This window comes from Rutidosis leptorrhynchoides, chromosome 7 (genome assembly GCF_046630445.1).
Source record: "Rutidosis leptorrhynchoides isolate AG116_Rl617_1_P2 chromosome 7, CSIRO_AGI_Rlap_v1, whole genome shotgun sequence".
In the NCBI taxonomy this organism is placed as follows: Eukaryota; Viridiplantae; Streptophyta; class Magnoliopsida; order Asterales; family Asteraceae; genus Rutidosis; species Rutidosis leptorrhynchoides.
In genome coordinates this window covers 264032090-264104178 of record NC_092339.1, presented here as the reverse complement: position 1 = coordinate 264104178, position 72089 = coordinate 264032090, and the positions used below count along the sequence as shown (strand labels likewise).

Genomic DNA, 72089 nt, shown 5'->3' with positions numbered 1-72089 from the left:
AAGTAATACTACGATGAATGTCACATGGTTGCGCATTTTCACCGTGCAAACCTAAAGACCATTGAAGGTAGAAGAATTCCAACTTCAAAGATCTACTTCAACAGCCATGCAAGATTCGTGAGGGGAGCTAGTTAGCGATAGCATGTTTCTTTCAGGTAATTTTTGTATGTATATCCTATGGAGTGTTCGTTTGGAAGTATGATTACCTCATGAGGGGAGATTGTTAGGTACCGAGAATGAGTCAATCATACTCCCAAGAGATCCTTGATGTTTAAGTGAAGGGGTACTAAATACTATTAATTTTACTGCGAAATACTATTAAATACGATACAATTTTACACAAGTTATTTATTTATTTATAGAGTGGATATACCTAAAACTTTCTACAACACTTATAGGCAGTTTACCTAATCGTACAGTAGTGTAGTTTTTAGTAAGTCCGGTTCGTTCCGCAGGGAGCTAGCCAAGTTTAACACTATATTTTTAAACTATAATTGTATATATATATATATATATATATATATATATATATATATATATATATATATATATATATATATATATATATATATATATATATATATATATATATATATAAGTAGTATAATTATTATAAAAAGGGGGGTTTTACCGTTTAATGACCGGTTTGTCGATTTTAAAACTTCAGTCGCAGTTAAAACCTAATGTAAAATATTAAAAATAAATATAGCTTAATTTAAAGCGTAAAATAAATAACGATAATTAAAGTGCGAAAAATTAAAGTGCGATAAATAAAATGACAATAAATTAAAAGTGCGATAATTAAAAAGTACGATAATTAAAAATGCGATAAGATATAAAATAAAGGAATTATGCTTATTTAAACTTCCGTAATCATGATGTTTGACGTGTTGATTTTAATTTATTACCATGGGTTAATTGTCCTTTGTCCTGGATTATTTGATATGTCCATCTAGTTTTTGTCCATAACAGTCCATCAGTCATAAATATAAAGTGTGAGTGTCCTCGTCAAATTATCCTTATACCGGAAGTCAAATATTCCAACTAATTGGGGATTTAAACTGTAACAAGGTCTTAATACTTTGTTTAATAATTACACCAGGATATCGATGCGTGTAACCCAAGGTTTCAATACTTTGTTAACAATTACACCAATTACCCTTGAATGTAATCTACCCCTGTTTCAACGAGTCCATTGACTATTAATCCATTCCCGTGTCCGGTAAAATGAACGATAATTCGTATTTATAGATATCCCGCCCACCGTACCCGATTAAGCGTATGTGGTTATATATAGATACGTCAAATTGTAATCTTTATATTAAATTAATGAGGTATAGTTTAGTTAATATAATGCCCATTAATAGCCCATAGTCTACTTTCCACAAGTGTCGTTCTTTTGTCCAAACCCCAATTATGGTACAAAGCCCAATTACCCCGTCTTTAATATTTAGCCCAACATCACGATTACTTCGGCTTAAATAAGCATAATAATAACTTAGCTACGAGACATTAATTTAAAAAGGTTGAACATAACTTACAATGAGTATTAATCGCGTAGTGTTACACGGACAGAATTTCGACTTACAAACTTACAACATTCGCCACTATAACCTTATTATTATTGAACTTAAATTAAAATTAAAATTATAATTTTATATATATATATATATATATATATATATATATATATATATATATATATATATATAGAAAAGAAAGAAAAAGGGTTGAAATCAATCAGAATGTGCGGCTTTTTATATGCCCACGTTTCACTGTACAGCTCCGCGAGTGCGGAGCTTTTGTGCTTCACAGCTCCGCGAGTGCGGAGGTTCCATTTCCAGCTCACACACTTTGGATCCTAGCTTGATGACGGTTTTTAATATATAAATATAATATATATATATATATATATATATATATATATATATATATATATATATATATATATATATATATATATATATATATATATATATATATATATATATATATATATATATTTATAGAATTAATTATATATTATATTATATTTATGTGCATAGTTAATTTGTAATTTTAGGTCCGTTGCATCGCGCGTTGATAGTTGACTCAGGTCCCGATTCTGGATTTTCGAACGCCTTTTCGTACGCTTAGATATATTGTACTTTGCATTTTGCGACTTGTACTCTTGTCATTTTTAGACGTTTCTCATCAATAATTTGAACCACTTGGATTGTACTTTGTACTTTTTAGCTTTTTGGTCATTTGCGTCTTCAATTCGTCGAATCTGTCTTTTGTCTTCACCTTTTATTATTTAAACGAATATAACTTGTAAATAGAACAACTGTAACTAAAAGCTTGTCTTTCTTGAAGGATAATGCTATAAAATATATGTTCGTTTTTAGCATTATCAAATATTCCCACACTTGAGCGTTGCTTGTCCTCAAACAATATAGAACTTGAATATAACTTTACTAGAATCACTTCTTTATTCTTCACACTTTGTACATCAGTGATTTCTATACGGCGGTATGAACAATGATAGTAACGTTGTGGTTTACAGTCCCACATGACTATGAAAATTTAGATCCTTTAGGAAATTGGGTCTTTATGAAAACATTTGATCTTTTGAAAATTCAATCTAGCTTTTACCCTAGATAAGTTTTCCGGAATAACCCTTCACCGGTGTTTGCAAATTGTTTTTGTGGGTTTTGTGGGTTTTGTGGGTTTCAGATTTGAAAATTTTAGCTCAAAACTTATGGTTTTGTGTCACCCACTTGCTAACCTTGTATTGGGAAAGCAACACGTCCAATATACTTGCTTTGTATATTACCTTTTGGTAAACTACCATCCGGTTGTAAAGGAAAGCGTTGAACAAGCAACTGTTAAGGCAATGTCCCGTGACATGCTTTTGATTATGGTCTATATCGTGTCGGATGCAATTACTATCCTTTGTAGGAGCAATAGTAAAGATCACCCTATAGTTTTTCAGTCTGGCACAAGGTCATGTCTTCAACCATGCTATGCAACCACCGTTCTTACGGTTGACACCTGATTTGGTTCAGGTGACCTAATGAATTCCAGGTGAATTCCTAAGATTTTACGTTCAATGGTAATGAACGCATTAAAAATGGGTTTTCAGAAAACAAATCGGTTTGTAATTTGATCAAAATATTTTCTCGTTCAAGCTCGATTTTAGATATCATTGAATTCCATGAGTTTGAATTCTCAATCTTTAAGGTCAATCTCAAGGATTGAGTAATATCAGGCTTAAAAGCTGATTTTTAATCTTTTAAGGAGATTATCCTTTCTGAGGATCTGATTCATTAGTCTTATAAGCTAATTTGCACGGTGCCCCCTATTGTACGAGACAGATCCTCTCATGGTTAGAATAAGTCTGACCACTTGGCGACCCTGTTTGATGCTGAGGTCCGTGGATTTCTAGCTGATATTCGAGAAAACTTTTTAAAGTTTTTCGTAGACTCTACAACTGGTCTGGACGACAACTTCCTGACCTAAATCAAGAAGTGCGTGTCTTTTTCTCGGAAGACTTTACTTCCTTTTAAATTAAGTGGCACATTTCTTTCAAATATATTATAAGAAATTGGGTAAAACTGATAAAATTGTCCAAAACAAAAGTATCTTCAATTATTTGTATACAAATATGTGATATATGTTCTAAATAACTTGGTAAATTTTTCCCACACTTGGCTTTTATTTTTCTTTCTTTGCCTTTTTATTTTCCTCTATTCCATTTTAAATGAATTCAAGCATTTTGGGTTGTTTCTCAATTTATGTCCTTTCCGAGGTAACAATAATTTTGGTGTTAACATCTAGTTTTATCGTTCATAAATATGTATAAACATGATTTTGAATTCATTTATTTGAAAATTTTGAAAAATTTTACTAGAATTGGGTAGTCAGTATATAAGACTAGGGCTGTTCTTTATTATCAGATAGCACTAGATTCTAATACAACTACTGCGTTACTAGTATTTTTTATGGTAACCAAGTGTTTAAATTAAAATTTTAAAAATCTGAAAGAATTTAACACCTTCCCACACTTAAGATCTTGCAATGCCCTCATTTGCAAGATATCAGTATCAATTTAAGTTATTGAGGGTGATTAGCGTAAAAAGATGATTAAGATTTTACCAAAGTTTCCAAACATATTGGCGTTTGTTTTAAAAGCAAAGATTTTTGGGTTTTTTAAATGTTTTTGGCATACTTTAAATCAATAAGATTAAAAATAATGATAACAAAATTTCTCGTCCCGCCCTCGGGTAAAGCAATTTCGGTTCAACGACCTAGTCTTCAACTCACGATGAATTTTAAATATCAAATTTTTAACTTAATGAAATAAAGTAAATTTTTGTTTTTAAATTCACACCAAACTTAAATTTAAAATGCATATAATTAAAAATTCATATTAATATTATTAATATTTTTATACATTAATTTTACAAATTTACATTGAAAATATTAATTTTTAAAATATTTAAAAACTTAAATATATTGATTTAAAAAGATTTACAATAATAATTTAATATTTATATATTAATTTTAAAAACAAGGTTAAAATAAAATTAAAAATCTTTTTGGTCTTTTATCCCACTTTAATCAATCAAATATTATCAAAAATATACGCCCCTCTTTTTGGGTAAAGTAATTTCGGCTATGTTACCTAGTTTTACTCCTGACGAATTTCTGAAATATTTTAGATTGATTGATTAAAGATATTTATAACTTAAGAATAAACGGTAAATTTCGCAGTGATGTAATAAATTTTTGTATGATATCAATAAATTGGTTTCGCATACCTAGTTTTATTGAATATCAATTTAATACTTTATAGCGAACGATTCAGCGTTTATTATCAAAAGGTTAAAAGCAATAAAATAAAAATAAAAACTGTACATACTTACCTGTAAGATAGAATTCTCAGAGACCTGCTTTAGCCGACTCATAGGAGAGTCGTGTGATTTGGTTTTTCATAGCTACTTAAGCGTAACATAGATTCTTCAATAACTTTTCTTCTAAACATATGAACGGTCCTTCTCTGCATAGAGTAACAAATTCGGTATTTGAATATGTTTGATTGTTTGAACATTTACCTTCGTGTGACCATTTTTCGCATTTATGACATCTTTCAAGGTGTCGTGCTCTTCTTTTTATTGCGGATTTTGATTTTCCTTTACCAAAATGTGTCTTATGATGATCTTTCCTGAGTTCTTTCCTCACTTCTTCCATTTTTCCTCTTATGAATGATACCAGTTCACTCGGAAACATGTTATTATTACGTTTAGTAATCATAGCGTGTAGTAGTAGACCATGGTTCAGATCAAAGGAATTCTTCATCTCGTAAAACCTAAAAGAAATAAAAATTCAGAATGGAGGGAGAAGACTAGTTCTTTAGGGTCTGCTAGGGAAAGACCATTCGGATTCCATTTTCGAGAACTACACGAAAATAGAAAATATAACTCTATACAGCATTATATTATCCTTAAAAGATTTGATTCTCCCCACACTTAGTTAGCTGTGGTGTCAAAATTGTGATTAACTTCATTGTCAACTTCCATCGGATCATGTATGTAATGTTTCACTCTGTGACCATTTACTTTAAATTCAACCCCATTTGAATTTATTAACTCTATTGTTCCATATGGAAAAAAATCTTTTAACTATGAATGGTCCAGACCATCTAGATTTCAATTTTCCAGGAAATAGCTTGAATCGTGAATTGAAAAGAAGGACTCTGTCTCCTTTCTTAAATTCTTTTGAACTTCTGATTCTTTTATCATGCCATTTCTTCGTTCTTTCCTTATAGATTAACGAATTTTCGTATGCTTCATGTCTTAACTCTTCTAATTCGTTTAATTGACTTAATCGTAGACGTCCGGCTTCATGTAAATCAAGATTACATGTCTTCAAAGCCCAAAATGCTTTATGCTCAATTTCTACTGAAAGGTGACATGCTTTTTCGTAAATGAGTCTAAAAGGTGTGGTTCCAATTGGAGTTTTGTAGGCTGTTCTAAAAGCCCGGAGTGCATCCTCCAAATACATGGACCATTCCTTTGGATTCGATCCTACGGTTCTCTCTAGAATACGTTTTAATGCTCAGTTGGTATTTTCAACTTGTCCACTTGTTTGTGGATGATAAGCGGTTGAGATTTTATGAGTCACTCCATATCTTTTGAGAACTTTCTCAAGTTAATTGTTACAAAAATGAATACCCCGATCACTTATTAAAGCTTTCGGTGTTCCGAACCTAGCAAAAAGACGTTTTAAGAAGTTGACTACAACTCGTGCATCGTTAGTTGGGAGAGCTTGTGGTTCCGCCCATTTAGATACATAATCAATAGCAACGAGAATGTAGAGATTATTATGAGATTTTGGAAATGGACCCATAAAGTCAATACCCCAAACATCAAATACTTCACATACTTGAATGATATTTTGTGGCATTTCATCACGTTGACTTATTTTTTCGGCCCTTTGACAAGCATCACAGGATTTACAAAGAAGGTGTGCATCTTTGAAAATTGTAGGCCAATAGAATCCAGCGTCGTAGACTTTTCTTGCTATGAGTTAAGGCCCATAATGCCCTCCTGTTGATCCTGTGTGACAATGGTTTAAGATTTGACTAGCTTCATCTCCGAATACACATCGGCGTATTATTCCATCGGGACAACTTTTAAACAAATGTGGATCTTCCCAGAAATAGTGTTTTATATCACTAAAGAATTTCTTTCATTTTTGGTACGACAACCCTTTTTCAAGGAATCCACAGACTAAGTAGTTTGCATAGTCTGCAAACCATGGAATTTCACTATAATCGATTTTCAAAAGATATTCATCAGGAAAGTTATCTTGTATGGCCGATTCATTTAGAACTTCTAATTCGGGATTTTCAAGATAAGAAAGATGATCAGCGGCGAGATTTTCTGCTCCCTTTTTGTCTCGGATTTCAATATCGAACTTTTGTAAGAGTAAGATCCAATGGATTAATCGTGGTTTGGCATCTTGTTTCGAAAATAGGTATCTAAGAGCAGAATGGTCGGTATAGACCACCGTTTTAGCTAGAACGAGATATGAACGAAATTTGTCAAAAGTAAAGACAATGGCAAGGAGTTCTTTTTCAGTAGTTGTGTAATTCGTTTGTGCTCCTTGTAATGTCTTACTAGCATAATAAATAGGTTGAAATCGTTTTTCAATCCTTTGTCCTAAAATGGCTCCCATTGCAAAATCACTTGCATCGCACATGAGTTCAAATGGTAGATTCCAATTTGGAGTTATCATGATCGGCGCATTAGTGAGTTTTTCTTTAATAATATTAAAAGATTTAATGCATTCATCCGAAAAGATGAATGGAGCATCCTTTTCTAGGAGTTTATTCATAGGAGTGGCAATTTTAGAAAAATCTTTTATGAAACGTCGGTAAAAACTGGCATGCCCTAGAAAACTCCTAACTCCTCTAACATTGGTGGGATGTGAAAGTTTAGCAATTACATCTACTTTAGTTCTATCCACTTCAATTCCTTCCTTTGAAATTTTATGACTAAGAACGATGCCTTCTTTAACCATGAAATGGCATTTTTCCCAATTAAGAACTAGATTTGATTGTTCGCATCTAATAAGCATTCGTTCAAGATTAACTAGATATGATTCAAATGTATCACCGAAGACTGAAAAGTCATTCATGAAAATTCCATGCATTCTTCTATCATGTCGTGAAAAATTGCCATCATGCACCTTTGAAAGGTTGCAGGGGCGTTGCAAAGTCCAAATGCCATGCGTTTGTAAGCAAAAGTACCATAAGGACACGTGAACGTGGTTTTCTCTTGGTCCTCGGGTGCTATTGGAATTTGAAAATATCCGGAAAAACCGTCAAGAAAACAATAGTAACTATTTTCAGCTAACCTTTCTAACATTTGATCAATGAAAGGTAAGGGAAAGTGATCTTTTCTGGTGGCATCATTTAATTTTCTATAATCAATACAAACACGCCATCATGTTACAGTCCTAGTAGGAATAAGCTCATTTTTTTCATTTGTGATGACAGTCATGCCACCTTTCTTAGGTACTCATTGAACTGGGCTTACCCATGGACTATCAGAGATTAGATAAATTAAACCTGCATCGAGCAGTTTAATAATTTCTTTCTTAACAACATCTTGCATATTAGGATTTAGTCTTCGTTGGCGTTGCACATATGTTTTATGACCTTCTTCCATAAGGATTTTATGTGTGCAATACGAAGGACTTATGCCTTTAATGTCATGAATCTTCCATGCAATAGCTGGTTTATGAGCTTTTAACACAGAAATGAGTTGAGATTTTTCATTTTCCGTAAGAGAACACGATATTATTACAGGTAATTTAGATTCACCATGTAAATAAGCGTATTCAAAATGGTTTGGAAGTGGTTTTAACTCTAATGTCGGTGGTTCTTCTATCGATGATTTGTATCGATATCTGTCTTCCTCTTTTAGAATTTGAAGTTCTTCTGTTGTTGGTTCGTAATCATTAGCCATAAGTGTAGCTAACATTTCAGCTTCATCAATTGGTTCAATTCCTTCTCCTAAAGAACATTCTCCTGTTCTTTGTAATTCTGAAAATTCTTCTAACAATTCTGCATGTGAATCTATAGTTTGAATATAATAACATGTATCATCTGCAGATTGTGTTTGTTGCATGGCTATATCAACTGAAAAGGTAACACTCTCGTCCTCTATACTTAGGGTCAATTTCTTACCGAACACGTCTATTATTGCTTTAGCCGTGTTTAAGAATGGTCTTCCTAATATGAGAGGAACTCGAGAATCTTCTTCCATGTCCAGAATAACAAAATCTACTGGAAATACTAAAGTACCAACTTTAACTAGCATGTTTTCCATTATCCCTCTAGGATATTTTACTGATCGTTCGGCTAGTTGTATGCTTATTCGTGTTGGTTTTAATTCTCCGAGTTCTAGTTTAGCGTATAGTGAATACGACATTAAATTTATACTAGCACCTAAGTCTGCCAATGCTTCTATTGAACTAAGACTACCCAAAAAACATGGAATTGTGAAACTTCCTGGATCTGAGAGTTTTTTTGGTATCTTATTCAACAGTACTGCAGAACAATTAGCATTCATAGTAATAGCCGAAAGTTCTTCCATTTTCTTTCTGTTTGTGATTAGATCTTTCAAGAATTTGGCATATCTTGGCATTCCTGAAATCACATTAATGGAAGGAAGATCGATATTTATTTGTTTAAACATATCCAAGAATTTGGATTGCTCGGCTTCAAGTCTTTCTTTTCTCATTTTACTTGGGTAAGGAAGCGGTAGTTGGTAAGGTTTAACATAAGGTTTAGCTTTAACTGTGTTATCTTCATTAACCTTTTCAACTACCGGTTCTGTTTTCTTTTCTTAATTAGATTGTGGTTCTTGTGGAGTAGGGATAGAGTCCTCAGAAATTACAGGTATTTTCGGTAGTTTAAGTGTAATACCACTTCTTGTGGTAATGGCTTTAGCTGTTTCATTCCGGGGGTTAGCATTTGTATCGCTAGGTAGACTTCCCGGTTTTCTTTCACCTATCAACCTTGCTAGGTTGCTTACTTCTTGTTCCAGATTTTGAATAGAAGCTTGTTGATTTCTAAATGCTTGAGCATTTTGTTCATTCGTTTGTTTCTGAGATGTGAAAAACTGCGTTTGAGATTCAACTAGCTTCGACATCATATCTTCTAAATTTGGCTTTTTATCATCAGTTTGTGGTGGTTTAATTGGAAAAATAGGCCTTTGCTGATTGTAAGTATTATTAGATACTTGTTGATTGCTAGGACCTTGTTGGTTGTTGTATGGAACATTTCGGTTATAATTCTGATTTTGATTGTAGTTTGGTCTTGGCGGTTGATAATTATTTTGATAATTATTTCTAGGCCTTTGGTTCATGTATGAAACATTCTCTCTTTGTTCCATTGTTTGTTCAATATTGAGACAATCTTTTGTCAAATGTGGTCCTCCACACTGCTCACAACTAATTCGTATTGCATGAATATCTTTAGTCATCTTTCCCATTCGTCTCTCGACAGCATCTATCTTTGCGGAAATGGAATCAAAGTCGTGGCTAGAATCGGCTCTAGCCGCTTTAGATGATCTAACGATATCTTTTTCTTGGTGCCACTCATGTGAGTGGGAAGCAGTGTTATCAATAATTTTGTAAGCTTCAGTTACGGTTTTCTTCATAATGGAACCACCAGCTGCTATATCGATGTCTTTTCTTGTAGTGATGTCGCATCCTTGGTAGAATATTTGTACTATTTGATAAGTGTCTAAACCATGTTGCGGACATCCTCTCAACAACTTTCCAAATCTTGTCCACGCCTCATATAGAGTTTCATTTGGGTTTTGTGTGAACGTAACCATTTCTCCTTGAAGTCTCATGGCCTTAGATGCAGGAAAGAATTGTTTAAGAAATTTTTCAACTAAAACATCCCATGTATCAATCGCCCCTTCAGGTAACGATTCTAACCAATCTTTGGCTTCTCCCTTTAAAGTCCAGGGAAATAACATGAGATAGATCTGTTCATCATCAACTTCTCTTATTTTAAATAGAGTACAGATCCTATTAAAGGTGCGAAGATGTTCATTTGGATCTTCCTTCGACGCACCACTAAATTGTCATTGATTAGTTACCATGTGTAGGATTTGTCCCTTAATTTCATAATCTGAATCACTAGAGGATTCTGACTTAATGGATTTTTTCCTCGACAATTTTTGGATGAGTGATTTGTGGTTCAGGAGGAATGATTAGTGGTTCAGGATCTCTGAATTGTCCCTGAATATCCTCCGGATTCTCAATTATGAGGTCGGGTTCAAAAAATGGATAATCGGGAATTTGAATTGGAGTACTTGGTCGACTAGATGATGATTCTAAAGAAAAATCAACGGCGACAATGTTGGCTAAATGTCTTGATCGAGTTACAGGTGGTGAACGTATAAAAGGTGGTGAACATTTTGCTTGGTGCATTCACTGAATGTCCTATTAGTTATAAAAGATAAAAATTATATAAGCTATCAAATTAATAGACTTTTCTGATTTTGCCCACGTTTCGAATAGCCAATAGATGCAGCAGGTAGCCAGGACCCTTTAAATCGGAAGCCCACAACTCGCCACTAACAAATCCAACTATTACTACGAACCAGAAAATTTTGGATGTCTATCAATTTAAACGCTTAAAATAATTATTCGTCCAATTTTAAAGAAAATAAAGAAAATTCGATGTCCTAAAAACTAGAGTGTCGAGAAATAAGAAAGAAAAAGTGCGCGTCGAAAAACGTCGAAAAATAAAAGGTCGAAAAATAATAAAATGCAGCGTCGAAACTTAAAAGTCTAAAAACTAAATATTAAAACTTACGTCTAAAGGTATTAAAGCTTAAAAAGAATTCTATATCCAAAACGGCAATAACTTAAAAAGTACTAAAATCTATTAAAACTAAAACGATAAGCGATGTCGTAAAATTCTAAAGCATCTAAATCTTAATTTAAAGAAAAAGCACTTAAGGGATTTTACGGAAAATCTTAGAAATCTAACAATAAAAATAAACTACGGCAAAAACTAACTTAAAACTAATTACGAATGATAACTATACAATTACGAATAAAAAGATACAAAATATAAAAATAAAACTTAAAGTTATAAAAATACAATTTTTATAAAAATATTATTTTTATATTACTTATTTTATAAAAGTATCAATTTTATATTTAATAAAACTAATTAGACTTAATAATACTAATTAAAACTAAAAATAAAACTAAATTAAACTAATTAATATTTTAATTAAACCCTAAATGATTTGATGGGGGATGATTCTCACACACACTTTTTTGATCCTCACACACCAATTGAGTATTATTAGAAGAGTAAAAGGTTAAAATAGGTGTGTGAGGATCAAAAAAGTGTGTGTGAGAATCATCCCCCTTTAATTAATAATAATAAAAATTAAATTAAACCCTAAATCGTATTAAATGTTGTACCAGGTTTCAGTTGTCAGACATCTCCGCGAGTGCGGATTTCTTCAGCCAAATAACTCTGCGAGTGCAGAGGATCCAGATTTATATGATGTGTAGGTTCAAATTACGCAGGTTCAGTATTTTTTTATTTATTTTAATTTTCTGTTTTGTTTTTTTTTTAAATATAACTTAAATAAAACTTATATTTTAACAATTACTTATTAGATTTTTATAATTCTACAAAAAAAAATAAACTTATTAATTAAAACACCTAAATAGATATATATATATTTTTTATGTTTTTATATTTTTGTATTTTTATGTTTAAAACTTATATTTTTATAAAAATAGATTAAAACTTAATAAAAATCTTTTTTTTATAGCGTTTCGCTTCGGCATTGAATTTTCCCCGGCAGCGGCGCCAAAAATACTTGATGTTTAAGCGAAGGGGTACTAAATACTATTAATTTTACTGCGAAATATTATTAAATACGATACAATTTTACACAAGTTATTTATTTATTTATAGAGTGGATATACCTAAACCTTGCTACAACACTTATAGGCAGTGTACCTAATCGTACAGTAGTGTAGTTTTTAGTAAGTCCGGTTCGTTCCGCAGGGAGCTAGCCAAGTTTAACACTATATTTTTAAACTATAGTTGTATATATATATATATATATATATATATATATATATATATATATATATATATATATATATATATATATATATATATATATATATATATATATATATATATATATTTCAATGTAATAAAATTCAAAGCTTATTTTTCCACTACTTTTGAGGCTCAGATTCACACGGCTTTTCTCACACGCGTTCTTGAAGATATTTTGGGGATTTGCAGAGCTCATCAACCATTTTAAACAATGAAGCTCTTATTTCATGCGAGCATCATTGTGGGGGAGATATGTATATGGTTGATGTGCGTGTGACTTCAATACACGTACGGTATTGGACTCGGACTTTAAAGAAGACAAAATCGTTGCATTACTTGTTTGACGAGTGAGCAAAGGAAAACGAAAAGCGACTTCCACATCCTTGGGGGAGTATTTGAGACGTTAGGAATTTCGAAGGAACCAACGATCTACACGCTTTATGAGACGATCATGTGTTTGGTTGAAATCAAACTTGATCGGTCGTACCCCATATTCTTTGTGAGGGGAGTTTCTCTAGTTTTTCGAGCTTACTAATCAAGGCAAATGTTGGAGGGGAGTTATATTCTTTGACGACATGAAGTAATACTACGATGAATGTCACATGGTTGTGCATTTCGCTGTGCAAACCCAAAGACCATTGAAGGTAGAAGAATTTCGGCTTCAAAGATCTACTTCAACAGCCATGCAAGATTCGTGAGGGGAGCTAGTTAGCGATAGCATGTTTCTTTCATGTAATTTTTGTATGTATATCCTATGGAGTGTTTGTTTGGAAGTATGATTACCTCATGAGGGGAGATTGTTAGGTACCGATAATGAGTCAATCATACTCCCAAGAGATCCTTGATATTTAAGCGAAGGGGTACTAAATACTATTAATTTTACTGCGAAATACTATTAAATACGATACAATTTTACACAAGTTATTTATTTATTTATAGAGTGGATATACCTAAACCTTGCTACAACACTTATAGGCAATGTACCTAATCGTACAGTAGTGTAGTTTTTAGTAAGTTCGGTTCGTTCCGCAGGGAGCTAGCCAAGTTTAACACTATATTTTTAAACTATAGTTGTATATATATATATATATATATATATATATATATATATATATATATATATATATATATATATATATATATATATATAAGTAGTATTATTATTATAAAAAAGGGGTCTTACCGTTTAATGACCGGTTTGTCGATTTTAAAACTTCAGTCGCAGTTAAAACCCAATGTAAAATATTAAAAATAAATATAGCTTAATTTAAAGCGTAAAATAAATAACGATAATTAAAGTGAAATAAATTAAAGTGCGATAAATAAAATGACAATAAATTAAAAGTGAGATAATTAAAAAGTACGATAATTAAAAATGCGATAAGATATAAAATAAAGGAATTATACTTATTTAAACTTCCGTAATCATGATGTTTGACGTGTTGATTTTAATTTATTACCATGGGTTAATTGTCCTTTGTCCTGGATTATTTGATATGTCCATCTGGTTTTTGTCCATAACAGTCCATCAGTCATAAATATAAAGTGCGAGTGTCCTCGTCAAATTATCCTTATACCCGAAGTCAAATATTCCAACTAATTGGGGATTTAAACTGTAACAAGGTCTTAATACTTTATTTAATAATTACACCAGGATATCGACTGCGTGTAACCCAAGGTTTCAATACTTTGTTAACAATTACACCAATTACCCTTGAATGTAATCTACCCCTGTTTCAACGAGTCCATTGACTATTAATCCATTCCCGTGTCCGGTAAAATGAACGATAATTTGTATTTATAGATATCCCGCCCACCATACCCGATTAAGCATATGTGGTTATATATAGATACGTCAAATTGTAATCTTTATATTAAATTAACGAGGTATCGTTTAGTTAATATAAAGCCCATTAATAGCCCACAGTCTAATTTCTACAAGTGTCGTTCTTTTGTCCAAACTCCAATTATGGTACAAAGCCCAATTACCCCGTCTTTAATATTTAGCCCAACATCACGATTACTTCGGCTTAAATAAGCATAATAATAACTTAGCTAGGAGACATTAATTTAAAAAGGTTGAACATAACTTACAATGAGTATTAATCGCGTAGTGTTACACGGACAGAATTTCGACTTACAAACTTACAACATTCGCCACTATAACCTTATTATTATTAAACTTAAATTAAAATTAAAATTAAAATTATATATATATATATATATATATATATATATATATATATATATATATATATATATATATATATATATTTACATATATAGAAAAGAAAGAAAAAGGGTTGAAATCGATTAGAATGCGCGGCTTTTTATAGGCCCACGTTTCACTGTACAGCTCCGCGAGTGCGGAGCTTTTGTGCTTCACAGCTCCGCGAGTGCGGAGGTTCCATTTCCAGCTCACACACTTTGGATCCTAGCTTGCCGACGGTTTTTAATATATAAATATAATATATATATATATATATATATATATATATATATATATATATATATATATATATATATATATATATATATATATATATATATATATATATATATATATATATATATATATATATATATATATATATATATATATATATATATATAATTTTATAGAATTAATTATATATTATATTATATTTATGTGCATAGTTAATTTGTAATTTTAGGTCCGTTGCGTCGCGCGTTGATAGTTGACTCAGGTCCCGGTTCCGGATTTTCGAACGCCTTTTTGTACGCTTAGATATCTTGTACTTTGCATTTTGCGACTTGTACTCTTGTCATTTTTAGACGTTTCTCATCAATAATTTGAACCACTTAGATTGTACTTTGTACTTTTTAGCTTTTTGGCCATTTGCGTCTTCAATTCGTCGAATCTGTCTTTTGTCTTCACCTTTTATTATTTAAACGAATATAACTTGTAAATAGAACAACTGCAACTAAAAGCTTGTCTTTCTTGAAGGATAATGCTATGAAATATATGTTCATTTTTAGCATTATCAATCCTTTAGATGAGGGCTATATAAAGGATCTAGGAACTCCATAGAAGTCAACAATAGCCAATGTTATGTAATGAGATCAAGGAAGCCGTGGAATAGAAATTCTCATTTTCTCTCAACTTCCTTGATTACTTTGTGGCTATTCGTTCCATTCATCGTGTTCATGTTGATCTTATGATCCAACATGAAATGATAGGTCAGATAATGTTGAGATTAAAAGAAAAGACAAGTTAGAACGAGATTCGGTAAGTGTGAAGGAGATTCGGTATTAGAGAGAATTAACAAGATTAACATTCCACAGCTCCTCTAACTCAGTTACAATGCAATGGCTATCTAATTAGGACTACTTAGGTTCCTTATATAGCCCTCTTCTAAGGAACCATCAATTAAGCTTATTTCACATTAACACTATACAACTTCGGGGTTCTAACAATCTCCCCCTTAGTGTTAAATGTGAACTTTACAATATAATCTTATTTAAAACATCTAAAGGAACTTTGTTCCTCTGAAGTGAACTTTGGATTTGAATCCCTTGAGATTCTCATATCTTCGCATGTTCACTCTTGTCTTTAGACGACTTTTCAATCTTGTGAGAATGTATTTGACAATCTCATTATCTTCATTTGAATAGCAGTTATTGATCAGTCTCCATCTCAAATATTTGAAAGCATACATCAACGTTCCGTCTGAATATCTTTTGAAATCTGAGACTCTGATGAAGATCTTTGTATAGTGAGAATTGACAATCACAAACCCATAAGGACAGTCACTTACTTCAAGTAAGGACATATATCTTAGGTCTTCGATTACTTGATTTGGCGGTTTGATTCCGAGCTTTTTGTGTCCAGATTCTAAACCCATCTGAAAATCGTGAACGGACATCCATCTCATCGAGTCAAGAATAAATCTGTAGACTGCCTTCATCGCAGTAGCATGATAAATTGTTACAGATTCATTCAAGTTAATCAAGTAGTTGTAAATGAAAATAATGTCGTCCATCTTCAATCTATTAAAATCTGCTTCAGAGAATTGATAATCTTCATCATCCATTCTTGTTACCTGAAACAATGGCATATTCACTCCATCCTTGCTAATCATCAAAATCTTATTTATGCTTTTGATCTCTGAATTTCGCTGAACTTGAAGTTTCTCTTCATTCTTCAATTTATATTTGTCACAAACACTCAGATAAGCTTTGAGATATTCTGGTTTCTTATGATATTTCCATGCACCCAGAACACTCATTGATGTGGAAAGGACGAGATCAGAATAACCATAGATTCTATACGCTTGTTGTTCAATGAATGGTGAACTAAGAATCATCTTCTCTTCTTCCTCACTTAATTGGAAATCAGCATCACGCTCAAGAACAATCTCTGCAATTTGAAATGGAACATTTAGATTAGGAGGAGTCGTAGTATCTTCCTTGCCACTTCAGAAAATCTCCTTCTCAAAGTGTATCCCAAATTCATCAGTTGGAGATGAAAAGTTAACAAATTGATGATCATTGAATTCATTTGCGACACTCGACGACATCAGGCGATGCCCCTTGGCGAGATCCATCACTGGAGTTCCTTCTCGCCTCTATCCAGCCTGTTTAGCGAGATTTTGGTATACTGCCACCATGGCCACCACTCAACAGAATGCTCCTTGTATTCGTGGCATGGTGACTGAAACAATAAACTGCTCGATCACTGTTGATGCCATCCGTTGTACCCTTCAATTACCCGATGGTCCATTTGTTAATTCACCGATGAGCGATGATTTGAGGAGGGAAATGCTGGACACAATCAGATATGCTGGTCCAATTGCTCATACGCCGCTAAGGAAGAACATGCATGTAACATCCCATTTTTCCCGTACATATTTAAAGGTACAAACTTAATTATTAGTACGATTATAACTTGTTCGTTTATGTGATTAAATGAGCCAAAGTGTTAGTTTATGAGTTAGTGCATGTGTGTGTGTGTATATATATATATATGTATATATATATATATTTGAGAATGCGTGCGTGAGCGTGTATATGTATGTGTCGCGATGGAGTTGAGTCGTGCGAGACTTAAGGTTGAAGCTTAGGCGTGTATAGGAAGAGTGAATGAGGTGTGCTAGTTGTTTGAACCATCGTTTTGTGTTAAATTATCGAAGTGACCAGGCCTAGACAAACGCCGCGCCGCGACGGGCGGGACCGCGCCGCGACAAACAAAGCAAACCTGGATCAGAAAGTGGGTTAAGAAGGGTCGAAGTTCCCTTTATGCGTCGCGCCGCGACAAATTGAGCCGCGCCGCGGCAGTCCTACTGGACAGAATCCGAACTTAGCTCTTTTTAAGGGATTTTAAGGGGCAAAATGGTAAATTGACATGTGGATCTGATGGGAGCATTAAATCTCCACCACATATCCATTTAATTCATTTTCCTTTTCTCTTTTCTTTCCATTTTCTCTCCAAAAACATAAAACCCACTTAGATTAAATTTAAGTTTTGGAGGTGAAGAATTGTGAATCAATCCTAGGAGCAAGAATTAAAGTTGTTCTCCTTGTTACTAGCTACAAGAGGATAGTCTTGGTAAGTTCTAACTTTATGTTTTAAGTTTTAATTGGCTAATGTCTAGGGTTTTGGTTACTAGAGATTTGTATGACCCATTTGAGGGTAAAATGGGTGAACTTGGGTTATGTTGTTGTAATGAAACCCTAATAACCACAATCTAGGGTTTTGACCTTGTGATTTGAGGTTGTAAGTGTCAAATAGTGTTGTTAGTCACTAATGTACTTTTAGATTTAATGAAAGAAGTGTTAATGGGAAATTTTGACTTGATTGCGAGTCTAAGCAATATAAAATGGGTCAAAATGTACTAGTTGACCTAATTAGGTGAAATGTGTATGAATTACCCTAATTTTGTGTTAAATTGAAGTTAGTAGACTTTAATTCACTAGTCTTGGTGATTAAAGTCGAGTCTTGGCCATTTAAGGGCGGTTTTGGGTGTGGTTGAGTCATTTAATGCGAATGGGGTCATTAAATGCTCAAAGTGTAATTAATGTGGTAAATACCATTAGTTGCGTATTGAATGTGTACCTATGTATTAGATACTTTGCTCGAAGTATACGGAGGCATTTAAATCATCACCAAATCGTTAAGGTGAGTGGAATGATTATATGCATATGTATGTAATGTATTTATTTGTATGCTATGGTATGAACCAAAGTGCCGGTAGTGCCATAGTATGTGCGAGCATGCTATGATGTGAACCAAAGAGCCGATAGCGTCATAGTACGTGTGTTATAGTGTGAACCAAAGAGCCGGTAGCGCTATAGCACAATTTTTTAGGGTGTGAACCAAAGAGCCGGTAGCACCTTAGCATTGTTAGAGTGTGAACCAAAGAGCAGGTAGCACTCTAGCTTGAGTATGACTCGAGTTGTGATGTGAACCAAAGAGCCGGTAGCATCATGACAAATGCGTATGGTGTGAACCAAAGAGCCGGTAGCACCATGACGCGAGAATGGTTAACCATGGTTGTGTATTGTTTTGTAGCATATTATATTATGTCGTTTATATGTTATTGATTACACTAGTAGCGGTTTATTGGAGATTATTAGCTTTGTACTTGAGATGGTATGCTAAATGTATTGCTAGCGTGTATGCAGTATATGTGTAAGTGATTGCAAGTAGGTATATTATATATATATATATATATATATATATATATATATATATATATATATATATATATATATATATATATATATATATATATATATATATGGGTATAATTATTGCATTCACTAAGCTTTGCTTACCCTCTCATTGTTCATCTTTTTATAGGCTCCGGCGTTGACAAGGGTAAGGGCCTTCGATTGGATTAGAGATCCCGCTTGTTGTTTAGGGGACGCTTTTGGGATGTGATAGCTTTTGGAAATTGGCTTAACTTTTTGGGTAGTTTAGTCTCAAATCATGCTTGAGTGTTGTTTGGATTATAAACTATCATTTGTAGTGAGTCAAACTTGTATTAAACTTAATTAATGGCCTTCGTGCCTTTTTGTAAACATTTAAATTGTTGTACGTTTAAATGGAACTTGTGGAATGGCTTACATATTTAATTGGCGCGTAAATGTGTATTATTTAAAAAAAAAATTTATCATATGGAATACGGGTTGGGTTGTTTCAAGTGGTATCAGAGCATGGTCTAAGGGATTTACGCGACTTGAGATAGGTGCCTAGACTTAGATTTATTTGTGTATGCGCTTTATGCAGGACTTGTAGGAGACAGGTCGGACCGGGGGTTGATTAGTGCTTAGGTTTATGTGAACTAACCTTGCGCTAATTGTTTTGTGTTGTACTAGCAAGTTAATGCGACGTGCTCGCGTAACAATGATTAGCTACCATTGTTACGAGTTCAAATCGTGTCAAACAAGTGATGTACGACGATTGTTGAGCAAGATGGGGTAGTGTGGTGTATATGTATATACATATGTGTTAAGTTTTCTCGTTCGTTGCTTAACCTTTTTCATTTTATAGTATGAAGACGAGAAACGGACCCGAGACCAATGAAGGGGGTTCGATCGAGGATGTTGAGTTTACGGCCAAGGTTGAGGCCATTATGCAAAGGCGTCATGAGGCCTTCTTAGAGGATGTTAAGAAGATGTTCTTCGATTCGATTGACGAACAAGTAGTCAATCTAGTCAAGTAACAAGTTAAGATTGTTCTTAAAGAGGATAACGCGGGAAGACGAGACTTCTACTATAAAACTTCAAAGATGCTCAACCTCCCACCTTTGAAGGTGAACGAGACCCACTCAAGAGTGCTCATTGGATCTCCGATATGGAGGGGGCTTTCCGTACTAGTGAGTGCCCTCTCGATAAAAATACGAGGTTTGGTAGTAGCATGATGAGGGGTGATGCCAAGTTATGGTGGGACGCGAAAATCTGACTTTATGGCGAAGAACAAAGTATGAGTTTGACGTGAGACGAGTTTAAAGAAGAATTTTTCAAGGAATACCGAACTTCGGCCGATCTTTCAAAGCTTAAGGACGAGTTACATACTTTAAGGCAAGGGTCAATGGATTTGAACACTCTCAAGTACACTTTCTTATCAAAGACCCAATTTTGCCTGGAGTATGACGGGAACGATCATATGTTGAAAGAAGATTTCTACCGAACCTTGAATGATAACTACCAAGAAAGGATTAGTAGGAATTCGGCGAAGACTTTTGACGAGTTATTTGATATCGCTAAGGGTTTTGAGTCGCTTGCTCCAAGAAAGAGTGACTTCACCTTTGGCAAACAAAAATTTGAAGCTACTAGCCACTCGAGCAAGAAGAACAAGAGTGTGATCGAGAGTGTCGGTAGTGCGAAAAAGGGGGCTTCTAAGAGTTTTGGGCCCACGTGCTACAATTGTGGTCGACAAGGGCACTTGGCCCGTGATTGTACGAACTCATCTTCCAACAAAATCATTTGTTTTAATTGTAACAAAGAAGGGCACAAGAGGCCGGAGTGTCCCGAATTGCGCAACGATAATGTTAAGCGACTAGAGAAGGCGGCGGGTATGGCTAGGGGTCGAAATTATTTGATGACCAATGAGGATGCCAAGCAATCTAGCGAGGTTGTCTCAGGTACTTTTATGGTTAATTCCAATCCGGCAAGGATACTCTTTGATAGTGGTGTAAACTTGTCGTTTGTGTCACCAAAATTTGTGCCCAAACTTAATAAACCGTTAGCTAAGTTAAGTCGTCCGGTAGAAGTTAAAATATCGGATGGCAAGACGGTGCTAGTGGTTGATGTGTGTAAAAATTGTAATGTTGTGTTTGGTGTCGAAAACTTTAAAATCGATCTCATCCCGATGACTTTGGGTGATTTTGATATCGTTGTTGGTATGGATTGGTTCGATCATAATAGAGCCGATATTGCATGCCATGAAAAATCTATTCGAATGAAGACCCCTAGTGGGGGAGAGTTAATTATTCATGGCGATAAACGAAGAAGACTTGTGCCGATATGCACTTTTGCACTGGCACGTCGTTTTCTTGTTGGTGGTGGCATGGCTTTTCTTGCCCATGTTGTTGATACTCGTGATGAGCCACCACCCATTCGTGAAATTCCGGTGGTGAGTGAATTTGAAGACGTTTTTCCGGATGAGTTACCGGGTGTTCCGGCGGAAAGACAAGTTGAATTTCGCATTGAGTTGGTTCCGGGAGCTACTCCCATTGCTAAAACTCCTTATCATTTAGCGCCGACGGAAATGCAAGAGTTGTTAAACCAAACCCAAGAGCTACTTGAAAAGGGTTTTATCCGACCGAGTGCTTCGCCATGGGGCGCTCCGGTTTTATTCGTGAAGAAGAAGGATGGTAGTATGCGGATGTGCATCGATTATCGGGAGTTGAACAAAGTGACGATCAAGAATCGTTATCCATTGCCTAGGATTGACGATTTGTTCGACCAACTCCAAGGTGCAACGTATTTCTTTAAAATCGACCTACGGTCCGACTATCACCAAATGCGGATCCGTGAGGAAGACATCGAGAAAACAGCTTTTCGAACGCGTTATGGGCATTTTAAATTCGTAGTTATGCCTTTTGGTCTTACGAATGCACCGGCGGCATTCATGGATCTCATGAACCGAGTGTGCCAACCTATGTTGGACAAGTCGGTAATTGTGTTCATCGACGGCATACTTGTCTATTTGAAGAGTATGAAAGAACATGAACATCATTTGCGGAGTGTGTTAAAGACGTTGCGGAAGGAGAAGTTGTATGCTAAATTCTCTAAATGTGAATTTTGGCTAAGGGAAGTTCAGTTCCTTGGCAACATGGTGAACGAAAATGGTATTCAAGTAGATCCGGGGAAGATAGAGTCGGTAAAGAGTTGGGGACGATCGACTACGCCTACAGAAATCTGAAGTTTTCTCGGATTGGCCAGTTATTATCGTCGGTTTATCAAAGACTTTTCCAAGATTGCTTCTCCATTGACGAAATTGATAAGAAAGAACGCGAGATTTAATTGGGAGAATGAGCAAGAAATTGCTTTTCAATTGTTAAAAGAGAAGTTGTGTCAAGCTCCGGTGCTAGTTTTGCCGGAATGGGTGGAAGACATGACGGTCTATTGTGATGCTTCTTTAAATGGGCTCGGTTATGTTCTAATGCAAAGGGGTAAAGTCATCGCTTATGCCTCTCGACAATTAAAGGAACACGAAACGAGATATCCGACTCATGATGTTGAGTTGGCGGCGGTTGTTCATGCGTTGAAAATTTGGCGCCATTACTTGTATGGTGTCAAGTGTACAATTTATTCGGATCACAAGAGTTTGAAACATCTTTTTGATCAAAGATATTTGAATTATCGTCAACGTAGGTGGATAGATGTGGTGAAAGACTACGATTGTGAAATACTTTATCATCCGGGTAAGGCGAATGTGGTCGCAGATGCATTAAGTCGAAAGAGTTAACATCCGGCGTTATGATTAGGATTGTTACGTATGATCATTACTAACGATTTTCTTGAAAAACTTGGTGTGATTTAAATAGAGGCTTACATTCACAACAAGCATGCGGAACGAATTGTGGGGCAATCGGAATTCATTACAATGGGTTCGCGTGGTTTGTTGTCTTTTCAAGGAAGAGTGTGGGTGCCCAAGATGGGTGATTATCGACAAGTGCTACTTGATGAAGCACATAAGTCAAAGTATTCCATTCATCCGGGTGCGACAAAAATGTACCTCGATTTGAGAAAGGATTATTGGTGGCCGGGCATGAAACGTGATGTTGTTAAGTATGTTGAGCAATGTGTCACGTGTTTGCAAGTTAAAGCCGAACACCAAAAGCCGTATGGTAAGTTACAACCGTTAGAAATCCCGAAGTGGAAATGGGAGCACATTACCATGGATTTCATCACAAAGTTACCTAAAACAGCGAGAACCCAATTCAATTCGATTTGGGTGATAGTTGATCGATTGACGAAGAGTGCCTTGTTTCTTCCCATTCGGGAAGCGATATCATCGGAAACCTTGGCTAAATTGTTTATCAAGGAAGTAGTCGCTCGACATGGGGTTCCTATATCTATTATTTCGGATCGAGATACCCGATTTACATCTCGGTTTTGGGAGAAATTTCATGAAGATATGGGTACGCAATTAAAATTAAGCACGGCATATCATCCTCAAATGGACGGTCAAACCGAACGTACGAATCAAACTTTGGAAGATATGTTACGTGCGTGCATTATTGATTTCGGTGGTAGTTGGGACGAGCATTTGCCTTTGGTGGAATTCTCGTACAATAATAGTTATCATACTAGTATTGGGATGCCACCTTATGAGATGCTTTATGGGCGTAGGTGTCGAACCCCTATTTGTTGGGGAGAAGTGGGTCAGAAGGAAATCGGGAGTACCGATTTGGTTTTAGAGACGAATAGCAAGATCGATACAATTCGAGAGCATTTGAAAAAGGCTCAAGATAGGCAAAATTCGTATGCCGACAGACGTAGACGAACGATCGAATTTCAAGAAGGTGACATGGTGATGCTTAAGGTTTCGCCATGGAAAGGTATTATTCGATTTCGAAAATGGGGAAAGTTAGCTCCCCGGTTTATTGGACCATTTAAGGTTTTAGCTCATGTTGGTGAAGTCGCGTATCGTTTGGAATTACCCGAAGAGCTTGCGGGGATCCATAATACATTTCATGTTTCCCATCTCCGTAAGTGTCTTGCGGATGATTCATCTTGGGTGCCTTTAGACGAGATTGAGCTAAACAATAAGTTAGAGTATATTGAGGAGCCGATCGCTATACTCGATGAGAAGGTCAAAAGGTTGAGACATAAAGAGGTAAGGACTTTTAAAGTCCAATGGCGTCGTAGTAAAGGTTCCGAATTTACTTGGGAGCCCGAAGAGTTCGTGTTGGTTTACCTTCCGGCTTGTCATGCGGCTTGGATCGCGAGGACGCGCTCCGATTCAAGTGGGGGAGAGTTGTAACATCCTGTTTTTCCTGTACATATTTAAAGGTACAAACTTAATTATTAGTACGATTATAACTTGTTCGTTTATGTGATTAAATGAGCCAAAGTGTTAGTTTATGAGTTAGTGCATGTATGTGTGTGTATATATATATATGTATATATATATATATTTGAGAATGCGTGCGTGAGCGTGTATATGTATGTGTCGCGATGGAGTTGAGTTGTGCGAGACTTAAGGTTGAAGCTTAGGCGTGCATAGAAAGAGTGAATGAGGTGTGCTAGTTGTTTGAACCATCGTTTTGTGTTAAATTGTCGAAGTGACCAGGCCTAGGCAAACCCCGCGCCGCGACGGGCGGGACCGCGCCGCGACAAACAAAGCAAACCTGGATCAGAAAATGGGTTAAGAAGGGTCGAATTTCCCTTTATGCGTCACGCCGCGACGAATTGAGCCGCGCCGCGGCAGTCCTGCTGGACAGAATCCGGACTTAGCTCTTTTTAAGGGATTTTAAGGGGCAAAATGGTAAATTGACATGTGGATCTGATGGGATCATTAAATCTCCACCACATATCCATTTAATTCATTTTTCTTTTCTCTTTTCTTTCTATTTTCTCTCCCAAAACACAAAACCCACTTAGATTAAATTTAAGTTTTGGAGGTGAAGAATTGTGAATCAATCCTAGGAGCAAGAATTAAAGTTGTTCTCCTTGTTACTAGCTACAAGAGGATAGTCTTGGTAAGTTCTAACTTTATGTTTTAAGTTTTAATTGGCTAATGGCTAGGGTTTTGGTTACTAGAGATTTGTATGACCCATTTGAGGGTAAAATGGGTGAACTTGGGTTATGTTGTTGTAATGAAACCCTAATAGCCACAATCTAGGGTTTTGGCCTTGTGATTTGAGGTTGTAAGTGTCAAATGGTGTTGTTAGTCACTAATGCACTTTTAGATTTAATGAAAGAAGTGTTAATGGGAAATTTTGACTTGATTGCGAGTCTAAGCAATATAAAATGGGTCAAAATGTACTAGTTGACCTAATTAGGTGAAATGGGTATGAATTACCCTAAGTTTGTGTTAAATTGAAGTTAGTAGACTTTAATTCACTAGTCTTAGTAATTAAAGTCGAGTCTTGGCCATTTAAGGGTGGTTTTGGGTGTGGTTGAGTCATTTAATGCGAATGGGGTCATTAAATGCTCAAAGTGTAAGTAATGTGGTAAATGCCATTAGTTGCGTATTGAATGTGTACCTATGTATTAGGTACTTTGCTCGAAGTATACGGAGGCATTTATATCGTCACCAAATCGTTAAGGTGAGTGGAATGATTATATGCATATATATGTAATGTATTTATTTGTATGCTATGGTATGAACCAAAGAGCCGGTAGTGCCATAGTATGTGCGAGCGTGCTATGATATGAACCATAGAGCCGGTAGCGTCATAGTATGTGTGTTATAGTGTGAACCAAAGAGCCGGTAGCGCTATAGCACGATTTGTTAGGGTGTGAACCAAAGAGCCGGTAGCACCTTAGCATTGTTAGAGTGTGAACGAAAGAGCCTGTAGCACTCTAGCGTGAGTATGACTCGAGTTGTGATGTGAACCAAAGAGCCGGTAGCATCATGACAAATGCGTATGAGGTGAACCAAAGAGCCGGTAGCACCATGACGCGAGAATGGTTAACCATGGTTGTGTATTGTTTTGTAGCATATTATATTATGTCTATTATATGTTATTGATTACACTAGTAGCGGTTTGTTGGAGATTATTAGCTTTGTACTTGAGATGGTATGCTAATTGTATTGCTAGCGTGTATGCGGTATATATGTAAGTGATTGCAAGTAGGTATATTATATATATATATGGGTATAATTATTGCATTCACTAAGCTTTGCTTACCCTCTCGTTGTTTATCTTTTTATAGGCTCCGGCGTTGACAAGGGTAAGGGCCTTCGATTAGATTAGAGATCCCGCTTGTTGTTTAGGGGACACTTTTGGGATGTGATAGCTTTTGGAAATTGGCCTAACGTTTTAGGTAGTTTAGTCTCAAACCATGTTCGAGTGTCGTTTGAATTATAAACTATCATTTGTAGTGGGTCAAACTTGTATTAAACTTAATTAATGGCCTTCGTGCGTTTTTGTAAACATTTAAATTGTTGTACGTTTAAATGGAACTTGTGGAATGGCTTACATATTTAATTGGCGCTTAAATGTGTATTATTTAAAAAAAATAAAAAATTCGTATGGAATACGGGTTGGGTTGTTTCAATGCAACGCTGTGGTATTACTTCTTCGGGCTGCTGACTCAGTGTATCAGCTAGAAGTCTGGAAGTTTTGATCAGTGCTTAGATTTTGAGTTGAAGATTGTTCACGGCATGATATTTAACTGTAATATTGATTACGCTGGTGAAATCTATTTGAGGCTAAGGGAAATGGTGCTTGCACCTAAACGAACACATCTAATCCCCTTTCCAAGGTTCTTGAGCCTTTTTTTGAAAATGAGTTGGGTGAAGCTTACTAACAGATTGCTGATCAATCATTCGACCTGCCTCCGAAACAAGGGAGAATGCCAAAAGATGCTCCTGCTGCTCCATATACTGGTTTAACACCAGGCATGCTCGAGTATCTTGCTGCTCGGGGTGGAGTAAACCCAACGACTACCTCTGGTGTTGCACCAGCTGAGGGAGAGGGACCTCAGCGAAAGCCAGCTGTGAAAAGGAAGAAGCTAGCTACCTCAACTAGTACAGCCACCGTCTCACATACTGGTAAACCAGTAGTTGTATTAGAATCTAGTGCTCTCTGATCATAAAGAACAGCCCTAGTCTTATATACTGACTACCCACTTCTAGTATTGGAATCCGTTGCTTAACTATTTCTTGGTAACAGGCAAATCCAAATGAGATAGAGCTCGCTCCAAGCAAACCACAGGAGGGATTGCCCAAGTCTCAACTGCTGCTTCTGAAAAGAAAGTTGCTATGGAACCTGGTGCATCTCAAGACCAAACAGCAGAAATCTCTAACTTAATTAAAAATATTTTAACTGCCGACTTGAAAAATGAAAGTGGAGTTAAAGGCACAACCTTTACTCCCAAGCTGATTGGTTTTAAAACTTGTGTTAAGAAGAGTAGCAACCCATACTCTTCTAACCAGGCACTTCCACATTTTTCTAAAATGAACATCATGCAATATCCTCTGCTGACAGTACAACCAGCAGATAACATAACTGACCCTCAAAGCAGTCTTGAGCTGGTTCCTCATCGTGTTGAATCAGCTCAGTCCACTGCACAACCTAAATGTTACTTGGATCATGCTAAGAGTCTCACTCCTACATCATTACCAGCCAGAACTCTTACACTATCTGGGTCAACATGTGTTGCCAATGAGTCAGCAGAGTCACAGCTGTACTTACAGACACTTAATTCTATCTCAATCGAAGGGCTGACTAAATCACCATTCTGTCCCCAGAGACCAACAACAGATGCAATTGTTGAGTCAAATTTATTTGGTTCTACAGTTGTTAACATAAAATGTTCTTTTATTTCAGTTCTTAGCAGGGTAGATACACAGGCAGAGGGGGAGCAAGAAAAGGATGTTATTATTTCTACTGATGAGCTCTCTGTTTCTGCTACTGGTGTTGGTGCTACTGATTTATCTACTGGTGGTACTGATACTTATACTGTTGCTTCTACTGCTGCTGGCTCTACTGGAGACAATGTGGATGGTGGTTCCACTGTGCTTACTGGTAATGAGGAGTTAGCTAATGCTGATATTTCTGCTACTCCTACTGTCTCTGGTATTGTTGCTTCAACCACTGATTCTGTAGTGGTTGAGGAGATGATAATGGAACCTCCTCCTGTACTTGAAAAGGTCATTGGTAATATTTTTAAGGAGGTTCTTGATGTTGATATTTCTGGCACTACCACACTTCTCCAACTGCTTCTATTGAGGAGATTATCACAGGAAGTGACCAAGATGACGTGGTGCTTACTGATGAGCTTCTCGCAGCACATACTGCCTATTCTACACATGTCATTGGTTCTACGGAACACACTATGGATGCTGGTACCTCTGCTACTGCCACCACTGATTCTTCTCAGACTACTGCTTCTGCTGAGAAGAAACCATATGTGTGCCAGGTACCAGATCCTGATGAAGTTGTACCTAACTTCATCTATAGGGGAGCATCCATCACTCCCAGAGTTGTCTTGATGGTGGATCAGCTGACTATTGATCCCCAAAGTGCTAATCGAAGGAATCTTTTTCTTAATGAAGAGAATCGGGTACTGACAGAGAGGTAGGATTCGCAGGAATAGCAAATGGCTAATGTGGTTCCTGTTTCTGCTTATCTTCAATTAGTGGAGACTATGCAACAAATGGCTGCCCTACAAGAAGACGTTAGGGCCACTGTTAATCAAATGGACATGGGTGTTGCAAGAAATGAAGTTAGGGCTTCAAATCTGTATCTCCGACAATATGGTGTAGATCCTGGTGCCCATCTTTCTCCTACTGATGCTGACTGGAACAACTTTGCTTTTTCAGTTCCTGAGTCAGATAGTGACCTTGATGCACATGTTTCCCCTGATCACCCTTCTTCCCCTGCTAATGACAAAAAGGGATAGAAAAAGTCTAAAAAGAAGTCCAAAAAGAGAAGACAATTTGAAGGGAGCATGAGCATGAAAAGGCTCCTAAACAGCAAAGGAGAGATGGTGATGATGATGGTACTGGTACTGATCAAGGTGCTGGCACTAAGCCCGGTAACGCTCATACTGAAACTGGTGTACAGGCAGCTGGTGAATCTCAACCCAGTGTGTCTGCCACATCAGTGGATGATATTGGTTCTGGCAGTAAGCCCGGTGATGTTTCAGAGCTGACTGTTACTGAATCTTTTGTTGTCTCTCAAACGATTGAAAGGAAAATGAAAAGAAAACTGGAGAGACATCAGAAGAGACAGCAAGATTTAAATGATGCCTTTAATGCCAAATGAGAAGGTTATGTTGCTCGTAAACAACACAGAATTGAACATAGAAGAAGCCTGGACCTAGAAAAATTGGATATTAATGATGAACTAATCAGCATTAAAAAGTACAAAAGAGATGCTCGTAAAAGAAATGCTAAGTTCATGGTTAAGTATGACAAGAAAAGGGCAAAGTTGTATGCTGAGTGAGCAGACAGGATCAAATGAATGACTCCTGAAGAAATGAAAGATAATCTGCAATCTACTGGGTCAGGAGGAGTAAGAGCTGACGTGTTCATGAAATGGCTAGATGCAATGTTAGAAACTAGCTCATCTTCTAGACCAGCATCTTCTGCTCAGCCAGCCAGCAGAAATAACATACCTTGATGTTGATAATGTTAAGGGGAGCATCTTATTATTGTTCCCTATTTGCCTCTACAAGAACCAGTATCAACACAAGAACCATCAGCTGAACCCATTCCAATCGACAGACAAAGGGTGAAATCTGCTCCTAGGGACAACCAGCCCCTAAGGAAAGGACCCCTATTTGAGGCAGCTGATGAAGATACTGTGGCGCGTGTGCTAGCTGATACTAATCAGTCAGCTGGTACTGAAGACACAGCAAGGAGTGCTGTGACAGAAGACACAGCTAGTAGTGTGCTGCTGGGTGAAACAAGTGTTGAAGACCCAGCCAAGGCGGTTGTGCTGGGTGCTAAACAAGATGATGATACTGTTGATCCTGCTGACTTCACGGTCTAGGGTAGAGGAGATCACTTATTTGTTCAATCACCTATCTCTCCCCGGACTCTTGCTTATTTTAACAGAACACAGGATGAACGTATTAATTAGTTTTCAGTGAGTTCTTCAGGCATATCAGAGTCAATCATGTATCCTCCATCTTCCCCAAAACCTCATGATAAACACACAACTTGGGAAGATAACTCAGTTGCCCAAGGTAAGCCAGATCTAAGAAAGATGAATCCAGATGAAAGAGAGGCTTACAGGCTGGAGATCACTGTACCTGAATTGCTTGAGCAAAGATAAGCAGCTATTTCTGAAAGGATACGCCAAGTTAGATTGATGCATCATCCTCTTGATCAGCCATTCTACATCACTGCCTTAACTTATGGCATTGAAATTAGCGTGTATCTAAATAACAGTGGTCAAAGGCTACATACTGATGAAGAGAAAGCTCAATTTCATGAGGCTCGGCAATTGGGTATGGATCTAAGGCAGTATCGTGATGCCCTTAGAATTGATGAGGGAAGGAAAATGATTGAAACAGCAAAGTCCCTGAATATTACTGCCGATGATTATCTTTTGGGCTTAGAAGTTGAAAGGCAAAGAAGGGAGGATGCTGATGCTAAATATGCTGAAAGGGTAAGGCTTCAGGAAGTAGAAGCTAAATTGGATACTGATAGAAAGTAAGAGGCTGAGTCCCTCAAGCTAGCCAAAGCTATTGTTAAGGAACAAGATAAAGCTCTTGATGAACTGGAAGCTCCTGAGAAAGCACCTGCTACTGCTCCTATAGAAACTGAACGAACAATTGAGCTATCTGATCACTATTATAGGAGCAAGTATGGTGATGTACTGACCAGGAGATCAAATCCCAGCAAGATCATCAAAGTGCACAGAGACACAAAAAGAGCTTTCAGTATCAGCAGGGAAGATAACATTCAAGAGAGGGTAGACTACACTGATTTGAGAACCTTCGGATTCAGTGAATGGATGGAGATATTGGAGTACTTCATTGGTAAAGCTGAAAGTGGTATTAAAAAGACATTGAAGCTAGAACTCCAAGAGCTCTTCAACAATTCAACAAAATTTGGGAATGCACCAGGAGTAAACGTAGAAGAAGTTCTTTCTCAAAAGCCTAAAAGAAAGAAATCTACTGGTGAAGGCCCACACAGAAGAGATCCCATCATTCTATCTTCTCATGTTCTAGTTTATGACCCTGCTGAGTTGCCTTACCTGTTCCCTGAAGCCTAGGCTACCTTGAAAGTGAAAGAAGAAGAGCTATCTGGTGATGAACTAGAAAAGGATAAAGATAGAGACAGATAGCCTTCTAGTGCTCAAATTGTATCTTTTGTTACTTTATTTTTCATTATGATATTTTGTAATTACTGTATATACTCTGTTGTAATGAAGATGACATGAGTTAATCTTCAAAATCATATCAAGTTATAAGATATAGATAACTCAGCAAAAGATCCCAAAAACAAACTTAAAAGGGACAAATTCACTGCCTGTTTTTCATTAGGTCCCTCAGTACTGGCTTTAGTGTTTTCTCTAAATGTCATAAGTTTTGTCATCATCAAATAGGGGGAGATTGTTGAGTCCCAAAAATAATTAAGGATTTAATTATGACAAAACTGTAATTTATTTGCACTAAAATGTTATGTGCAGCCAGCACAAGTTTGTTTATGTATAGACAGCAAATATTACTATGTCAAGTATTCAGTATGCTGCCTAGTCTACCAGCATAAGGTAGAGTGTATTCTTCGAATCAGCACAGGATGAGTACTCAGCAATTCAAGAATATCAAGTGACTCAGCATAAGAAGAACCAGTAAACCTGGTAAGCATCATACAACATAAGACAGCCATGCTCCATTACAAGCATGGTGGTTTCCCGAGTGGTCTACATCAATTGTACTATTCAATAGAAGTCAAAGACAAAGTTAAACAGGAAAGGACACGCGTCGGCGGCTGACAAGTGACCTTACAAGACCACGTGGGAATGCAGAAGTTTAACGCTTGTGCAGACATGTGTTATACTTTGTCAACGTCTAGGGAACACAATATTCTATTTGTTTAAACAAATAGTGGTGCCAAACTAAATTGGGGTGTTCTTGCAAATAGCTACCAAAGAGGAAAGAGGAGAGCACACTCTCTGATGCAGTTGTCCCCACAAGTACAGACATCCTATGTACCAGTGGACAACAGAACCATTACACGGTTAATAGGACTACTATAAATTATTATATCCACTATTGTAACAACTAGTGGTGTGGGTTTATTTATTTAGAGAACAAAACGTGTAATAGCTTTAAGTTTATCCTCATAGCTATACTTAGGTAAATCTGTATCAACCAACTATCATTCCACCAAGGATAGTTGTAATTCTTTGTGATTTAATCAATAAAGAATAACAGTTGAAAAATTACCTTTGACTCTATTTAAATTACATGCTTGAATACTAAAATGTGTTTAATTGGTTTGTTAATTAAAAGAAATTGTATTCACCCCCCTACAATACTCCTGTTGTTATTCAAGGGACCAACATTTATCTTCAATCATATTAATTGAAGAAGATCCCACTTCTTTACCCTTTCCCTTGCCACTATCTTGTGCCCCAATTGATTCTTTAATTCTCAAATGACTACCCAACTCATTCAAATTCATATCTTCTTTCTTGTGTTTGAGTGTGTGTTTAAAATCTTGCCATGAAGATGGCAATTTATCAATGATGGATGAAACCGAAAAAGTTTCATCCATACTTATGTTATGTTGGGTAAATTTCCCCAAGATCCTAAGGATCTTATAGAATTGTTCCATGATGGGCCTAGTGTCAACAATCTTGTAATTGTTGAAATTGCTAACAAGAAATTTCTTGCTAGATGCATCCTCGGCCATATACTTGTCCTCCAATTTATCCCAAAGTTCCTTTGTCGATTCAAACGAATTGTAAACATCAAATAAAACATCGGACATGCCATTTAGAATGTGGCCACGACACATCAAGTCATCATTGTCCCATTTGCCCCTTAACGGGGCATGTTCCATTATCTCTTCATCCGATTCAGCGGGCCTTGGAGTTGACAACACATAAACCAATTTCAATGTGGTCAAAAGAAATTGCATCTTCTTTTGCCATCTCCTAAAATATGCCCCTTCAAACTTCTCCAATTTTTCAAACCTTGAAGTCATTTTTTTCACCGTTTAACCGGACATGGTGATCACAAGTATTCGATTAGAATGTTATAAACTTGGAATGTAAGTAAACATTCGTGCCTGAAATGGTACCGACTCCGGATTGATCTTTAAATCGTGTGACCACTTTCCTAATCGAATATTTCGACCTTATTAGCCACGGTTTACACGAAGTTTCGATTGGGATAAGACAAAGATGATATTGTTGTCTTGGCTAAAACAAAACAATCAAACAATTGCAGAGATGTGTCTTCTAATTGTTTAAAGTTGAAAGTGTGTGTGAAAGGTTAAAAATTATGGAACCTTTTTCAAATACACAAATGGTGTATTTATAATGGGTCAAAAGGCTTCATGAAAAGTTACAACCTTTGATTCATACCCATTACTGACTTGGAAGTTAATATTCACGTATTTAGACTTAAAATGGTCTAAAACAAGGAAAAACCGCAATTAAATGCCTTGGAACAACCCTAAAACGTTTGGGGTTCAAACGTGCCTTTTGGGTTGAAAAGGCACCTTTTCAGCGAGTCAATGTCAAGCAGCACCGCGCCCTTGAGAGTCGCGCCACGGGCTAACAAAGCACCACACTTCTAAACAGGCAAAAACTCTCGACATCAAAAACACGCCTTAAGCCGCACCGCGGGTGGTGAGGCCGCGTTGCGGCTTAATGAAGCCACCAGCAACTTGGTTTTGATACAAGTCTCGACCCCCAAATCACCCTTTGAGCTGTGCCGCGGCTTAACCCTGTGTCCAGCAGCTCAATTTTGTGCTATGAGTTTTCGTGTGTATGGTCTTTTTAAGTCGCGTTTCGCATTCCTTAAGTTCCAAATTTTATTTCCAAGTCTAAAATAATACCTCAAACCACCTTACATTTTACGAACGTGCACTCCACACTCTCCGAATTCGTGTAACATATCAATGGTTCGAAAACACTATCAACATAGTAATTCAATCCCTAAAATGAATGTTGGATCATGCTAAAATCACCAACAGTTTACCGTTGGGGTGAACACAATACCATAATGATTTCAAAATTTTCAATCGTACTAAATTGATTAGTACTACTATTTTTCTACCTTAACATAAGTACTCGATATCGTATCCATATAATCAATTTGATATTGGTAAAGTTTTGATATCATTTCGATAAAAATAGATGATAGATGATAGATGATACACCCATTTGATCACCCCTATTTATAAATACCACCCATTTATTTATTTATTTATTTATTTATTTATTTATTTATTTATCTTACATACTATTTGACACACCAACTTTGCCCGTTTGCTTCAAAAATATATTAAAAACGACATTCCTTTTCACATCTCCAAAAGAAGCTTCAAGAAGAACCCTCTCACTCTCCAAGCATCCACCTGCTTATTTTTCCACTCTCCATTTTTATCATTTTTAGTCCAATTTCATTCAACCTCTTTCAGATCTTTAAACTACAAACCCTAAATTCAAAATCTCCTCCATCAACCAGCCCATCTACTTAATCACGACTACCAAAGACAAAGCATGTGTAAGTGGCAGACGAGTCAGCGACTGCTACGGCGACGGCGACGAATGTGGTGGTTACGACGGAGGTGGTGATCATCGACAGTGATTCCTCTCACTCTCCAAGCCTCCACCTGCTTATTTTTCCACTCTCCATTTTTATCATTTTTAGTCCAATTTCATTCAACCTCTTTCAGATCTTCAAACTACAAACCCTAAATTCAAAATCTCCTCCATCAACCAGCCCATCTACTTAATCACGACTACCAAAGACAAAGCATGTGTAAGTGGCAGACGAATCAGCGACTGCTACGGTGACGGCGACGAATGTGGTGGTTACGGCGGAGGTGGTGATCATCGACAGTGACTTCGGCCTTCGACGGTGATTTCGACCATAGCCATCGACCGATCTTCTACAGACCATGACTTAGATGATGATGACAAAGGTTTGGGTTTTTATTTTTTATTTTTATTTTCGGTAGCATTTTTTTTCCCATTGCGAAAATGAAGTAGTCAAAAAAAATTTGGGGATTTTAGGTCAGTTTGAAGTATTTTTAATTTGTTGTTTCCGGTATTTGATTTGTGATGTTTTCAATATTTGTTTATATTGCTATTATTTTTGAAGTGTTTTGATTAATTGTTTTCTTTAAATTAGTGATACAATGGTATTTGGTAATAGGAGGTGGATGGGAAGAAGTTTATGAGACCACTCCCTACAGCTAGTTATCCGTTAGACCACTCCCAACGGTACGTACTCAGCCCGCCATCCGGCCATGCCCTCGAGGGCGCCGATGGCATTGTGCCGCCCTGGCCACTTCCTCGATCGCCCTGCAGCTTGTCGCCCTGGAAAATTTCTTCAAAACCATGAGGAGGAGGGCGTAATCGTGGACCTTTTTCAAGTGTATTTGTAATTTTCCAGTGTATTTCCATTTATTTTTTACACTTGCAACCTGCAATTGATTTTTTTTTAAAACAAAAATGGAGGGTTGAAGGAATGGGTTAAAAAGGGGAAGAAGAAGATGAAGTGGGTGGTGTGTTTTTATTTTATTTTATATTTATATTACTTAAATAATTAATATTTATATTTATATAATATATGTGGGACCCCATTATAAAAGGTAGTTGAATATTTCAAGTTTTTATTCCAGATTTTTTTATGTTACTCATTAACATTATTTGATTTATTTATTTTATTTTATTTTTATACTAACGAATTTTAAAAAAAAAATAATAAAATTTGGTCAAAATGCCCGTTTTTTTTTTGTTTCCTTGTGTGCAGATACCCGTTGGGGTTTAAATGTGATGTTATTTTTTTTTTTTCTTTCAAATTTCATCCACAAACTCTATATAAACTACCTCATTTTCAACAATTAACTTACATCTTTTTCAACATTTAAACTACCTCAAACACACACAACACTCTCATCATTTAAACTCTCACTTTCAAAATCATCAATCATGCCTAAAAAATCCTCAAAGAAAAACCAAAACATACCAACCGAAGAATTTAACGACACGCAACGAAGCAATCAATTTTTTCAAACCTTGCTTGACACCCAAATGACTAACAAATCACCGTCCGGGTCATCTTCGAATCCGGCTCAAGACATGGGATTCGCCAAATACGCATCATCTTCACCAATTTTTACTCCATCACCACAACAACAATTTTATCATCACCAACACCAATACCAAACTCCACCCTATCAACAATTCTATATTCCACAACAACAAATTATACCACAACAAACTCATCCAGTCATTCGACAACCAATCTTCCAAAGTCAAATTCCTACTCAAATTCCTACGGATTCCGAATCCGAGGAACATGTTGAAGCTGTCCCCGAAACCCAACCCGAAGACCTTGTAGTTGAAGACGAAGGTGAAAGTGACCCGAGGGGTAAAGGGAAAAAGACAGTTCGGTGCAAGAAGGTGGCATGGACGGACGCGGAAAGTGTTATTTTGGCGAAGGTGTGGATGCAGTCCTCGGAGTTAACGGGTACGGGTCAAACGAAAGAATCGTTTTGGGGTTATATTCGAGAAACCTACAATGCCCAAGTCAAAGAGAAGCGCCGAGCCGATCAGTTGACGGGTAAATGGAGCAAGATGTCGAAAGACATCAAAATATTTATCGGGCAGTACACAAAGCTTGAAAAATATTGGCAAAGTGGGAACAATATGTCTGATATTGTGAGTTCAGCCCGCCACGCGTTTAAGGAACAAACTGGTCGAAACTTTCTGTACGAAAACGCGTGGCAAGTTCTCAAGGATTGTCCCAAATTCTTGACATTCGAGGGTGTCGTTCCGAAGCGTAAAGTGCCTGAAGTTCCTCCGCCTCTCGTGAGTGGACCGGGTGAAGGTTCGGGTGGGGTCGAAGGTGCGGGTGCGAGTGCGGATCCGCGTCAATTTGAAAACTTATTTCACGAGGTGCCTTTACGTCGTCCACCGGGTCGTGCGAGCACCAAGAGTCAAAGGAGTTCGGGTTCGTCCGATGCGGCCTCGCAATTGTCCTCCAACGAAGCTCGTTCACATATGATTCAAACCGCCAACGCTACGAAGCGGGCAATGGATCGCATATACGATGCGACCGAGACCCGTGATATGTTGGATAATTTGTCTTTTCTTACCCAATCGTGTGCACCCGACTTGACGGAGGAACAACGCAATTTGGTAATGAGAGCTCGAACAAGAATCACCAAGAAATACCTAAAAGCGTTTGCCGACTCCGACGACGAGGAGTAGTATTTCTTGTTTATCGTAGTTGTGTTTGTGTGTTTTTAATTATGTAGTTTTTTTCTTGTTTTGAAAAATTGTAACCGTAACCCTCGTGTTTAATAAAAGTGCAGTTCAAAACAATCGTATATTTTTTAGTTATTTATAAAAATATTAATAATAATACTGAATAATAATAATAATAATTGAATAATAATAATAATAACATTAAAAATATTAAATTTTGATGACGGCGTCATGGTTGGCAATGGTGTGTTATGGGAGTGTTATGGGAGGAAGTGGTGAAAAAAGAGGAGAGAGAAAGCTGATGTGGCGCTGAGGAAGTGCCCATGACGGCGTCATGGTTGGGAGTGGTCTTAGTTACCCACTCATTACTCGTCATTACCCGTAACTAACCATAGGCACGCGCTAGTTACCCGCTTTAGTTATCCGCTTTCACCATGGATTTAATAGAAGTATGAGGTTTAGTTATAAATTTGTGGGTTCCAATGGCTTTTTATTATTTGGACTTAATGCTTTATTGCTTGTATGTTGTATATTAAGAGGGTTATTGTTTTAGCCATGATAGGGAGTGTTTAGTTATGGGTTAGTTATAGAATATTGGTGTTGATGTGACGATGATGTTGAAGGTTAAGAGGATGAATAGTTTAGTTACGACAGGGAGTGACCTGAAGGAGGTGGATATCTCAGATGATGCAGTAACCTAGTTTAAAGGAGACGTAAGTGCTAAATCTTCCGAGTTCAATTCAATCTCTCTCTTTTTTATCTATAGATAAATTACAAAACTTTAAAAAATCCTAGCCGGAAGAAACTCTCCCTAGATGAAAGAAAACCTTTTAATCCGGGCCCTTAAAAAAAAGTGTACGCTCCTCCTTGATCAAAAACGTCACGCTCCCAAGCCAATTACAACTATAACCCTGGACGCTTCTTACTTTCAAATTACAAGATCAAAGACTTTTTTGAAAAAAATCAACGCTTCATTCCACAGAATACCATTGCAGCCTTCGTAATCCTGATGTTCGTGCTTTTGTTAATTACACGATCATGAATGATTCTCCAATCAAAGTTTGCACCCTTCAAAAATCTAATTTGATCGGTTGCTCTAAATCAGATAAATCATAGCTGCGATTTTAATTTTTTTTTAATACTCCAATCAGCGATTCATTCCAATAGCCATTTTGAATGCTGCAAACGATCAATTGCCGTTGCAGCCCTTCATTACAAATATTGTCGACTCAGTCTTCAAAATCCTGATGATCGTAATCCCAATATGAAGGTATCTGCGAAATTTTGCCCTAATTTCAAGGTGCGTTTTTAACTTTTTTTTTTTTTTTTTTTTTTTTTTTTTGAATTAGCGTTTTTGTGTACTGTTTTCTTAAATCAGTATGTGTTTGCCCTAATTTCGATTTCCATACCTGCCATGTTATCAGATTGGTTAAAATGTGTTATTTGCAATCATTAAAACAATCTTGCCATGTTATCAGACTAGATATAAATCATTGCATTTTAAAAAAGGGGTTTAAGTTGTATTAGCGACTTTAACGCATTTGTAGACATTCAAGAAGGAGTTACTAAGCTCATAGTTATTTCGTTTATGATTATGTTATTCGCAACGTATCGCTTCTTTGTAGTCTTAGATAAACAAAACATATGAATCTATGTTGTCGTAGTTTTCACCAAATAGCTGCATATGAATCTATGTTGTCGTAGCAGCAAGGATTAGGTTACTCTCTTGAACAACCTATTGTAGTAATTTATAGACTATTTTGGATAAGGTAGGTCCATTGATCTATTAGGCTCTTTTGAACAGTCGAGTTCAATCTGTACTTTTTCTTATCGTCTTTGGTTTTAGATATACCATAATGGAAGTAATGATTTAAGGTGGAAAATGGGCGGGTGTTATGAATGGTCAAAAAGGGTATTAGTGTTACAGGTAGAAACATGTTAGGTGGGATTATTTCCACATTACTCATTCTTGGGTTCAACATAATGGAAGTAATAATATAAGGTGCCTAAATGAGCGGGTCGTAGGAAGGTTAATCCCAAAATATGTCTGTTATTAGCTTCTTCACAGGAGCTTAATTCATCAATACATAATTTACTTGATCTTTTATTATCGACAAGTTACTCACATCATGATAAGATATGCCAAAATGGTATTTATGTCACAGGTTGAAACGGGTCAGATGGGATTATTGATTAGCTTAGTCGTTCAATTTGTGCTTTTAGCAGTATAGATTCAGTATTGTATTATGTGATATGATCCTCTGTTACCACTCAGACTGCATATATTGGTAAGTAGCTGTACATATTAAAAATATAATTAATATATAAGTTGTTTAGTAGAATAATGTATGGTATGTTTTCCTCCAGAGGATTGAGATGCCAACACTGATGGTTTTAGGAGGATGATATATTGAAGGAAACAAATAGGTATTCTTGGAACTAATAATTATGGGTGATGATCCTTAAACAACTATTTTTAGCCATACCCAACTAAGTATGATATCATATTTATAACTTTTCATTTAAGACTTGTTCTTTATACGGTTAAAATACTTTGTAATCTGATTGGTTTGTTTTTTGTTATCAATTTCCAAGTATTATACTTTATTGAGTTGACTGATTATTGCGTCCAACTTAAAAAATAAAAGTTTAAGGAAAGTATTATCTTAAGTTTTCTATGTTATTATACAAATATCTGTCTATCTGTCTTTACAGTCATGGAAGTACTGAGATAGCAATGGCGATTTCAGGGGTGTAAATAATGTAGAAACCATGTCACAAGTCACATTACCCATATTCTATACAAAAGATAATAAAGGGCTATGATGACTATAACACGGTTACTTGTGTCCTTGTGTTAAGAAAGGTCAAAAACACGTATTAAATATCACTTGACCAAAACTTGTGGTAACTGACTACCTTTATTAGGTGGCACGTAACTCTTGAAGATTAGAGGCAAAGTTTAATGAAGACTTCAACCACGAAGAAGAAATAGACCTTGAGGCAACTTTGGCCAGGTAATACCCAATAACTTACTAAAAAAGCATTATATTAAAATGTCAACATAGTTAAAAGATGTTGCAGAGAATAACGTATATTATGGACTTCCATAGTTTATAAATTTGAAATCTTAACTACCGGGGTAATCGATTTCCTTTGGCAATTGAGGCTGCTAAAAAGGTTGTAGCTGCTCCTAGCAGTAGGAACTTCATTCCGAAGCAGCCCACAACTTCATATAGGATATCTCTATTAAACAAAATCATTACATACAAAATATATATAATGTATGTGCATATCTTTATAGTCCTTATACCCTTAGTGCAAAACATCGTCCCTGCTACCATATTGCATAATAGTTTTTTTTCCCTTTTAAATGTGTTGATATGCATGAAATTTACTCTGAATGGCACATTGAACTCCTTTGTTTAGGAAAGATTTATGGTCATCTCATATGAAGAAGTGGCTAAAACCAACTTCTGACCAGAAGATGCAAAATATCAATAAGGGGTTAAACATTTGAAGGTTCTAAATGCCTCATTATAGTTTCCTTTAGTCCCACGTCATATATTATACAGGAAGAAGGTTCAGGTAACAAGCTATATAGGTCTTAGGTGGTTATATAAAAACTATCCATGCCCCTTTTTAACAAGTTGTTTAGTTATCCCTTACCGAATACATAGGTGGTTATGGCACAATGTCAAGGAGCTAAGAAAAACGGACGAAACAACATTTTAATGTTAAGTGTAAGGATCTGGGTATTTTTGTAATGCTAAGCGTTTTTCTTCAATAACGCAACCTGTATTCAAGGATATTGATGATTAAACATAAGGCCGAAAACATAATTGCACCTATATATATATATATATATATATATATATATATATATATATATATATATATATATAATGTAATACAAAAGTTTTATTTTAAAGTCCCGCGAATTCGCGGGTTATAAACTAGTATTAACAGATAAATGTGAATGCCAATTAACTCTTTTCTTATTAACTTATTAATATTTATTTGTAAAATCCATTTATAGTGTGTCGTTTGCTACTTTGAAGTAAGTAGATGTAAACCAAGTGAGTGAAACATAAGCAATAAAATTCACTATCAGTCTCTCAATCTACACACAATTTTCACATACCCATTTTGAAATTTAGGGATGTTTAGGGTTCTTATTTCTACTCATAAAGACATGCGCACTTTAAAATTTAGGGACTTTTTTTTATTTTAAAAGCAAATTTTTTTTTCTTATGGTTATTATTTCTACTCATAAAGTTTGTGAGTTGTGACTATTGTTTATGTTATTCTGCTCAATTTTTGATTACCATCATTCTTACAAAATTAAATCGTTGTCAAATTGATTAGCTTTAGGTGGATTAAATGTTAGCTTAATTTATGATTTACCCATCTCTTTGTTTGTTTATGAACATGTTATTCTATGAGAATTTTAGCTTCTTCATTTTTTTGGGTAAGCGAGGAAACCCTCATATGAACGAGCACATTGGCTCCCCCATAGAAGGTAAAAACCTCGGGTAATCAAGCCCCCCGAGCGCGAGACCTGGTACCGGGTGAGTTGCGCATTATGCGCACCCTCTAGTCACACACTCTTTTTGAACAATTTGGCATAGCCAGGAATTGAACCCGGGTGGTGTGCTTCATTGGGCAACTCGATGGCCACTCAGGCAAGCCTGAATGGTTAATGCAGGGTTCGAAGCTTCTTCATTTAACAAGTCTAAATGGCAACATGTATATCACCCTTAATAATTCCATTAGAATCATGAAATTCGATAGCCAAAGTAACTGTTTTCGGTGGAAGAGTGAATTCTTTTGTAACAACCCAACTTTTTCCGTTACTGACGTTACTTTTCCGTTAAGTATTTAACGGTGATTACTTAGAACTTTATGTGTTTAATTGATTTAAATGCATACTTGATCCTAGTGGATTACTTGAATTAATATGGTTATATTAATTGATGAACTTGTTTCGGATAACGAAATACCTAGAAAACGACAAGATTAAGATAATCGCCTAGAAAGCTTTTCAATTTACGGAATTCAGAAAAACGATAAAATAATTATTTATAATAATTATTGACTTTATGAAAAACATATTTAATTTATTATATATTTAATGAATTAAACTTGGTGGGATGCGTTTTAACAACTAGTTAACGTTCCGGAGATCCGGTACGGTTAACGGCACTCAAAACGGACCACGCGCGTACAAGAAAATAATGAAACGAATGGTATTTCACTTTTAATTATTATTTTATGTAATTATTATATTTTAAACATACTTTCAATTTATTATAATTTATATAGATTAAAAACGCGAGAAATTAACGTTTATCGATCCGGTTTGCGTTTTCGGCTAACGACACTTAATGAGTACACTTAGGAAACTTGTCTAGCAACATTTGTGAGCCTATGGACCCCCTTTAAAGGGCCATTCGGCCGAATACTTCCCCCACCCCTTAGTGGACTTGTGTTGGGCTAAGATTATCACTAGTCTTTTAATTAGGCCCTAATGACTAGACTATAAAAGGAAATTTATCACTACATTCTACCCTAACCCTTTTTGGTCGACTTTTCCCTCTTCCCCATCCCCTATTCACGTCGATCTCAGCCCCCAAGCACACAATCATCAAACTTCAAAATTAGAACAAGTCACGTGCTTCAAAGTTGTTGCTTTTGTCGTTCTACACGCGTACATGCTTGCAATTTGTGTTTTTAAGGTATAATTGATAACCCTAAACTTATTAGATCTGATTTTTGTTCAATTACATAGTGTATCAAGTCTAGTGCTCAATTAATGATGTCTTGTGTTATCGTTTATCGTTTAATTGCTCGATTGACGTTGTTTGCATGAAAAACGAATTTGTATTTTAATGATCTGATAAAATTGACTTATGAACTGATCTTGGATAATTATCTAGATGGATAGAGATCGAAAAACTATTGAGTTTGGACTTTGATTTTGCATGATTTCGTTATCGTATGCTTAAGATATGCTTAATCGAAGTTTTCGTTAGGGTTTGCATGATATACGAATTTTCTGAGTTGCATGCTTTATGTTTTAGTTTATATAAAGTGTACTACTATATTCCTTGTGAAAAGTTATGCAATTTAGACCTAAGATTTGCGTCAAAAGGTTATGTAATGCTCCCGTTATGTCAAAACGAAGATTTGATTTTTAAAATGAGCTGAATCGTTTTTCAAAGTTACATAAAAATTGCTAGAGTGAACTAGGAATTGATTGAGACTTTGATATTATGGATTATGTTATTTTAAGTGTTCCTTGACATGTTTCATTTGTATGAAAACTTGCGAGAACGTGATTTGCCATTAGATATATGCTCGTCTACGTGATGTGTCCGGTTGATGATTAAAAACTGATGAGTCTGTAAAGGTTTTTAAAACTGTGCAAATTGGATAAAGAAATGTTTATGATTATTTTATCATTAAAACTTTGAGATGTTTTGAGATGACTCCAATTGGCCGTTCGTCAAAATATATTTTCTATATTTTATGAAAAATGTTTAAAAACTGACGCGCGGGCAGAAATTTCTGTAATGAGCTATGATTAGACCCTTTCTGATATTGGACTTTTATTTATCGTATGAGGCTTTGGCCGGACTTTTTGGAATCGATTTTAAGTGTAGTTATGATCTGGAGTTGTTCATTATTTAATGATTTATGTGCTATGAGCTATAGTTGGATCTTTCTACGATGTACGAATTTCTAAGGCATGCTTTAAGGTGCAAAAGTGCAATATGCTTAATTATGACTTGTAAAGTGATACTTGACCTAGGTTTGACTTATTGATCATGTTTGTATGACCTACTGAGTGTTTGACTTTAGTTGACCACTTTGACCGAGTTGACTTTAGGGTTGACTTTGGTTGACTTGTTTAGATTAGTTGACTTTTGCTTGTTTGTTGAGTCAGTCTGAGCACTAGGACTTTGCGTACACTATGGGCGGGCATAGTATGACCTATATGTGTATACTTAAGATGACTTACATGATTATGTTGCGTTGTTCGGTCGAGAGTGTTCGACTACTGTACGTTTTGCTAAGATATTTCAGGTGCTTTTGCTAAGGTGAGTCTACAGTCCCTTTTTCATCAACATTTTTGGGATGAGATACATGCTACTTTCGAAATTGTTTCTTAAACTATTTTTCAAATGTTTTACGCACTAGGCACGAGTAACTTACCAAGAATATACATATGAGTTCAGATCAAAAATCCCTTAGCTTGATTATATTAGTTACTTTGTAAGCTCGACTTATAGGGACGGTACCGTTAGGTTTGGCAAACCTCGCCTAAAATATAACAGGCATCTATTCTGTTGTTACTCGTACACTTGATCGGTGTAGCGCAATGATAGGGTAAACTGAAGACGTGGGCTCGGCCTACGCAAAGGTTAAAGCTTTATAATCAAGTGCTCATGATAAGTGTATATTATTACGAAGCTTTTCAGAAATCTCGTGGCCTAACTTACGATGAATGTTACTTAAAGATGATGTTTACAAACTTGAACTAGACATGTTAATGTCTACAAACATATGAAACAAAAAGAACTTTTTGATGTCACTCACAGTTGAAACTTGACATCTTACAAACAGTTTATTACTTAGCATTTGCTATATGCAAACTTTTGAGATTAAACCTTAGCTGTTTATTCAGATAAACGATTTTGAGAAATGATTTTTGACAAAACGATTTATGGAAACTGTTTTATGAAACATACGAGAACTATTTACTCAAACCTGTAGATCCACTCAACTTTATGTTGATCCGTTTTACATTTTTTATCTCAGGTATTAGTTGATTCCGCTGTAGAACATTACTGTTATGTAGAAGTCAAGCCAAGCATTGGGACCAGAGTTAATACGCCGTTAGTGGATTATGACGGGGTATTACATCTTTGAAGATGGTTGTTGATAAATATGTTTTCTCGGATAGAATCCACATGATTTGTTATGACCTACAAGTTAAATATATGTCAAATTTGCATAATATCAATGAGTTTTTAATAATATAGATAAGTTACTAAACCTGCGTCTAAACATGAAAGTTTCTATGATATTGAGGGATTCAACAAGCTCCAATGGTTATAATGAAAGCTAAGATAAAAGTAATTAGTGTTGGTGGTGGAGTCCTATGATCCTGAAAGATTAGTTCCCTCTACCTGTACCTATTATCCTGCTGTAGTTACGGATTCCTCATCTGCAATGTTATGGTAATGAGTAACTCTTATGTTTGTTTGTTTTGTATCTGTTTCAGGTTGTTCGCTATTTGTTTGCTCAAGTCTGTGTTATTGGTTGTGGTTGGTGGTTCTTTACGTAATCGGTTAAAGTTCCAAAATAACATCAGTGCATCCTCAAACCTTCAAAGACACATAACTATATGCAAAAGTTTTGGTAGGGTTGTTTGCATTTATAACTTTTGTTGCAACCATTATTATACTTTTCTTCTTTAGAACTCTGTGAAATTTACTGTAGTGACCCGAACTTTTTCATGTTTATATATATTAAATGAAATTGATATTTATATGATTAAGTGTTTCCAACATGTTAAGTAATCAAACTTGTTAAGACTTGAATAATTGAAATAGGTTTTATATAGACAATTGACCACCCAAGTTGACCGGTAATTCACGAACGTTAAAACTTGTAAAAACTATATGATGTCATATATATATATATATATATATATATATATATAGTTAACATGGTATTATGATAAGTAAACATATCATTAAGTATATTAACAATGAACTACATATGTAAAAACAAGACTACTAATTTAAGGATTTCGAACGAGGCATATATGTAACGATTATCGTTGTAACGACATTTAAATGTATATATATCATATTAAGATATATTAATATATCATAATATCATGATAATATAATAATTTAACATCTCATTAGATATAATAAACAATGGGTTAACAACATTAAATGAGATCGTTAACTTAAAGGTTTCAAAACAACACTTACATGTAACGACTAACGATGACTTAATGACTCAGTTAAAATGTATATACATGTAGTGTATTTAGATGTGTTAATATACTTTTGGAAGACTTCAAGACATATATCAAAACACTCATACTTAACGAAAATGGTTACAGTTACATTCCAATTCTTTTTTCATCGAGAATTCTAGTCGTATTCATACCCGTATTATACACAGCTACTAGACGTACTTACTATGGGTATATACCAATAGTAACTAGCATGGGATTCCACTCTTGATTATGTCATGCATGACTAATCAATTTTAACTTCTACCATGAACTAGTCAACTAACTAGAACTCCTTTTAACCCCACTCACCACTCACCACTTACCACTCATCATTCACTCCATTTAACTTCCAATTCTCTTTCTAATTCTCTCTCAACACACACACACACACACACACACACACACACACACACACACACTCTTGAACGAATTTTTCCAGTAGCTAATCATCATCTTCATCAAAAATTACTTCAAGAATCAAGCTATAATCATCTTAGGAAGAACACTTTAAGAACACTTCGAAAATCCTTTCAAGTTTACTAGTTTACTTCCAAGCTTTCTAATCCATTCCAAGTAATCATCTAAGATCAAGAAACCTTTGTTATTTACAGTAGGTTATCTTTCTAATTCAAGGTAATATTCATATTCAAACTTTGATTCAATTTCTATAACTATAAACTATCTTAATTCGAGTAAAAATCTTACTTGAACTTGTTTTGTGTCATGATCCTACTTCAAGAACATTCAAGCCATCCAAGTTCCTTTGAAGCTAGATCATTTCTTGTCACTTCCAGTAGGTTTACCTACTAAACTTGAGGTAGTAATGATGTTCATAACATCATTCGATTCATATATATAAAACTATCTTATTCGAAGGTTTAAACTCGTAATCACTAGAACATAGTTTAGTTAATTCTAAACTTGTTCACAAACAAAAGTTAATCCTTCTAACTTGACTTTTAAAATCAACTAAACACATGTTCTATATCTATATGATATGCTAACTTAATGATTTAAAACCGAAAAACACGAAAAACACGAAAAACACCGTAAAACCGGATATACGCCGTCGTAGTAACACCGCGGGCTGTTTTGGGTTAGTTAATTAAAAACTATGATAAACTTTGATTTAAAAGTTGTTCTTCTGGGAAAATGATTTTTCTTATGAACATGAAACTATATCCAAAAATAATGGTTAAACTCAAAGTGGAAGTATGTTTTCCAAAATGGTCATCTAGACGTCGTTCTTTCGACTGAAATGACTACCTTTAAAAAAATGACTTGTAACCTATATTTCCGACTATAAACTTATACTTTTTCTGTTTAGATTCATAAACTTAAGTTCAATATGAAACCATAGCAACTTGAAAAACTCAAAACGGATTTAAAACGAAGAAGTTATGGGTAAAACAAGATTGGATATTTTTGCTTGTTGTAGCTACGTGAAAATTGGTAACAAATCTATATTAATCATATCCTAGCTAACTTATATTGTATTATACATGTATTCTAATATATTATGTAATCTTGGGATACCATAGACACGTATGCAAATGTTTTGACATATCATATCGACCTATCTATATATATTATTTGGAACAACCATAGACACTCTATATGCAGTAATGTTGGAGTTAGCTATACAGGGTTGAGGTTGATTCCAAAAATATATATACTTTGAGTTGTGATCTGGCTTGAGACGTGTATACACTGGGTCATGGATTGATTCAAGATAATATATATATATCGATTTATTTCTGTACATTAAACTATGGACAACTAGATGTAGGTTACTAACGAGGACAGCTGACTTAATAAACTTAAAACAGTAAAACGTATTAAAAATGTTGTAAATATATTTTGAACATACTTTGATATATATGTACATATTTGTTATAGGTTCGTGAATCGACCAGTGGCCAAGTCTTACTTCCCGATGAAGTAAAAATCTGTGAAAGTGAGTTATAGTCCCACTTTTAAAAATCTAATATTTTGGGATGAGAATACATGTAATTTTATAAATGTTTTACGAAATAGACACAATTAAATGAAACTACATTATATGGGTGAATGATCGAAGCTGAATATGCCCCTTTTTAGCTTGGTAGCCTAAGAATTTGGGAACAGACTCCCAAATTGACGCGAATCCTAAAGATAGATCTATCGGGCCCAACAAGCCCCATTCTGGAATTTGGAATGCTTTAGTACTTCGATTTTATCATGTCTGATGGGTGTCCCGGAATGATGGGGATATTCTATATGCATCTTGTTAATGTCGGTTACCATGTGTTCACCATATGAATGATTTTTATCTCTATGTATGGGATGTATATTGAAATATAAAATCTTGTGGTCTATTACTATGATTTGATAATATATAGGTTAAACCTATGACTCACCAACATTTTTGTTGACGTTTTAAGCATGTTTATTCTCAGGTGATTATTAAGAGCTTCCGCTGTTGCATACTAAAATAAGGACAAGATTTGTTGTCCATGCTTGTATGATATTATGTAAAAACTGCATTCAAGAAACTTATTTTTGATGTAATATATTCTTATTGTAAACCATTATGTAATGGTCGTGTGTAAACGGTATATTTTAGATTATCATTATTTGATAATCTACGTAATGCTTTTTAAACCTTTATCGATAAAATAAAGGTTATGGTTGTTTTAAAAATGAATGCAGTCTTTGAAAAACGTCTCATATAGAGGTCAAAATCTCACGACGAAATCAATTAATATGGAACGTTTATAATCAATATGAACGAGACATTTCAGTTGGTATCAGAGTGTTGGTCTTAGAGAACCAGAATTTTTGCATTAGTGTGTCTTACCGAGTTTGTTAGGATGCATTAGTGAGTCTGGACTTCGACCGTGTTTTTCTTCAAAAAAAAAAAAACGATTGCTTAACTTTTTTGTTGGAAACTATATATTATTAACATGTAATTATTATGTGATATATTAACCTCTTAATGTATTTGATATTGTGTGATAGATGTCTACCACTAGTACAAATCCCATCGACTCACCTAATAAGAATAAAGAGTCGAATATACTTTGGGAAGATTCACAAATTCCCGAAGAGAAACCGGAAGAGGAGGAACCAGAAGAAGAGGAACCAGAAGAGGAGGAATCGGAAGAGGAGGAACCGGAAGAAGAAGAAGAGGTTCCGGAGGAAGAAATATTGATACCTACAGTAAATCGTTTAAATAAAAGAAAATCCTCAACCAACGGACCAAAGTTAAAAATGGTCAATGGTGTTTCCGCCGAGGAAGCAAAATATTGGGAAGATTACCAATTTTCCGATGAATCGGATCCCGATGAGGATTCCGATGATGTTATAGAAATTACCTCGACCCAATTTAATATAGCAAAAGAAAATAATAAGGGAAAAGGTATAAAAATAGAGAAACCTGATTCCAACCCCTATGAGCTTTATATGTATCGGCAACATCCGTATTTCCTAAAGTGTAACAATAACCCGGGAACCTCTAAACCACCAGGTTTTTCTAAACCATTGTGAAAAACGACGGCTCGTATTAGAGGAACACCATATATCCCTAGAAAATTAGGAAAGCGAACCAAGTCCGAAGAAGAAGAAACTAGTGATTCATATTAGGGAGTTGTAATCATGTTGTGTATTATATGTATTGTAGGGTGCTTGTACTTTTATGTTCTATGTAAAAATTGCTTGTATTGTTTGTTATTTATCTTTTGCGAATCTAATCCTTGTCTATTTTACAGTATAAAAACAAAATGGACGTTAAGGGTAGACAACCGAATATTTTAGAAGACCTGCCAGAGGATATGATTGAGGAAATCTTGTCTAGAGTCGGTCGGAATTCATCAGCACATTTAGTTATGGCGAAATTAACTTGTCAAACATTTGAAAGACTTTCCAGAAATGCCTTAGTTTATAAAAGGCTTTTCTTTGATAGGTGGGGTATATCACATTGGGGAGACCGTAAGTTACGCTGTGTTTTCTTTAAAGCGTTAAATGCGGGGAACCCAAATGCAATTTTACGCTACGGGTTAAGAACCTATTTTGACTCAACATATCCCAACATAGGATTTCGCGAGTTAAAAAGAGCTTCTAACATGCAACATAAAGAAGCATGTTATGCTTATGGGTTAGTGATGTTCGCTTCTTATCAAAGTGAGAAAAAGAACATCGGATTACAACTTTTAAATAAAACCTTTCCACAAGTGACGGATTCAGTAGTTGAGGTGAGAAACAAGGTTTTTAGATTGCTACGAGGCTGTTGGGCATTACGAAACCCTCGTCCTTTTGACGACATTACAACATGCTGCCTAGCCAATGGTCATAACGGTTACTTTCCACAAGACCAAGGATGGGAAGTTGTTTTAGTAAAAACAGAATGCATGACCTGTTTTTGGACTTATGAATTACGTGTCTTTATTGCCTTTGCTGAACAACTTGCGTATTAACTAGAATTGCCTTTATAGCTGCTGAATAGCAAAGATATTATGTGCTATATTTCATCCTATATGTATATTGGTGGTATTGTAAGTTTGTAAAATATTGTATAAAGGTTTGAACGCGAAATATTATTGTAATAAGTTTTTCATATAGAAGCGTAGTAGTTGAGTTGTATAGTAGCTAGTAAGTATGAACTTAACGGGTAGGTACTACCCGAATTAAAACTATAAAATGCTAATATGAAGAAAAAGCTTTTATAAATAAGTTCATATAATGCTACGAGATACTATTGACTACTCTTAAATTCTATATGATTAACTCAATTCTTTTGGCTATTTTTGAAGGAAGTGGTACCGGCGACTCGTCAGAATTTGAACATGAGCGAGGAAGACTTCCGTGTTTTCCTTGCAGCAAACATAGCCGCTGTACAGGCTGCGATGCAAAATAACAATAACTCTGGATCTAGCAGTGGAACTAATTCCACAAAAAATCGTGTAGGATGCTCCTACAAAGAATTCACTGCCTGCAAACCTTTGGAATTTGATGGAACTGAAGGACCAATTGGATTGAAACGGTGGACTGAGAAAGTTGAATCGGTGTTTGCCATAAGTAAGTGTACTGAAGAGGACAAAGTTAAGTACGCTACGCATACCTTCACAGGTACTGCATTAACGTGGTGGAACACCTATCTTGAACAGGTAGGGCAAAATGCTGCTTACGCATTACCGTGGTCGGCATTCAAGCAATTGATGAACGAGCAGTACCGTCCTAGAAACGAAGTTAATAAGCTCAAGGTAGAGCTTAGAGAGTTACGAACACAAGGGTTCGACATTACCACATATGAACGACGATTCACAGAGTTGTGCCTATTATGTCCAGGAACGTTCGAAGATGAAGAAGAGAAGATCGACGCATTTATAAAAGGGTTACCAGTAAGGAATCAAGAAGATGTTAGTTCACACGAGCCCGCTTCCATACAAAAGGCAAGTCGAATGGCTCATAAACTCATAAATTATATTGAGGGAAGAATTAAAGAGCAGGCGGCTGAAGAAGCCAACACGAAATAACTCAAGAGAAAGTGGGAAGAAACCAGTGACAAGGGTCACCAATACAACAACAATAACAATTACAACCACAACCGTAACAACAATCGCAACAATAACCTCAATCTCAACAATAACTACAACAAACGTCCTAACAACAACAACAACCGTTCCAACAACAATAACAATTCCAACAACAACCTCAATAACAACAACGGCAACAAAAACCAAAAATGCCAAAGGTGTGAAGAGTACCACCAGAATGGGTTCTGCACGACATTTTGCACTAAGTGTAAAAGAACTGGCCATGGTGCGAAAAAGTGTGAGGTCTACGGACCAAAGTTTAACAGAACTAAAGGAACAAATAGTGGCGAAACAAGTAATGCCGCCTTTGTTTGTTATGGATGTGGAAAACCGGGCCACATTAGAAGTAATTGCCCGAATCAGGGGAATACTAATGGGCAGGGCCGCGGAAGAGTTTTCAGTATTAATACGGAAAAGCGCAGGAAGACCCGGAGCTTGTTACGGGTACGTTTCTTATTGATAATAAATCTTCTTATGTTTTATTTGATTCGGGTGCAGATAGAAGCTATATGAGTAGAGATTTTTATGCTAAGTTAAGTTGCCCATTGACGCCTTTGGATAGTAAATTTTTACTCGAATTAGCAAACGGTAAATTAATTTCAGCAGATAATATATGTCGGGATAGAGAAATTAAACTAGGGGATGAAACGTTTAAAATTGATTTAATACCAGTCGAGTTAGGGATTTTTGATGTAATAATTGGTATGGACTAGATGAAAAAGGTGAGAGCAGAGGTCGTTTGTTACAGAAATGCGATTCGCATTATGCGTGAAAAGGGAAAACCTTTAATGGTGTACGGAGAAAAGAACAATGCGAAATTTAATCTTATTAGTAGTTTGAAGGCGCAAAAACTAATAAGAAAAGGTTGTTACATCATTCTAGCACACATCAAGGAAGTTAAACCTGAAGAAAAGAACATCAGTGATGTTCCTGTCGCAAAAGAATTTCCCGATGTATTTCCGAAAGAATTACCGGGATTACCCCCACATCGATCCGTTGAATTTCAAATAGACCTTGTACCAGGAGCTGTACCAATAGCTCGTGCTCAATATAGACTCGCACCCAGCGAAATGAAAGAATACTTTTAGAGCGTGGTTTCATTCGACCAAGCACATCACCATGGGGAGCTCCTGTTTTGTTTGTCAAGAAGAAGGATGATACACAACTTAGGTTGTGTATCGACTACCGAGAGTTGAACAAACTTACCATCAAGAACCGTTACCCACTACCGAGAATCGATGACTTATTTGATCAACTATAAGGCTCGTCGGTTTATTCGAAGATTGATTTACGTTCTGGATATCATCAAATGCGGGTGAAGGAGGATGATATTCCGAAGACTGCTTTTAGGACGCGTTACGGTCATTACGAGTTTATGGTTATGCCGATTGGATTGACTAACGCACCAGCTGTGTTCATGGACCTCATGAACCGAGTGTGTGGACCATACCTTGACAAGTTTGTCATTGTTTTCATCGATGACATACTTATTTACTCAAAGAATGACCAAGAGCGCGAAGAACTAGAGTTGTTGAGGAAAGAAAAACTGTACGCTAAGTTTTCAAAGTGTGCATTTTGGTTGGAAGAAGTTCAATTCTTCGGTCACATAGTGAATAAAGAAGGTATTCAAGTGGATCCGGCAAAAATTGAAACCGTTGAAAAGTGGAAAACCCCAAAAACTCCGAAACACATACGCCAATTTTTAGGGCTAGCTGGTTATTACAGGAGATTCATCCAAGATTTTTCCAAAATAGCAAAAACCCTTGACTGCGTTAACGCATAAAGGGAGGAAATTTGAATGGAAGGATGAACAAGAAAAAGCATTTCAATTGTTGAATAAAAAGTTAACTACGGCACCTATATTGTCATTACCTGAAGGGAATGATGATTTTGTGATATATTGTGACGCCTCAAAGCAAGGTCTCGGTTGTGTATATGGCACGATTTTGATTTGGCAAATTACCAGAATATCCGAAAATATAGAGCTATCAAGATGATATGTTCTTAATATGTATGGAAATTGGGTAGAATGTAAGAGTCGTGTAAACAGTACATGATGACGGTATGTTCTGTGAATCATCACGTTCCATTAGAAACTCAGCATGACTTACTATAATATAATCACGTTGATCAAGTGTCATTATATTATACTAACTCATGCTTCAGTTCCCAACACTACTTCAAAAACATTCATATTTTAAATTCAAATTTTTTTTTTTTTAGAATTTAGAAACTAACACAGTTTCTTTTTATGTTGTAACGCAGATATTGCGAAGAGATAAAAGATTTTGGATAAGAATAGTTGTGAAAATATCTTCAGGAATATCGAAGATATTATAATAAAAGATACGATAATATGGATGATAAAGAAGATTTGTCTGTGAAGATTTAGAATAAGAAGTAAGGTGTTTGCTAGCGATTTCAGTATACACTGAATCATTTGGATCCTTTGAAGGCAGGTTTAGTCTTTGTGATTTGTCCACAGCCTCCTTCATGGTTTGTTCAATCCGTTTTCCAGTTTCAAACCTTCTCTTTTTCTCAGCTTTACCACCATACTATTCTTTATCATCAAACTTTTGACTGTTAAAGTCGTTTACAGTTTTTGCTGCTTCATCAGCATTTTTTCCAATTTCGGAGAACTAGTTCATAGTTTGGGATGTTTTTCAGAAAATTCACATCCGAAGTATGTAAGTCTAGGAGATAGACGTTATATGTATAACTTTTGACGTAAAATTGTCGCGAAATTCAAAATACTGTTTGCTAATTCCCAGTAGTTGGTGTAACAATTATTGTTACAGGATGTAGGTGAGTACATGATGAGGTTTTAATGAATAAGTATAGTGGCTTTTCGGAGAGGCTTAAGTCGAAGGTTAATGAAGTTGTTGATAAGTTTACTGCTAATGTGTCGAGATATGAAAGGTTCCTCGGTAACAATGATGAAGGGGTAATTGTTATAATAAGGTTTATTCGTATAAACAAATGAAGGTGATTTGCTGGAGCTGTGACAAAACTGTCTATTTTGGAAAGAGATTGAAAAATTATATTTGGTAATAAATATCAAAGGATCTGACACGGATACGTTTTAAACTATAACTTTGGTTTCGAGAGCTTTTCAGATGCATGACAGTGGGTAATATGTGGTTGGATCATCATCTCGCATGTCTTTAGGAATTTCGAAGTGTTTGAACACATATTGTAATTGTTAATATACATATGATGTTCTAAGATTTTGAATGATACAAATATTTTTGTGAGTTCCATGAATAGAAATGAGGTTCTAGGACAGTTTTGAAGTCAAAGTATAGTTTTGAAAGATGTAGGAATCTAAGAGTGATGATTTCAGTTATATCTTGAATCGAATTCTGAGATTTCAAAATCAGAATATGTAATTAGATTTTGAATGAGTATGGTTGTTTTGATTTCTATAAAAGAATGTATATTGTTGTGAAAGTAGGGAGTATAATGGATGATTTGCTAAATCAGATTCGAAGAATGTAACATATTAATTGTGAATTTATATATCTCTCGGGTGTTACCTACCCGTTAAAAAAAATTTCACAATTAATATTTTGTACAAAAGAATTTTATTACAGTCTTTATGGAAATATATATGTGTATATTTCTTCAGATGTAATATTGATTTAATGAGTTAATATTAAATTAAACTCATTTGATTTATGGTTAAGGCTAGGATAGATAATTTCTAAACTTTAGAAATTACATAATCGTCGTAGAATGTTTCCCCATGAAGTTATGAATCAATACTTCATCGTTGTGGTATTCCTTGGTATCTACATGGCGTATGACGTCGATGCTCATGGGACAGATTGTGAAGTTGATGTTTGCGATGCGGTTGTTGTTGGTGGTGGTAATGGTACAGTTGATGTTGTTGATGGTGGTACTGGTTATGCTGCTGGTGCTGCTGCTGGTGTTTGTAACCTTTGCACCATATTCTCCAAAGCCACTACCCGAGCGCGAAGCTCGTTGACTTCTTCTATTACACCGGGGTGATTGTCGGTTCGGACGAGTGGATAAATAAGATCTAGAATTTGGTGTAGTATATAATCATGACGAGATACTCTGGAAATGAGAGAGAAAATGGTGTTTCGGACAGGTTCGCCGGTAAGTGTTTCAGGTTCATTGCCAAGAGGGCAATGTGGTGGATGAAAGGGATCACCTTCTTCTTGTCTCCAATGGTTAAGTAGATTACGAACCCATCCCCAATTCATCCAGAATAGATGATGGCTAATTGGTTGATCCATTCCGGTCACGCTGCTTTCGGAGCTCATGTGGAAATCCATATCGGCATAGCTGTCAGAATTCGAGGAACTCGAACTGGTTGAGGGATCCATCTTGTATGATCAGGGAAAGAATTTTTTGGTATGAAATAGATTGTAGAAATTAGATTTGGTATTCTTCAATACATAATTTACATATGTATATATAATACCAAAATCCCATAAATTACGGAGGAATCTTTGAAAGATGTCACTCAAAGTTCACAGTAACAGATATGCTAAGATAAGAATTCGTCTATACACTATTATGCAATAAATGTAGGAAAACGCATCTAGACTTAAGAATGATAAGCAGGTAATTTCCTAAGGATGGTAAGTGGATGATTTCCGACTAAAAATGATAAGCAAAACTTTTGACATGCAGATACGGTCGAAGTCCAGACTCACTAATGCATCTTAACAACTATCAGTTAGACACACTAATGCAAGACCTGGTTCGCTAAGACCACCGTTCTAATACCAACTGAAAGGACCCGTTCATATACATTATAAACGATTCACAATAGTTGATTACATCGCGAGGTATTTGACCTCTATATGATACGTTTTACAAACATTGCATTCGTTTTTAAAAGACAAACTTTCTTTACATCAAAAATTGACGGCATGCATACCATTTCATATTACATCCAACTGTAATTGACTTAATATTAATCTTGATGAACTCAACGACTCGAATGCAACGTGTTTCAAAGTATGTCTTGAATGACTCCAAGTAATATCCTTAAAATGAGCTAATGCATAGCGGAAGATTTCTTTAATACCTGAGAATAAACATGCTTTAAAGTGTCAACCAAAAGGTTGGTGAGTTCATTAGTTTATCATAATCCATCATTTCCGTAATAGTAATAGACCACAAGATTTCAATTTCTATAAATATCCGTACACTCGCAAGTGTATAAAAGTATTCTATAAGTTGTAGGCACCCGGTAACAAGCCTTAACGTTCATGTTTTACCCTCTAAAGTACACCAGATCAGGTGTGTTTAAAATAACCTCGAAGTACTAAAGCATCCCATAGTCCGGATGGGGTTTGTCAGGCCCAATAGATCTATCTTTAGAATTCGCGCCTACCGTACATAGACAAGTAGTTTAATGTTACCAAGCTAAGGGTATATTTCTGGTTTAAACCCACATAGAATTAGTTTTAGTACTTGTGCCTATTTCGTAAAACATTTATAAAAATAGCGCATGTATTCTCAGTCCCAAAAATATATATAAAAGGGAGCAAATGAAACTCACCATACTGTATTTCGTAGTAAAAATACATATAACGTCATTTAACAAGTGCAAGGTTGGCCTCGGATTCACGAACCTATATTAATTATATATATTTATATGTTGCTCAATATTTGTCTAACAATTTTTGGTCAAGTCATAGTGTACCACAATCCTAATGCTCGAGACTAATATGCAAAAGTCAACAAAAGTCAACTTAACCCAAAATGACTTCTAAAATTTATACGTGTTTATTATATAACTTAACTATAGTCATTTTATATATTTAAATATATTTATTAGATTTTATAATAATAAAAGTCATTTATTAATAAAAATCTATATTAACGTTTATATATGATAAAATATACTTTTATATATCTTAAGTAGTAAAATTTATAAAGTTCACTTAATATCGTAAAACTATAGTGGTAAGTATTATTAATGTAATTATATTACGCGTGGTGAAAAATATCTTTGTATCCCCTATTTATTTGATAAAATAATATTGATCATAATAATAATAAGTAAAAGTTGTATTATTTTGTAATAATAATTATTATTATTCTATAAAAAAAATAACAATATTTATATTTACTAAAAATGTTATTATGATAAAATGATAATACTAACATAATAGTAATAATGATATTTTATAATAACAATGATATTTCTATTAAAATAATAACGACGATAGTAATGATAATCATTTTAACAATAATACTAAAATTCAGTTGACTATAACTTCTAATCCGTTCATCGAAACCATTCGATATCTAAATGAAAAGTTCTTAGTTTTTCGCTAACTTTCCAATGACATGCATATCATATACCCTATCTCAGTAGCATATGTATCTAATTCAGGATTCAACAAACCTATCTAAGGACAATATCGAATGTACAAGCATGCATAATCCTATATACTCGAGCACTAGTCAGGGATACACTATTGAAATATAAAAGTTAAGTTATGAGTGCTCACGTATCAATATTGAGATTCAATATTGCAGGAAAGTACGTAGACGAAACGAAAATGATAAACGTTAGGTTGACCTCACGAGCAATACCCTCGATCAATACCCATAACCTCCATAGCTATAACCCATAATTTGCTTAGCTCTATTCCGTTTGAAAACTTATTTTAAAATCGTCTGAATATAACTCCGTCGTAGTATTTTATGTATACTAATAATATCTTGAAATAATACAAAGAAAATATATATGTGTAATTCGATTGAGAGAGTTTAGAGAAATATATTTTCAAGTTTCTATGAAATAATAAAGCCTATTGAATTCTATTTATAATAGATTTTTGAATTATTAAAGTGAATTATTAAAGTATGAATTCTTAAAGTGAATTATTAAAGTATGAATTATTAAAGTGAATTATTAAAGTATGAATTATTAAAGTGAATTATTAAAGTATGAATTATTAAAGTGAATTATTAAAGTATGAATTATTAAAGTGAATTATTAAAGTATGAATTATTAAAGTGAATTATTAAAGTTAAAATTATTAAAGTTAAAGTAAAGTAAAAGTAAAGTAAAGATAAAGTTAAAGTATAGTAAAAGTATAAAACTATGTACGTATAATACGCGTATAAATATATATAATATTAATTTAAATCGTTATATATATTTGATAAAATAAAATATAAATATCGTTATTTTATCATACTAGTTAAGTAATGAGTGGTCAAAAAGAATAGATTTCTTAAATCACAGTGGACCTCATAACATAGGCCCGTAATCATATCATAATGTATCTGATAATTCAATCATTTGATATTATCTCTTAATTCTGTCAATAAATATATCGAAACAAATACGTTCATGTAAAGTATCATATATCTAATACTTTGTTAATGTTTTCAGTTAATATTATATATTATATATACATATCTATATACACATAATTGTTCGTGAATCGTCGAACACGGTCAAAGGATAATTGATTACATGAATGTAGTTCCAAACTTTTTGAGATTCAGCATTACAAATTCTGCTTATCGTGTCGGAAACATATAAAGGTTAAGTTTAAATTTGGTCGGAAATTTTCGGGTCGTCACAGTACCTACCCGTTAAAGAAATTTCGTCCCGAAATTTGATCGAGGTCGTCATGGCTAACTATAAAAATGTTTTCATGACGAATATGAGTTGATAAATAGAGTTTTATCATCATTGAGTAATATAGATAAAATAATTTGATTACGCGAAGAGTATAAGTGAAGCTATCGCAAGAGAGTGAAATGAGTAAACGTATATTTATTTTAACCGATGACGTAGTTATGATTGATTTCCAGAATTCATTGGATTTAAAGAAAATCTTTGCAATAAGATTTGGTTCTTCGGCGATTAAGAAAATCATGACCTTCTTTGATTAAATGCGATAATCTGTCTCGATTTCTCTGTCTGATATTTTACTATAAATCCACCCCCTTCGTTTCTTTATTTCCACAGCTCACACCTTCTAGTCTTTCTCCCCAATTCATACTTTAAAGCATTCGTTAATATGCTTCATCTAGTATTGATTCTTGATATACTCTTAACTTTCATATCTGTCATTCTTCTTTTTCATCTACCACCAGAGGAAGTTATTTTCTTCTACCATTACCTTGGGGTTATTGTGTTTTTCATTCTCCCGTGTCTTTATATTGCTATACGCATTGATATACACGGTTTGTAATTTCGGGGTTGTTATCGGGCTTTATATTCTCCATTATATTTCGGAGCTTCATGCTTTCGTTTTCTCTTCCCGACCTTAAGTCAAGCGGATAATGGTCCAGAATTCGTGGATATGAATTTTTGGATGAACATAGTTAATGTTCCAAGAAGAAAATCATAATGGCACGATTTTGATTTGGCAAATTACCAGAATATCCGAAAATATAGAGCTATCAAGATGATATGTTCTTAATATGTATGGAAATTGGGTAGAATGTAAGAGTCGTGTAAACAGTACATGATGACGGTATGTTCTGTGAATCATCACGTTCCATTAGAAACTCAGCATGACTTACTATAATATAATCACGTTGATCAAGTGTCATTATATTATACTAACTCATGCTTCAGTTCCCAACACTACTTCAAAAACATTCATATTTTAAATTCAAATTTTTTTTTTTTTTAGAATTTAGAAACTAACACAGTTTTTTTTATGTTGTAACGCAGATATTGCGAAGAGATAAAAGATTTTGGATAAGAATAGTTGTGAAAATATCTTCAGGAATATCGAAGATATTATAATAAAAGATACGATAATATGGATGATAAAGAAGATTTGTCTGTGAAGGTTTAGAATAAGAAGTAAGGTGTTTGCTAACGATTTCAGTATACACTGAATCATTTGGATCCTTTGAAGGCAGGTTTAGTCTTTGTGATTTGTCCACAGCCTCCTTCATGGTCTGTTCAATCCGTTTTCCAGTTTCAAACCTTCTCTTTTTCTCAGCTTTACCACCATACTATTCTTTATCATCAAACTTTTGACTGTTAAAGTCGTTTACAGTTTTTGCTGCTTCATCAGCATTTTTTCCAATTTCGGAGAACTAGTTCATAGTTTGGGATGTTTTTCAGAAAATTCACATCCGAAGTATGTAAGTCTAGGAGATAGACGTTATATGTATAACTTTTGACGTAAAATTGTCGCGAAATTCAAAATACTGTTTGCTAATTCCCAGTAGTTGGTGTGACAATTATTGTTACAGGATGTAGGTGAGTACATGATGAGGTTTTAATGAATAAGTATAGTGGCTTTTCGGAGAGGCTTAAGTCGAAGGTTAATGAAGTTGTTGATAAGTTTACTGCTAATGTGTCGAGATATGAAAGGTTCCTCGGTAACAATGATGAAGGGGTAATTGTTATAATAAGGTTTATTCGTATAAACAAATGAAGGTGATTTGCTGGAGCTGTGACAAAACTGTCTATTTTGGAAAGAGATTGAAAAATTATATTTGGTAATAAATATCAAAGGATCTGACACGGATACGTGTTAAACTATAACTTTGGTTTCGAGAGCTTTTCAGATGCATGACAGTGGGTAATATGTGGTTGGATCATCATCTCGCATGTCTTTAGGAATTTCGAAGTGTTTGAACACATATTGTAATTGTTAATATACATATGATGTTCTAAGATTTTGAATGATACAAATATTTTTGTGAGTTCCATGAATAGAAATGAGGTTCTAGGACAGTTTTGAAGTCAAAGTATAGTTTTGAAAGATGTAGGAATCTAAGAGTGATGATTTCAGTTATATCTTGAATCGAATTCTGAGATTTCAAAATCAGAATATGTAATTAGATTTTGAATGAGTATGGTTGTTTTGATTTCTATAAAAGAATGTATATTGTTGTGAAAGTAGGGAGTATAATGGATGATTTGCTAAATCAGATTCGAAGAATGTAACATATTAATTGTGAATTTATATATCTCTCGGGTGTTACCTACCCGTTAAAAAAATTTCACAATTAATATTTTGTACAAAAGAATTTTATTACAGTCTTTATGGAAATATATATGTGTATATTTCTTCAGATGTAATATTGATTTAATGAGTTAATATTAAATTAAACTCATTTGATTTATGGTTAAGGCTAGGATAGATAATTTCTAAACTTTAGAAATTACATAATCGTCGTAGAATGTTTCCCCATGAAGTTATGAATCAATACTTCATCGTTGTGGTATTCCTTGGTATCTACATGGCGTATGACGTCGATGCTCGTGGGACAGATTGTGAAGTTGATGTTTGCGATGCGGTTGTTGTTGGTGGTGGTAATGGTACAGTTGATGTTGTTGATGGTGGTACTGGTTATGCTGCTGGTGCTGCTGCTGGTGTTTGTAACCTTTGCACCATATTCTCCAAAGCCACTACCCGAGCGCGAAGCTCGTTGACTTCTTCTATTACACCGGGGTGATTGTCGGTTCGGACGAGTGGATAAATAAGATCTAGAATTTGGTGTAGTATATAATCATGACGAGATACTCTGGAAATGAGAGAGAAAATGGTGTTTCGGACAGGTTCGCCGGTAAGTGTTTCAGGTTCATTGCCAAGAGGGCAATGTGGTGGATGAAAGGGATCACCTTCTTCTTGTCTCCAATGGTTAAGTAGATTACGAACCCATCCCCAATTCATCCAGAATAGATGATGGCTAATTGGTTGATCCATTCCGGTCACGCTGCTTTCGGAGCTCATGTGGAAATCCATATCGGCATAGCTGTCAGAATTCGAGGAACTCGAACTGGTTGAGGGATCCATCTTGTATGATCAGGGAAAGAATTTTTTGGTATGAAATAGATTGTAGAAATTAGATTTGGTATTCTTCAATACATAATTTACATATGTATATATAATACCAAAATCCCATAAATTACGGAGGAATCTTTGAAAGATGTCACTCAAAGTTCACAGTAACAGATATGCTAAGATAAGAATTCGTCTATACACTATTATGCAATAAATGTAGGAAAACGCATCTAGACTTAAGAATGATAAGCAGGTAATTTCCTAAGGATGGTAAGTGGATGATTTCCGACTAAAAATGATAAGCAAAACTTTTGACATGCAGATACGGTCGAAGTCCAGACTCACTAATGCATCTTAACAACTATCAGTTAGACACACTAATGCAAGACCTGGTTCGCTAAGACCACCGCTCTAATACCAACTGAAAGGACCCGTTCATATACATTATAAACGATTCACAATAGTTGATTACATCGCGAGGTATTTGACCTCTATATGATACGTTTTACAAACATTGCATTCGTTTTTAAAAGACAAACTTTCTTTACATCAAAAATTGACGGCATGCATACCATTTCATATTACATCCAACTATAATTGACTTAATATTAATCTTGATGAACTCAACGACTCGAATGCAACGTGTTTCAAAGTATGTCTTGAATGACTCCAAGTAATATCCTTAAAATGAGCTAATGCACAGCGGAAGATTTCTTTAATACCTGAGAATAAACATGCTTTAAAGTGTCAACCAAAAGGTTGGTGAGTTCATTAGTTTATCATAATCCATCATTTCCGTAATAGTAATAGACCACAAGATTTCAATTTCTATAAATATCCGTACACTCGCAAGTGTATAAAAGTATTCTATAAGTTGTAGGCACCCGGTAACAAGCCTTAACGTTCATGTTTTACCCTCTAAAGTACACCAGATCAGGTGTGTTTAAAATAACCTCGAAGTACTAAAGCATCCCATAGTCAGGATGGGGTTTGTCAGGCCCAATAGATCTATCTTTAGAATTCGCGCCTACCGTACATAGACAAGTAGTTTAATGTTACCAAGCTAAGGGTATATTTCTGGTTTAAACCCACATAGAATTAGTTTTAGTACTTGTGCCTATTTCGTAAAACATTTATAAAAATAGCGCATGTATTCTCAGTCCCAAAAATATATATAAAAGGGAGCAAATGAAACTCACCATACTGTATTTCGTAGTAAAAATACATATAACGTCATTTAACAAGTGCAAGGTTGGCCTCGGATTCACGAACCTATATTAATTATATATATTTATATGTTGGTCAATATTTGTCTAACAATTTTTGGTCAAGTCATAGTGTACCACAATCCTAATGCTCGAGACTAATATGCAAAAGTCAACAAAAGTCAACTTAACCCAAAATGACTTCTAAAATTTATACGTGTTTATTATATAACTTAACTATAGTCATTTTATATATTTAAATATATTTATTAGATTTTATAATAATAAAAGTCATTTATTAATAAAAATTTATATTAACGTTTATATATGATAAAATATACTTTTATATATCTTAAGTAGTAAAATTTATAAAGTTCACTTAATATCGTAAAACTATAGTGGTAAGTATTATTAATGTAATTATATTACGCGTGGTGAAAAATATCTTTGTATCCCCTATTTATTTGATAAAATAATATTGATCATAATAATAATAAGTAAAAGTTGTATTATTTTGTAATAATAATTATTATTATTCTATAAAAAAATAACAATATTTATATTTACTAAAAATGTTATTATGATAAAATGATAATACTAACATAATAGTAATAATGATATTTTATAATAACAATGATATTTCTATTAAAATAATAACGACGATAGTAATAATAATCATTTTAACAATAATACTAAAATTCAGTTGACTATAACTTCTAATCCGTTCATCGAAACCATTCGATATCTAAATGAAAAGTTCTTAATTTTTCGCTAACTTTCCAATGACATGCATATCATATACCCTATCTCAGTAGCATATGTATCTAATTCAGGATTCAACAAACCTATCTAAGGACAATATCGAATGTACAAGCATGCATAATCCTATATACTCGAGCACTAGTCAGGGATACACTATTGAAATATAAAAGTTAAGTTATGAGTGCTCACGTATCAATATTGAGATTCAATATTGCAGGAAAGTACGTAGACGAAACGAAAATGATAAACGTTAGGTTGACCTCACGAGCAATACCCTTGATCAATACCCATAACCTCCATAGCTATAACCCATAATTTGCTTAGCTCTATTCCGTTTGAAAACTTATTTTAAAATCGTCTGAATATAACTCCGTCGTAGTATTTTATGTATACTAATAATATCTTGAAATAATACAAAGAAAATATATATGTGTAATTCGATTGAGAGAGTTTAGAGAAATATATTTTCAAGTTTCTATGAAATAATAAAGCCTATTGAATTCTATTTATAATAGATTTTTGAATTATTAAAGTGAATTATTAAAGTATGAATTATTAAAGTGAATTATTAAAGTATGAATTATTAAAGTGAATTATTAAAGTATGAATTATTAAAGTGAATTATTAAAGTATGAATTATTAAAGTGAATTATTAAAGTATGAATTATTAAAGTGAATTATTAAAGTATGAATTATTAAAGTGAATTATTAAAGTATGAATTATTAAAGTTAAAGTAAAGTAAAAGTAAAGTAAAGATAAAGTTAAAGTATATTAAAAGTATAAAACTATGTACGTATAATACGCGTATAAATATATATAATATTAATTTAAATCGTTATATATTTGATAAAATAAAATATAAATATCGTTATTTTATCATACTAGTTAAGTAATGAGTGGTCAAAAAGAATAGATTTCTTAAATCACAGTGGACCTCATAACATAGGCCCGTAATCATATCATAATGTATCTGATAATTCAATCATTTGATATTATCTCTTAATTCTGTCAATAAATATATCGAAACAAATACGTTCATGTAAAGTATCATATATCTAATACTTTGTTAATGTTTTCAGTTAATATTATATATTATATATACATATCTATATACACATAATTGTTCATGAATCGTCGAACACGGTCAAAGGATAATTGATTACATGAATGTAATTCCAAACTTTTTGAGATTCAGCATTACAAATTCTGCTTATCGTGTCGGAAACATATAAAGGTTAAGTTTAAATTTGGTCGGAAATTTTCGGGTCGTCACACATATCGATTATAAACGATTCACAACAGTTGATTACATCGCGAGGTACTTGACCTCTATATGATACATTTTACAAACATTGCATTCGTTTTTGGAAAAGACAATCTTTCATTTCATCGAAAGTTAACGACATGCATACCATTTCATAATATATCTAACTATAATTGACTAAATAATAATCTTGATAAACTCAACGACCCGAATGCAACATCTTTTGAAATATGTCATGAATGACTCCAAGTATTATCTTTAAAATGAGCTAATGCACAGCGGAAGATTTCTTTCGTACCTGAGAATAAACATGCTTTCAAGTGTCAACTAAAAGGTTGGTGAGTTCATTAGTTTATCATAAATAACCATTTCCATAATTTAAATAGACCACAAGATTTCAGATTTCCAATTCTCATAAACATACGTCCCATGCATAGAGACAAAAATATCATTCATATAGATTGAACACCTGGTAACCGACCTTAACAATATGCATATAAGAATATCCCCATCATTCCGGGATCCTCCTTCGGACATGATATAAATTTCGAAGTACTAAAGCATCCGGTACTTTGGATGAGGCTTGTTAGGCCCGATAGATCTATCTTTAGGATTCGCGTCAATTTGGAGATCGGTTTCCAAATTCTTAGATTACCAGACTTAATAAAAAGGGGCATATTCGATTTTGATAATTCAACCATAGAATGTAGTTTCAATTACTTGTGTCTATTTCGTAAAACATTTATAAAAGTTGCGCATGTATTCTCAGCCCAAAAATATAAAGGGTAAAAAGGCAAATGAAACTCACCATACTGTATTTTGTAGTAAAAATACATATAAAGACATTGAACAACTGAACAATGCAGGGTTGGCCTCGGATTCACGAACCTATATCATTTGTATATTTATTAATACACATAATCGTAACTGAACAATTTATTTATTATATCTTTATTTTGTATATTTAATTTGTGTATATATTTAAAATGGTTAATATCCATATGGTTATATTAATATATCCATATTTATATACGTGATTGTTTAAATGTTATACTTAAAAATCGATAGTTTTGTTATTTGTATGTATTTATGTAACTAATATTAATAAATTTGATATCTATAGCTATATGAAATTTTAATATAATTTTGTATATGTAATAAGTGCATTTTAAGTATAAAATATTTATCTGTTTAAAAATGATAGTTTTGATATTAATAATTTACTAATAACATTAATAATAACTTTATTAAAATGATAATATTAATAATAATAATGATATTGTTAATAACTATACTTTTGTTTAATAATAATAATAATCTTAATAACTATAACAATGATACAAATACTAATATTGATAAAAATATAATGTTAATTCCAATACTAATGTTTAGTAATAACAACAACAATACTTTTATTAATCACTTTTAATATTAATAATAATAATTTTTAATAGTAATAATAATAAAACTTATATTACTTTTAATAATAACAATGATCTTACAAATTTTAGAATGATAATAATATTCCTAATATATCAATAACCTTAATCATAATAATAATACTTGTTCTAAATACTTGTTTTAATATTAGTAATAGTTAATATACTTAAAATAACAATGATAATAACAATAAGTAATAATAATAATAATAATAATAATAATAACAATAATAACAATAATAATGATAATAATAATGGAAACTACCTTAAAGGCTTTCTAAAAAAATAAACTGTCGCGAACGAGGCTCGAACTCACGACCACTCGATCACCGGACACTCTCATAAACTAATGCTCTCCGTGCCATTTTTCTGTTATAATCTGATATCTGTATTTATTAAACCCGTAGTATCTGTTTTCTCTTAAACTTCTTCTTCATTTTGAAACCAACCAAGAATCAAAACCATATTAATTATAATAAACAAGGATTCAGACTTTACAATTGATTCATCAATATTTATATACATGTTTATACAATCCAGTAAGCGAAAATAAAAATAAAAAAAAAGAAGAAGAACACTTACTGTGTTCGACGCAGGTATGAAAAAGAAAAAAAAAATTGATTCCAACAATGATAGCATTTTAGATAAATCTTTCAACACAAACTATGTTTTAAATCACCCTTAAAAACTTTCTAAATTGTTAAATTAACTGAAATCATAGTCTATAACACGAATTTGAGTAAAGAACATTTGTTGACTTTTAAAAACCAAAACTTTGACTTCGAAATTAGAACTTGATACTAGGAATTGGAACTTGAAATTTTGCAGGTAGTTTGAGTAAAGGAAGGCTAACAAAATTGCATTATTACATTTTGAAGATTGAATCAAATTTGAAGTTTGGCTAAAAAGTAGATTATGCAGGGGAACCGTCGATTTCCTTTAAAAAAAATTGTTTCTGTTAAATAAATTGAGTAGCAGTAAGCAGAGGGTTCATCTCAGTAATTAAATAATTTGATGTATAAATTATAATTGATGAAGATGGGTTTGTAGCATGGTGTCGACGGTATCTCAAGTAGGATGAAACGAACAAGAAGAAAAAAATAAGAAAAATAAAGCTGATGGAGATAGGGATATACGAATTTTATGGGATCTGATTGAATTCGATAGTACATGATTAGAGTCTAGGAAACAAAATCATTTACAGTATGATTGAGATGCTTAACTGCTTCTAATTATATATATCGGATTTTATAATTTTGTATATAATTAATATTAATAAATAAATGAATATAATACTAAATATACTAATGTATAATAATGTATAATAATAATAATATTAATAACTATGGTAATAATATTTATTAATAACAATATTAAGAATAATATGATATAAATAATAAATTAATAATGATAATAATTATTATAAAAATGTTAATAATAATATATTTTTTTAATGATAAAAATAATGATTTGTATTATTTATATTAATACTTATAATAATAATAATTTTAATGATATTGATAATTATAAAATAATAATAATATTAATCATAATTTTTACAACTAATTATATTTACAATGTTATTAACAATAATTTTAGTAATAGTAATATTATAACAAATCAAATGTGTCGAATTTCCTATATATATATATATATATATATATATATATATATATATATATATATATAGTAATATTATCGATATATATATATATATATATATATATATATATATATATATATAGTAATATTATCGATATCGATATTGATTTTAATGTTTATATTGATTTTAATAAAAGTAGTGATAATATTAATATAGCTATTATAATTTATCTTGTAAGTAAGTTTAATATGTGGATATTATTAACTATGTAATATTTATCAACTATCTAATATATAGTAACACATATTGATTATTTAATTTTTATATATTTAACTCTGATGATTAAATTGTCTTTTATTATTTCAAATTATAATATAAACTTATGTTCATATGTGTGTATATATATATATATATTTATTAATTTAATTATTTATAAACAGTTGTTCGTGAATCGTCGGGAAAAGTCAAAGGTCAACTGAATCCATATAAATAGTTCAAAGGTCAAATGTATGCACGAACACAGTTCAAAGTTTATGAGACTTCAACATTACAAACTTTGCTTATCATGTCGGAAACATATAAAGATTAAGTTTAAATTTGGTCCGAAATTCCCGGGTCGTCACACTTCCTGCCAATAAGAGAAGATGACAAGATGGAGAAGTTATCACGACTATATTTGAAGGAAGTCATCTCCAGACATGGAATACCAATCTCTATTATCTCTGATAGGGATGGCAGATTTATTTCAAGATTCTGGCAGACATTACAGCAAGCATTAGGAACTCGTCTAGACATGAGTACTGTCTATCATCCACAAACTGATGGGCAGAGCGAAAGGACGATACAAACGCTTGAAGACATGCTACGAGCATGTGTTATTGATTTCAGAAACAGTTGGGATCGACATCTACCGTTAGATGAATTTTCCTACAACAACAGCTACCATTCAAGCATTGAGATGGCACCGTTTGAAGCACTTTATGGTAGAAAGTGCAGGTCTCCGATTTGTTGGAGTGAAGTGGGGGATAGACAGATTACGGGTCCGGAGATAATACAAGAAACTATCGAGAAGATCATTCAAATTCAACAACGGTTGAAAACTGCCCAAAGTCGACAAAAGAGCTACGCGGACATTAAAAGAAAAGATATAGAATTTGAAATTGGAGAGATGGTCATGCTTAAAGTTGCACCTTGGAAAGGCGTTGTTCGATTTGGTAAACGGGGGAAATTAAATCCAAGGTATATTGGACCATTCAAGATTATTGATCGTGTCGGACCAGTTGCTTACCAACTTGAATTACCACAACAACTCGCGGCTGTACATAACACTTTCCACGTCTCAAATTTGAAGAAATGTTTTGCTAAAGAAGAAAATCAACGAAAAACTTCAATTCATCGAAGAACCCATCGAAATAATGGATCGTGAGGTTAAAAGACTTAAGCAAAACAAGATACCAATTGTTAAAGTTCGATGGAATGCTCGTAGAGGACCCGAGTTCACCTGGGAATGAGAAGATCAGATGAAGAAGAAATACCCACACTTATTTCCAGAAGATACGTCAACACCTCCAACTGATTAAAATTTCGGGACGAAATTTATTTAACGGGTAGGTACTGTAGTGACCCGAACTTTTCCATATTTATATATATTAAATGAAATTGATATTTATATGATTAAGTGTTTCCAACATGTTAAGCAATCAAACTTGTTAAGACTTGATTAATTGAAATAGGTTTTATATAGACAATTGACCACCCAAGTTGACCGGTGATTCACGAACGTTAAAACTTGTAAAAACTATATGATGTCATATATATGGATATATATATATATATATATATATATATATATATATAGTTAACATGGTATTATGATAAGTAAACATATCATTAAGTATATTAACAATGAACTACATATGTAAAAACAAGACTACTAACTTAAGGATTTCGAACGAGGCATATATGTAACGATTATCGTTGTAATGACATTTAAATGTATATATATCATATTAAGATATATTAATATATCATAATATCATGATAATATAATAATTTAACATCTCATTAGATATAATAAACAATGGGTTAACAACACTAAATGAGATCGTTAACTTAAAGGTTTCAAAACAAGACTTACATGTAACGACTAACGATGACTTAATGACTCAGTTAAAATGTATATACATGTAGTGTATTTAGATGTGTTAATATACTTTTGGAAGACTTCAATACATATATCAAAACACTCATACTTAACGAAAATGGTTACAGTTACATTCCAATTCTTTTTTCATCAAGAATTCTAGTCGTATTCATACCCGTATTATACACAGCTACTAGACGTACTTACTATGGGTATATACCAATAGGAACTAGCATGGAATTCCACTCTTGATTATGTCATGCATGACTAATCAATTTTAACTTCTACCATGAACTAGTCAACTAACTAGAACTCCTTTTAACCCCACTCACCACTTACCACTCATCATTCACTCCATTTCACTTCCAATTCTCTTTCTAATTCTTTCTCAACACACACACACATACACACACACTTATGAACGAATTTTTTCAGTAGCTAATCATCATCTTCATCAAAAATTACTTCAAGAATCAAGCTATAATCATCTTAGGAAGAACACTTCGAAAATCCTTTCAAGTTTACTAGTTTACTTCCAAGCTTTCTAATCCATTCCAAGTAATCATCTAAG

General features: G+C 34.2%; 1 protein-coding gene and 1 long non-coding RNA gene across 4 annotated transcripts; one reads left to right on the top strand and one right to left on the bottom strand.

Annotated features, from left to right (window-relative positions):
- Nucleotides 1–32819: 32819 nt before the first annotated feature.
- Nucleotides 32820–33482, bottom strand: LOC139859992 (uncharacterized). Its single transcript, XM_071848762.1, has one exon. It carries the CDS (start codon nucleotides 33480–33482, stop codon nucleotides 32820–32822), a length of 663 nt encoding a protein of 220 aa, XP_071704863.1.
- Nucleotides 33483–38708: 5226 nt separating this feature from the next.
- On the top strand, nucleotides 38709–46236 carry LOC139858760 (uncharacterized). Of its 3 annotated transcripts, none has more exons than XR_011763061.1 (5): nucleotides 38709–39025; nucleotides 39891–40013; nucleotides 40093–40152; nucleotides 40654–40742; nucleotides 46016–46236. It is a non-coding gene; the product is annotated as an uncharacterized lncRNA (long non-coding RNA). The 3 variants fall into 3 exon arrangements; XR_011763060.1 differs by having other exon boundaries at nucleotides 45550–46236; XR_011763062.1 differs by lacking the exon at nucleotides 46016–46236 and adding an exon at nucleotides 41155–41477.
- Nucleotides 46237–72089: the final 25853 nt, after the last annotated feature.

Bases quoted from the DNA above. Each gene is read 5' to 3' on its own strand.
- LOC139859992 (XM_071848762.1), bottom strand. From the start codon at position 33,482: ATGACTTCAAGGTTTGAAAAATTGGAGAAGTTTGAAGGGGCATATTTT.